At 45.0% G+C, this 72,089-nt stretch overlaps 3 protein-coding genes across 3 annotated transcripts; 2 read left to right on the top strand and 1 right to left on the bottom strand.

Moving 5' to 3' along the window:
* The first annotated feature begins 31,630 nt into the window (after positions 1-31,630).
* On the top strand, positions 31,631-34,730 carry LOC125519798 (uncharacterized). The gene is made up of 4 exons (XM_048684566.2): positions 31,631-31,977; positions 32,557-32,792; positions 33,032-33,255; positions 33,886-34,730. The coding sequence occupies exons 1-4, from the start codon at positions 31,757-31,759 to the stop codon at positions 34,495-34,497; spliced, it is 1,293 nt and encodes a 430-aa protein (XP_048540523.1). The 5' UTR covers positions 31,631-31,756; the 3' UTR covers positions 34,498-34,730.
* A 6,482-nt stretch (positions 34,731-41,212) lies between these two features.
* On the bottom strand, positions 41,213-44,314 carry LOC125531986 (uncharacterized). Its single transcript, XM_087534661.1, has 4 exons — positions 43,966-44,314; positions 43,151-43,386; positions 42,688-42,911; positions 41,213-42,057 (listed from the first exon to the last, which is right to left on the bottom strand). Exons 1-4 carry the CDS (start codon positions 44,184-44,186, stop codon positions 41,446-41,448), a joined length of 1,293 nt encoding a protein of 430 aa, XP_087390787.1. The 5' UTR covers positions 44,187-44,314; the 3' UTR covers positions 41,213-41,445.
* A 25,061-nt stretch (positions 44,315-69,375) lies between these two features.
* LOC147957810 (uncharacterized) lies at positions 69,376-71,337 on the top strand. Its single transcript, XM_087531574.1, has 2 exons — positions 69,376-69,678; positions 69,775-71,337. Exons 1-2 carry the CDS (start codon positions 69,376-69,378, stop codon positions 71,335-71,337), a joined length of 1,866 nt encoding a protein of 621 aa, XP_087387700.1.
* Positions 71,338-72,089: the final 752 nt, after the last annotated feature.

Genomic DNA, 72,089 nt, shown 5'->3' with positions numbered 1-72,089 from the left:
GTCTTCTGGAATTAGAAGATCTTCGCCACTTTTGGCCACCTGCCGGAGTATCCAACATGCTCTAAGGCTATGAGTTGGTATGGCGCCCTCTGTACTATGAATTTTACAGGGTCCATTGAGCCATCCCTCCAGTACGGTTCCATGCCCTGTAGAGGGTTTTTGCTTTTTGGTGTTTAACCCGGGTGTCTGGCGATAATGCACCCTTTTATTTCGGATTGGGTTTGTATTCAGGGTCGGATTGTCCCAAAATTTGATTTCGGTTTTCCAGACGCTTTCCATTGCATAGTACTTTTGTACTATGGACGCCAAGTCAGCGAAGCGTGTAATTTCAAGGCGTCTTATGGCGTTGAGGATCCCCTTGTCCGTGCAACTATTGCAGAAGAATGAGATTGCATCTTCCTCGCGGCAGTCCTTGATCCTGTTCATTACCAGGAGGAATCTGGCCCAGTAATGGTGTACTGTTTCTTCGGGCTCTTGCCTAATATGGGATAGATCGCTTATGTTTGGGTGGGTGGGTGGAATTTAATCTGAGACCTCACCCAATCTGAGATTCAGGGGCCAGGGAGTTTCCGGACTCGGAAGTTTGTCCAATGAATCTAGCCCGCTGCCTGACTCTAGGGTCAGGGCTTGAGTGATGTCCTCCCCTCCGCGGGTATCCGGCTTGGAGGGATCGGGAATCCGGACATAACTAGTCCTTAAGATAGACGAAGGGTTTCCGCATTGTTCCTCCACCACTGCGACATGATGGGTGACCTGGGGAGAGTTAATCTCTCTCAGATCAGGTTTAGGCCCAATCTGATCGTAGTCTGTAGCGATTCCCAGGGCGGCGATGCGATCCGAGAGCTTGGTTAGGGAAGAGAGCTCCATCGGAACTAACTGCTCAGCGAGTTCTGAGTTGACATGAAGATTGCTTTCGATGACCCGAGAAGTCATCGTCGGCGCAGCGGCCGAACAGGCGGTCATAAGAAAACCACCTAGCCAGAGAGTTTGGCCGATAGCCAAAGCTCCTTCAGCAACAGTGCCGTCTTTAAAGACGGGATGAGGCATCCTTCCTGATGGCGACGGCACAGCGGAACTCTCAATGAAAGCACCAATGTCGGTGTCAAAACCGGCAGATCTCGGGTAGGGGGTCCCGAACTGTGCGTCTAGGCGGATGGTAATAGGAGACAAGGGACACAATGTTTTTACCCAGGTTCGGGCCCTCTCGATGGAGGTAAAACCCTACTCCTGCTTGATTAATATTGATGATATGGGTAGTACAAGAGTAGATCTACCACGAGATCAGAGAGGCTAAACCCTAGAAGCTAGCCTATGGTATGATTATTGTTGTCCTACGGACTAAAACCCTCCGGTTTATATAGACACCGAAGAGGGCTAGGGTTACACAGAGTCGGTTACCATGGGGGGAGATCTACATATCCGTATTGCCAAGCTTGCCTTCCACGCCAAGGAAAGTCCCATCCGTACATGGGACGAAGTCTTCAATCTTGTATCTTCATAGTCCAAGAGTCCGGCTACCCGGACACCCCCTAATCCAGGACTCCCTCAGAAGCCACTAGTGAAACCTATGGCCCCCGGGTCTATCTTCCATAATATTAATCTCCCATCAACTAGTTATTTCTTGCACCGTTTATTTTGCAATCATTACTTTCAATCTATATCATAAAAATACCAAAAATATTTATCTTATTATTATTATCTCTATCAGATCTCACTCTTGCAAGTGGCCGTGAAGGGATTGACAACCCCTTTATTACGTTGGTTGCGAGGTTCTTATTTGTTTGTGTAGGTACAAGGTGACTCGCGCGTGGTCTCCTACTGGATTGATGCCTTGGTTCTCAAAAACTGAGGGAAATACTTACGCTGCTTTGCTGCATCACCCTTTCCTCTTCAAGGGAAAACCAACGCATGCTCAAGAGGTAGCATTGCTCTAAGAACCCTAAAAAACACCTACCCTACCTATGTGAGTTTAATGATAATGAAATCTTATCTTCTTATGCAAAGGGTGTTTATAGTTACTACGATATTGAACAAATTGAAGAATTTGTTGCTTTTAAGGGTGCTTATGAAGTTGCTTCTTTGATTGAAAAGTATGATATTACTCTCTACGAATCTGAAAATTTTGACATACTTAAATATTGCTATTAAAACTATGCTCATAATGTCTATGTCAAAGAATTTATTGAAAGAATGACCGTTGCTTTCGAAGAAAATAATGATATGCATGAATCTATAGATAATTATGATTCCGATGATTTGATTGAAATATCCCTTGATGTACATGATGCTTGCTATTCTAGTGACCATGATGCCAATATTTATGAAGATGAATTTGCTATAGTTCCTTATGTTAAACATGAGATCGTTGCTATTGCACCCATACTTGATAATTCCTTTGATGAAAAACATGATTGCAATGATGTTATTATAAATTCTCTTAATCTCAATTGTGTTAATTATATGCAAAACCCTAAGCTTGGGGATTCTAGTTTTGCTATGTCTACTATTTGTTGCAATGATCATGATTGGGGTGATTCTTCTTATGATCTTGAAAATTTATTTAAGCCCCATGATGAATATGAGATTGATAATAGTGTTTGCAATAATATTGAAAGTGGGTTTGGAAGAGTGTCAACTTTAGATCCCACATATTTGGAGATTGTTCAATCTTATGAACTTTTTGATAAAAGTGGGTTTGGACAAGTCATGACTTTAGTTAATGTTAATCCCACTATTTTGGAAGAGTGTCAACTTTGCATACATGTGGATCGTGTTAAGAATACGTTTTGTGATAGCTATATTGTTGAATTTGCTTATGATCCTACTGTTGGGGAACGTAGCAGAAATTCGAAATTTTCCTACGTGTCACCAAGATCTATCTATGGAGAAACTAGCAACGAGGGGAAGGAGAGTGCATCTACGTACCCTTGTAGATCGCTAAGCGGAAGGGTTCAAGTGAACGGGGTTGATGGAGTCGTACTCGTCGTGATCCAAATCACCGATGACCAAGTGCCGAACGGACGGCACCTCCACGTTCAACACACGTACAGCCCGACGATGTCTCCCACGCCTTGATCCAGCAAGGAGAGAGGGAGAGGTTGAGGAAGACTCCATCCAGCAGCAGCACAACGGCGTGGTGGTGGTGGAGGAGCGTGGCAATCCTGCAGGGTTTCGCCAAGCACCACGGGAGAGGAGAAGTACTTGGGAGAAGGGGAGGGCTGCACCAGAACATTCGTATGGCTGCCCTCCCACCCCCCACATATATATAGGGACAAGGGAGAGGGGGGAGGCGCAGCCTTGGCCCTTCCTCCAAGGAAGGGTGCGGCTAGGAGGAGTCCCTCCTCCCCAAGGCACCTCGGAGGTGCCTTCCCCCTTTAGGACTCTTCCTATCCCTCATCTCTTGGCGCATGGGCCTCTTGGGGCTGGTGCCCTTGGCCCATATAGGCCAAGGCGCACCCCCTACAGCCCATGTGGCCCCCCGGGGCAGGTGGCCCCACCCGGTGGTCCCGGTACAATACCGGTGACCCCGAAACTTGTCCGGTGACCAAAACAGGACTTCCCATATATAAATCTTTACCTCCGGACCATTCCGGAACTCCTCGTGACGTCCGGGATCTCATCCGGGACTCCGAACAACATTCGGTAACCACATACAAACTTCCTTTATAACCCTAGCGTCATCGAACCTTAAGTGTGTAGACCCTACGGGTTCGGGAGACATGCAGACATGACCGAGACGTTCTCCGGTCAATAACCAACAGCGGGATCTGGATACCCATGTTCGTTCCCACATGTTCCACGATGATCTCATCGGATGAACCACGATGTCAAGGACTTAATAATTCCCGTATACAATTCCCTTTGTCTATCGGTACGATACTTGCCTGAGATTCGATCGTCGGTATCCCGATACCTTGTTCAATCTCGTTAGCGGCAAGTCTCTTTACTCGTTCCGTAACACATCATCCCGTGATCAACTCCTTGATCACATTGTGCACATTATGATGATGTCCTACCGAGTGGGCCCAGAGATACCTCTCCGTCACACGGAGTGACAAATCCCAGTCTCGATTCATGCCAACCCAACAGACACTTTCGGAGATACCCGTAGTGTACCTTTATAGCCACCCAGTTACGTTGTGACGTTTGGCACACCCAAAGCACTCCTACGGTATCCGGGAGTTGCACAATCTCATGGTCTAAGGAAATGATACTTGACATTAGAAAAGCTTTAGCATACGAACTACACGATCTAGTGCTATGCTTAGGATTGGGTCTTATCCATCACATCATTCTCCTAATGATGTGATCCCGTTATCAACGACATCCAATGTCCATGGTCAGGAAACCGTAACCATCTATTGATCAACGAGCTAGTCAACTAGAGGCTTACTAGGGACATGGTGTTGTTTATGTATCCACACATGTATCTGAGTTTCCTATCAATACAATTCTAGCATGGATAATAAACGATTATCATGAACAAGGAAATATAATAATAATCAATTTATTATTGCCTCTAGGGCATATTTCCAACAGTCTCCCACTTGCACTAGAGTCAATAATCTAGTTCACATTGATATGTGATTAACACTCAAGGTCACATCCCCATGTGACTAACACCCAAAGAGTTTACTAGAGTCAATAATCTAGTTCACATTTACCATGTGATTAACACTCGATGAGTTCTGGGTTTGATCATGTTGTGCCTGTGAGAGAGGTTATAGTCAACGGATCTGAACCTTTCAGATCCGTGTGTGGTTTACAAATCTCTATGTCATCTCCTAGATGCAGCTACCACGCTCTATTTGGAGCCATTTCAAATAACTGTTCTACTTGGAGCTATTCCAAATCGTTGCTCCATTATACGTATCCGGTATCTCTACTCAGAGCTATCCGGATAGGTGTTAACTTGCATCGACGCAACTCTTTATGTCGAACTCTTTATCACCTCCATAACCGAGAAACATAACATCATTCCTCTAAGGATAATTTTGACCGCTATCTGGTGATCTACTCCTAGATCACCTTCGTACCCTCTAGCCAGACATGTGGCAAGGCACACATCAGGTGCGGTACACAGCATAGCATACAATGGAGCCTATGTCTAAGCACAGGGGACGACCTTCGTCCTTTCTCTCTGTTCTGCCGTGGTCGAGCTTTAAGTCTTAACTTCGTACCTTACAACTCAGGCAAGAACTCCTTCTTTGACTGATCCATCTTGAACACCTTCAAGATCATGTCAAGGTATGTGCTCATTTGAAAGTACCATTAAGCGTTTTGATCTATCCTTATAGATCTTGATGCTTAATGTTCAAGTAGCTTAATCCAGGCTTTCCATTGAAAAAACACTTTCCAAATAACCCTATATGCTTTCCAGAAATTCTACGTCATTTCTGATCAACAATATGTCATACACTCATCAGAAATTCTATAGTGCTCCCACTCACTTCTTTGGAAATACAAGTTTCTCATAAACTTTGTATCTACCCAAAATCTTTGATCATCTCACCAAAGCATACATTCCAACTCTGAGATGCTTACTCCAGTCCTCAGAAGGATTGCTGGAGCTTTGCATACTTATTAGCATCTTTCAGGATTGTTAAAACCTTCTGGTTGTATCACATACATCCTTTCCTCAAGAAAATCGTCGAGGAAACAATGTTTTGACATCCTATCTGCAAGATTTCATAAATAATGCTGTAATTGCTAATATAATTCCAACAGGCTCTTAGCATCGCTACGAGTGAGACAGTCTCACCGTAGTCAACTCCTTGAACTTGTCAGGAAACTTCTTAATGACAAGTCGAGCTTTCTTAATGGTGACATTTACCATCATTGTCCGTCTTCCTTTTAAAATCCATATGTACCTAACAGCCTTACGACCATCAAGTAGTTCTTCCAAAGTCTACACTTTGTTTTCATATATGGATCCTCTCTCGGATTATATGGCCTCGAGCCATTTATCGGAATCCAGGCCCACCATCGCTTCTCCATAGCTCGTAGGTTCATTGTTGTCTAGCAACATGACTTCTAAGACAGGATTACGTACCACTCAGAAGTAGTATGCATCCTTGTCATCCTACGAGGTTTGGGAGTGACTTGATCCGAAGTCTCATGATCAATATCATAAGCTTCCACTTCAATTGGTGTAGGTGCCACAGGAACAACTCTTTGTGCCCTGCTATACACTAGTTGAAGTAACGGTTCAATAACCTCATCAAGTCTCCACCATCCTCCCACTCAATTCTTTCGAGAGAAACTTTTCCTCGAGAAAGGACCGATTCTAGAAACAATCCCTTATTGCTTTCGAATCTGAGATAGGAGGTATACCCGACTGTTTTTGGGTGTCCTATGAAGATGCATTTATCCGCTTTGGGTACGAGCTTATCAGCCTGAAACTTTTTCACATAAGCATCGCAGCCCCAAACTTTTAAGAAATGACAGCTTAGGTTTCTCTAAACCATAGTTCATACGGAGTCATCTCATCGGAATTACATGGTGCCCTATTTAAAGTGAATGTGGTTGTCTCTAATGCCTAACCCATAAACTATCATGGTAATTCGATAAGAGACATCATGGTATGCATCATATCCAATAGGGTGCAGTTATGATGTTCGGACACACCATCACACTATGGTGTTCCAGGCTGTATTAGTTGTGAAACAATTTCCACAATGTCTTAATTTTGTGCCAAACTCGTAATTCAGATATTCATCTCTATGATCATATCATAGATCTTTTATCCTCTTGTCACGACGATCTTTCAACTTCACCCTGAAATTACTTGAACCTTTCAATAATTCAGACTCGTGATTCATCAAGTAAATATACTCAACATCTACTCAAATCATCTGTGAAGTAAGAACATAACGATATCCACCACATGCCTCAGCACTCATTGGACTGCACACATCAAAATGTATTACTTCCAACAAGTTGCTTTCTAGTTCCATTTTACTGGAAACGAGGCTTTCAGTCATCTTGCCCATGTGGTATGATTTGCATGTCTCAAGTGATTCAAAATCAAGTGAGTCCAAATGGTCCATTTGCATGGAGTTTGTTTATGCATATACACCAATAGACATGGTTCGCATGTCCCAAACTTTTCAAAAATGAGTGAGTCCAAAGATCCATCAACATGGAGCTTCTTCATGCGTTTTATACTGATATGACTTAAGTGGCAGTGCCACAAGTAGGTGGTACTATCATTACTATCTTATATCTTTTGGCATGAACATGTGTATCACTACGATCGAGATTCAATAAACTATTCATTTTAGGTGTAGGACCATTGAAGGTATTATTCAAATAAACAGAGCAACCATTATTCTCCTTAAATGAATAACCGTATTGCGATAGACATAATCCAATCATGTCTATGCTCAACGCAAACACCAAATAACAATTATTTAGGTTTAACACCAATCTCAATGGTAGAGGGAGCGTGCGATGCTTGATCATATCAACATTGGAAACACTTCCGACACATATCATCATCTCACCTTTAGCTAGTCTCCGTTTATTCCGTAGCCTTTTGTTTCGAGTTACTAACACTTAGCAACCGAACCGGTATCTAATACCCTGGTGCTACTAGGAGTACTAGTAAAGTACACAATGTATATCCAATATACTTCTATCGACCTTGCCAGCCTTCTAATCTACCAAGTATCTAGGGTAATTCTGCTCCAGTGGCTGTTCCCCTTATTACAGAAGCACTTAGTCTCGGGTTTGGGTTCAACCTTGGGTTTCTTCATTAGAGCAGCAACTGAATTGTCGTTTCATGAAGTATCCCTTCTTGCCCTTGCCCTTCTTGAAACTAGTGGTTTCACCAACCATCAACAATTGATGCTCCTTCTTGATTTCTACTTTTGTGGTGTCAAACATCATGAATATCTCAAAGATCATCATATATGTCCTCGATATGTTATAGTTCATCACGAAGCTCTAGCAGCTTGGTGGTAATGACTTCGGAGAAACATCACTATCTCATCTGGAAGGTCAACTCCCACTCGATTCAAATGATTGTTGTACTCAGACAATCTGAGCACAAGCTCAACAATTGAGCTTTTCTCCCTTAGTTTGCAGGTTAAGAAAATCGTCGGAGGTCTTATACCTCTTGACGTGGGCACGAGCCTGAAATCCCAATTTCAGCCCTCAAAACATCTCATATGTTTCGCGATGTTTCAAAACGTCTTCGGTGCCTCAACTCTAAACCGTTTAGCTGAACTATCACATAGTAATCAAAACGTGTATGTCAGATGTTCACAACATCCACAGACGACATTCGAGGTTCAGCACACTAAGCGGTGCATTAAGGACATAAGCCTTCTATGAAGCAATGAGGACAATCCTCAGTTTACGGACCTAGTCCGCATAATTGCTACTATCAACTTTCAACTAAATTTTCTCTAGGAACATATCTAAACAGTAGAACTGAAGCACGAGCTACGACACAATTTGCAAAGACCTTTTTGACTATGTTCAGGATAATTAAGTTCATCTTATGAACTCCCACTCAGATAGACATCCCTCTAGTCATCTAAGTGATTACATGATCCGAGTCAACTAGGCCGTGTCCGATCATCACGTGAGACGGACTAGTCAACATCGGTGAACATCTTCATGTTGATCGTATCTACCATACGACTCATGCTCGACCTTTCGGTCTCTTGTGTTCCGAGGCCATGTCTGTACACATGCTAGGCTCGTCAAGTCAACCTAAGTGTTTTGCTGTGTAAATCTGGCTTACACCCGTTGTATGTGAACGTAAGAATCTAACACCCGATCATCACGTGGTGCTTCGAAACAACGAACTGTTGCAACGGTGCACAGTTAGGGGGAACACTTTCTTGAAATTATTATGAGGGATCATCTTATTTACTACCGTCGTTCTAAGTAAACAAGATGCATAAACATGATAAACATCACATGCAATCAAATAGTAGTGACATGATATGGCCAATATCATATAGCTCCTTTGATCTCCATCTTGGGGCTCCATGATCATCTTGTCACCGGCATGACACCATGATCTCCATCATCATGATCTCCATCATCGTGTCTTCTTGAAGTTGTCTCGTCAACTATTACTTCTACTACTACAGCTAACGGTTAGCAATAAAGTAAAGTAATTACATGACGTTTATATTGACACGCATGTCATAAATAAATAAAGACAACTCCTATGGCTCCTGCCAGTTGTCATACTCATCGACATGCAAGTCGTGATTCCTATTACAAGAACATGATCAATCTCATACATCACATATCATTCATCACATTCTTCTTGGCCATATCACATCACATAGCATACCCCTGCAAAAACAAGTTAGACGTCCTCTAATTGTTGTTTGCATGTTTTACGTGGCTGCTATGGGTTTCTAGCAAGAATGTTTCTTACCTACGCAAAAACCACAACGTGATATGCCAATTGCTATTTACCCTTCATAAGGACCCTTTTCATCGAATCCGATCCGACTAAAGTGGGAGAGACAGACACCCGCCAGCCACCTTATGCAACTAGTGCATGTCAGTCGGTGGAACCGGTCTCACGTAAGCGTACGTGTAAGGTTGGTCCGGGCCGCTTCATCCCACAATGCCGCCGAATCAAGATTGGACTAGTAACGGTAAGCATATTGAACAAAATCAACGCCCACAACTACTTTGTGTTCTACTCGTGCATAGTATCTACGCAATAGACCTAGCTCATGATGCCACTGTTGGGGAACGTAGCAGAAATTCGAAATTTTCCTACGTGTCACCAAGATCTATCTATGGAGAAACTAGCAACGAGGGGAAGGAGAGTGCATCTACATACCCTTGTAGATCGCTAAGCGGAAGCGTTCAAGTGAACGGGGTTGATGGAGTCGTACTCGTCGTGATCCAAATCACCGATGACCAAGTGCCGAACGGACGGCACCTCCGCGTTCAACACACGTACAGCCCGACGATGTCTCCCACGCCTTGATCCAGCAAGTATAGAGGGAGAGGTTGAGGAAGACTCCATCCAGCAGCAGTACAATGGTGTGGTGGTGGTGGAGGAGCGTGGCAATCCAGCAGGGCTTCGCCAAGCACCACGGGAGAGGAGAAGTACTTGGGAGAAGGGGAGGGCTGCACCAGAACATTCGTATGGCTGCCCTCCCACCCCCCACATATATATAGGGACAAGGGAGAGGGGGGGAGGCGCAGCCTTGGCCCTTCCTCCAAGGAAGGGTGCGGCTAGGAGGAGTCCCTCCTCCCCAAGGCACCTCGGAGGTGCCTTCCCCCTTTAGGACTCTTCCTATCCCTCATCTCTTGGCGCATGGGCCTCTTGGGGCTGGTGCCCTTGGCCCATATAGGCCAAGGCGCACCCCCTACAGCCCATGTGGCCCCCCGGGGCAGGTGGCCCCACCCGGTGGTCCCGGTACAATACCGGTGACCCCGAAACTTGTCCGGTGACCAAAACAGGACTTCCCATATATAAATCTTTACCTCCGGACCATTCCGGAACTCCTCGTGACGTCCGGGATCTCATCCGGGACTCCGAACAACATTCGGTAACCACATACAAACTTCCTTTATAACCCTAGCGTCATCGAACCTTAAGTGTGTAGACCCTACGGGTTCGGGAGACATGCAGACATGACCGAGACGTTCTTCGGTCAATAACCAACAGCGGGATCTGGATACCCATGTTGGTTCCCACATGTTCCACGATGATATCATCGGATGAACCACGATGTCAAGGACTTAATCAATCCCGTATACAATTCCCTTTGTCTATCGGTACGATACTTGCCCGAGATTTGATCGTCGGTATCCCGATACCTTGTTCAATCTCGTTACCGGCAAGTCTCTTTACTCGTTCCGTAACACATCATCCCGTGATCAACTCCTTGATCATATTGTGCACATTATGATGATGTCCTACCGAGTGGGCCCAGAGATACCTCTCCGTCACACGGAGTGACAAATCCCAGTCTCGATTCGTGCCAACCCAACGGACACTTCGGAGATACCCGTAGTGTACCTTTATAGCCACCCAGTTACGTTGTGACGCTTGGCACACCCAAAGCACTCCTACGGTATCCGGGAGTTGCACAATCTCATGGTCTAAGGAAATGATACTTGACATTAGAAAAGCTTTAGCATACGAACTACACGATCTAGTGCTATGCTTAGGATTGGGTCTTGTCCATCACATCATTCTCCTAATGATGTGATCCCGTTATCAACGACATCCAGTGTCCATGGTCAGGAAACCGTAACCATCTATTGATCAACGAGCTAGTCAACTAGAGGCTTACTAGGGACATGGTGTTGTCTATGTATCCACACATGTATCTGAGTTTCCTATCAATACAATTCTAGCATGGATAATAAACGATTATCATGAACAAGGAAATATAATAATAATCAATTTATTATTGCCTCTAGGGCATATTTCCTACACCTACATGTAATTATTATGAGAGAGGAAAATATGGTTGTACAAATTTTCATGTTACTAAATTACCTCTCGTCGTGTTGAGATTGCTATTGTTTCCTTTTTCTTCCATGCAGATGCTAGTTTTTGCTTGTCTTGATAATTTGTTTGCCTATAAAATGCCTATGCATAGGAAGTATGTTAGATTTAGATGTGCTTGTCATGTGTTTTGTGATGCTCTCTTTGTGCTTCAACTCTTGTCTTTCATGTGAGCATCATCGAAATTGCATGCCTAGCTAGGGGCGTTAAACGATAGCGCTTGTTGAGAGGCAACCCAATTTTATTTTTGTTCCTTGATTTTTGTTCCTGTTTAGTAATAAATAATTTATCTAGCCTCTGTTTTGTTTGTGTTTTTTGTGTTTAATTAGTGTTTGTGCCAAGTAGAACCTTTGGGAAGACTTGGGGAAAGTCTTTGCGATCTTGCTGTAAAAAACAGAAACTTTAGCGCTCACGAGATTAGCCACAACTTTTTACTGGAGAGTGATATTTAGTAGATTATTTTTGCAGATGATTAACAGATAAATTCCTCACGTCCATCAATTTATTTTAGAATTTTTTTAGTTACATAAGTTTGCGTTTGATACAGATTACTACAGACTGTTCTGTTTTTAACAGATTTTGTTTTTCGTGTGTTGTTTGCTTATTTTGATGAATCTATGGCTAGTAATGGAGTTTATAATCCATAGAGAAGTTGGAATACAGTAGGTTTAACACCAATATAAATAAAGAATGAGTTCATTACAGTACCTTGAAGTGGTGTTTTGTTTTCTTTCGCTAACGGAGCTCACGAGATTTTCTGCTAAGTTTTGTGTTGTGAAGTTTTCAAGTTTTGGGTAAAGATTTGATGGATTATGGAACAAGGAATGGCAAGAGCCTAAGCTTGGGGATGCCCAAGGCACCACAAGGTAAAATCCAAGGACACCAAAAAGCCTAAGCTTGGGGATGCCCCAGAAGGCATCCTCTGTTTTGTCTTCGTTCATCGGTAACTTAACTTGGAGCTATATTTTTATTCACCACATGATATGTGTTTTGCTTGGAGCGTCTTGTATGATATGAGTCTTTGCTTTTTAGTTTACAACAATCATCCTTTCTGTACACACCTTTTGGGAGAGACACACATGAATCAGAATTTATTAGAATACTCTATTTGCTTCACTTATGTCTTTTGAGCTATATAGTTTTTGCTCTAGTGCTTCAGTTATATCTTTTAGAGCATGGTGGTGGTTTTATTTTGTAGAAATAATTGATCTCTAATGCTTCACTTATATTATTTTGAGAGTCCTTTAGAACAGCATGGTAATTTGCTTTTGATATAATAAAAAAACTTTCATATAAGTGCATTGAATACTAAGAGAAGTTCGATACTTGATGATTGTTTTGAGATATGGAGATAGTGATATTAAAGTTGTGCTAGTTGAGTAGTTGTGAATTTGAGAAATACTTGTGTTGAAGTTTGCAAGTCCCATAGCATGCATGTATGGTAAACGTTGTGTAACAAATTTGAAACATGAGGTGTTATTTGATTGTCTTCCTTATGAGTGGCGGTCGGGGACGAGCGATGGTCTTTTCCTACCAATCTATTCCCCTAGGAGCATACGCGTAGTACTTGGTTTTTGATGACTTGTAGATTTTTGCAATAAGTATGTGAGTTCTTTATGACTAATGTTGAGTCCATGGATTATATGCACTCTCACCCTTCCATCATTGCTAGCCTCTTCGGTACCGTGCATTTCCCTTTCTCACCTTGAGAGTTGGTGCAAACTTCGTCGGTGCATCCAAACCCCGTGATATGATACGCTCTATCACACATAAACCTCCTTATATCTTCCTCAAAACAGCCACCATACCTACCTATTATGGCATTTCCATAGCCATTCCGAGATATATTGCCATGCAACTTTCCACCGTTCCGTTTATTATGACACGCATCATCATTGTCATATTTCCTTGCATGATCATGTAGCTGACATCATATTTGTGGCAAAGCCACCATTCATAATTCTTTCATACATGTCACTCATGAGTCATTGCACATCCCAGTACACCGCTAAAGGCATCCATATAGAGTCATATCTTGTTCTAGTATCGAGTTGTAATCATTGAGTTGTAAATAAATAGAAGTGTGATGATCATCATTAATAGAGCATTGTCCCCAAAAAAAGAGAAAGGACAAATAAAAAAGAAGGCCCAGAAAAAGGGCAATGTCACTATCCTTTTTTTCCACACTTGTGCTTCAAAGTAGCACCATGATCTTTATGATAGAGAGTCTCTTGTTTTGTCATTTGCATAAACTAGTGGGAATTTTTCATTATAGAACTTGGCTTGTATATTCCAACAATGGGCCTCCTCAAGTGCCCTAGGTCTTCGTGAGAAAGCAAGTTGGATGCACACCCACTTAGTTTCTTTTGTTGAGCTTTCATACATTTATAGCTCTAGCGCATCTGTTGCATGGCAATCCCTACTCCTTGCATTGACATCAATTGATGGGCATCTCCCTAGCCCATTGATTAGCCGCGTCAATGTGAGACTTTCTCCCTTTTTGTCTTCTCCACATAACCCCCTTCATTATATTCTATTCCACCCATAGTGCTATATCCATGGCTCACGCTCATGTATTGCGTGAAAGTTGAAAAAAGTTTGAGATTACTAAAGTATGAAACAATTGCTTGGCTTGTCATCGGGGTTGTGCATGATGAGAGCATTCTTATGTGACGAATATGGAGCATGACCAAACTATATGATTTTGTAGGGATGAAGTTTCTTTGGCCATGTTATTTTGAGAAGACATGATTGCTTAGTTAGTATGCTTGAAGTATTATTATTTTTATGTCAATATTAAACTTTTATCTTGAATCTTTCGGATCTGAACATTCATGGCACAATAAAGAAAATTACATTGAGAAATATGTTAGGAAGCATTCCACATCAAAAATTCTGTTTTTATCATTTACCTACTCGAGGACGGGCAGGAATTAAGCTTGGGGATGCTTGATATGTCTCCAACGTATCTATAACTTTTTATTGCTCCATGCTATTATATATTCTGTTTTGGATGTTTAATGGGCTTTATTATACACTTTTATATTATTTTTGGGACTAACCTATTAACCCAAGGCCCAGTCCAAATTGTTGTTTTTTTGCCTATTTCAGTGTTTCGCAGAAAAGGAATACCAAACGGGGTCCAAACGGAATGAAACCTTCGGGAGCATGATTTTTGGAACAAACGTGATCCAGGGGACTTGGAGTGGACGTCAAGCAACCAACAAGGTGGCCACGAGGCAGGGGGTGCGCCTACCCCCCTGGATGCGCCCTCCACCCTCATGGGCCCCTCGTGGCTCCACCGACCTACTTCTTCCTCCTATATATACCTACATACCCTAAAAACATCCAGGAGCACCACAAAAACCTAATTCCACCGCCGCAACCTTCTGTACCAGTGAGATCCCATCTTGGGGCCTTTTTCGGCGCTCCGCTGGAGGGGGCATTGATCATGGAGGGCTTCTACATCAACACCATAGCCTCTCCGATAATGTGTGAGTAGTTTACCTCAGACCTTCGGGTACATAGTTATTAGCTAGATGGCTTCTTCTATCTCTTTGGATCTCAATACAAAGTTCTCCTCGATTCTCTTGGAGATCTATTCGATGTAATCTTCTTTTGCGGTGTGTTTGTTGAGATCTGATGAATTGTGGGTTTATGATCAAGATTATCTATGAACAATATTTGAATCTTCTTTGAATTCTTTTATGTATGATTGGTTATCTTTGCAAGTCTCTTCGAATTATCAATTTGGTTTGGCCTACTAGATTGATCTTTCTTGCAATGGGAGAAGTGCTTAGCTTTGGGTTCAATCTTGCGGTGCTCGATCCCAGTGACAGTAGGGAAAACGACACGTATTGTATTGTTGCTATCAAGGATAAAAAGATGGGGTTTATATCATATTGCATGAGTTTATCCCTCTACATCATGTCATCTTGCTTAAAGCGTTACTCCGTTCTTATGAACTTAATACTCTAGAAGCATGCTGGATAGCGGTCGATGTGTGGAGTAATAGTAGTAGATGCAGGCAGGAGTCGGTCTACTTGTAACGGACGTGATGCCTATATACACGATCATACCTAGATTTTCTCATAACTATGCTCAATTATATCAATTGCTCGACAGTAATTTGTTCACCCACGTAATACTTATGCTATCTTGAGAGAAGCCACTAGTGAAACCTATGGCCCCCGGGTCTATTTTCCATCATATAAGTTTCCAATCTATTTTATTTTGCAATCTTTACTTTCAATCTATATCATAAAAATACCAAAAATATTTATCTTATTATTATTATCTCTATCAGATCTCACTCTTGCAAGTGGCCGTGAAGGGATTGACAACCCCTTTATCGCGTTGGTTGCGAGGTTCTTATTTGTTTGTGTAGGTACGAGGTGACTCGAGCGTGGTCTCCTACTGGATTGATACCTTGGTTCTCAAAAACTGAGGGAAATACTTACGCTGCTTTGCTGCATCACCCTTTCCTCTTCAAGGGAAAACCAACGCATGCTCAAGAGGAAGCACACCCCCACCCTTCCACGGCCAAAAAACAGAGGAGATGGGGGAGGGGGTGTGGATATATATAGGCAAAACTTTAGACCCGGTTTGTGTCTGAAACCGGGACTAAAGGCCTACCTTTAGTCCCGGTTCCAGACACTAACCGGGACTAAAGGGCAGCAACCCCTTTAGTCCCGGTTTGTAGCTGGAACTGGGACTAAAGGTCCCAGTCAAACCGGGACTGATGCCTGCCGAGGCCCAGCCGGCGTCCTAGCCTCTCGAACCGGGACTGATGCTCCCATTAGTCCCGGTTTGTAACACGACCGGGAGAAATGCTCTGATCTACCCAGGACCAAAGCCATGTTTCCCTTTCTCAACCAGTTACCGTGTTTCCCGTTTCCCCTTCCTCCAGCCCCCTGTCGCCTCTCGTCTCGTGCAAGCACCGCACCGGCGCTCACCCTCCCTCCCATCCCGGCACCCCATCTCCGACGCGCCCTGCCGCTGACGCCCAATCAATTCGCCGAAAGGCGCACCACCCGAATTGAGCCAGCGGAGGTAGGAGTATGTGTTCTACACAACCACCACTATGCTGACGAAGACCATAAAATTCTAGACGATATCGGATCTCTCACCTCTCAGCGCTCAGATGATAGTTGAAGGCGAAGGGGCTGAAGTTATCCCAGTGGCGGCGGTTGTTCCCCAAACAGTAAACTTTCATTTGCAGGCCGCGGCGTTACCGTGCATTATCCTAGAAAAATTTCATATCGGGAAGGCGAGGCCAAAGATAATGCTAGAGATTTTCACCTACCCGTTCGCCAACATCCTCAGGGCAACACTAAGACAACATGGGACCTTCATGGCACCGGGTACACCATGATGACCTTTTTCAACATCGCCCTCCATGCTTTAGATGCTAACGAAGACCACAACCCACAACCACCACTATGCTGACAAAGATTATAAAATTCTAGACGACATGAGATCTCTCACCTGTCAACGCAAAGATGATAGTTGAAGACGAAGGGGCTCAAGTTATCTCGATCACGGCGGTTGTTCCTCAAACACTAAACTTTCATTTCACATGTGGTTCCGCACATACAGCGTGCCATATGTCCATACTTCATAGACTTTCTTTAGGTGAATATATATATATATATATATATGTCCATACTTCATAGAAGTGAGAAGATTTCTGATCTAGAGGCCTGTGTAGTTGTTTGGGCTGGACACGGGCAAAACCTTCGGGCCAAGTTCACATCCGTCAGGAGGCTAGGTTGGGGGCCCATCTCCACCAGTCCCGTGTTTCCCCTCCCTCCGGCCCCTGTCGCCTCCCGTGCGCACCGCACTGGCTCTCCCCTCCCATCCCCGCGCCCAGTCCCCGACTCGCCCTGCCACCGGTGTCCGACCGATTCTCCGATCCGTGCATCGCCTGAATGGAGCCGGCGGAGGTGGGGGCGGGTGCGAGGAGCAGCCCGGCCTCCGTGCAAGCCACCAACGACGAGGACGCTGCGGCTAGCAAGCTGTAACGCCCCCATCTCCTCTTCCTCCCCTTCCTTACTTCCTTCCCCACCCTGCCGCGTCTCTCCGCCTCATTTTCCACTGCTTACCAGCATGAGTATGTGTTCTCTGTTGCTGTAGCAGCAGTTGTGATTTGTGGAAATGAGTGCTAGTTCGTCGGATGCTCAGCTTCTGTGCTGGTGTGCTTAAATTGCAACACATCGAGGTTACGAGAATGTTTCACGCAGGCACACCATTCCTAAACCATTGCCTCTAACAATGTGATCACCACTGATATTGGTCTTAGGCTTGCCGTGTTGTACTAATTGTGGAGCAAGTCTCAATACATTGGTTATGTTATGATGGCTAGTTCTGATTGGTATCTCAAATAGAACTGTGGAATAATGTGTTGCGAGAGCACTTAATTTTCTTCATAGATGTACTAGTAATTAGACCAGAATCACCATCGAGAGTAATATAGAGCAGTAGTATGTAGTTCTAAAGATAAAATATCTTGCTCATGGAGCTTGTTCCCTTTCAGGTGTGATGAACATGTCAGAGATATTGCTCAGCCACCATCAGCGCAAGCAGTACAAGAACTTGTTGATTGATTGTTAGATCAACAGCTTGATGCTACAAAAATACAAATGTCATTGTGAGGGCGGTGGGCGACAAAGTGAAGAGTCGCTATCGTGGATCTCACCCTCCAATGCCGTCACCCTTATTCACGTAGGTCGAGCGAGAGTACATGAGTCATCAAAGAGGAGCAATATGTTTCAGCCCGTGGTGGTGATGATAGTGCTGGTGAACTGGTGATGATAGGGCTCGTCATGGTCCGGCGTTGATGATGTCATTGGTCAAGGTGGCCATTGACGATGGTCTTGACCAAATTGTGCTTGTCACCCTCCATGGGTTCACCATCACTCTCCACTTCGTCCCCATCCAATTGTTCAGAGAAGGGTGAATGACATTATCGACATGCACGGACCGTCCATTATCCTGGAATAATTTCATCATCATCAAGGCGAGGCCAAAGATAATGCTAGAGATTTTCACCTACCCATTCGCAGACATCCTCGGGGCAACACTAAGACAACATGGGACCTTCATGGCACCGGGTACACCATGATGACCTTCTTCAACATCGCCCTCCATGCTTTAGATGCTGACGAAGACCACAACCCACAACCACCACTATGCTGACGAAGACCATAAAGTTCTAGACGATATGAGATCTCTCACCTCTCAATGCTAAGATGATAGTTGAAGGTGAAGGGGCTCAAGTTTAACTCGATGGCGGTGGTTGTTCCTCAAACACTAAACTTTCATTTCACCCGCGGTTCCGCACATACAACGTGCCATATGTCCATACTTCATAGACTTTCTTTAGGTGAATATATATATATATATATATATATATATCCATACTTCATAGAAGGGAGAAGATTTCTGGTCCAGAGGCATGTGTAGTTGTTTGGGCTGCACATGGGCAAAACCTTCGGGCCAAGTTCACATCCGTAAAGAGGCTAGGTCGGGGGGCCATCTCCACCAATCCCCGTGCTTCCCCTTCCTCCGGCCCCTGTCGCCTCCCGTGCACACATCACTGGCTCTCCCCTCCCATCCCTGCGCCCAGTACCCGACTCGCCCTACCGCCAGCATTCGGCCAATTCTCCAATCCGCGCACCACTTGAATGGAGCCGGCGGAGGTGGGGGCGGGCGCGAGGAGGAGCCCGGCCTCCGTGCAAGCCACTAACGACGAGGACGCCGCGGCTAGCAAGCTGTAATGCCCCCCATCTCCTCTCCCTCCCCTTCCTTCCTTCCTTCCCCACCCCGCTGCGTCTCTCCGCCTCATTTTCCACTGCTTACCGACATGAGTATGTGTTCTCCATTGCTGTAGCAGTGGTTGTGATTTGTGGAAACGAGCTCAGCTATGCTGGTCCGCACATACAACGTGCCATATGTCCATACTTTGTAGACTTTTTTTAGGTGAATATGTCCCTACTTATGAAGGGGGAGATTTCTGGTCCAGAGGCATGTGTAGTTGTTTGGGCTGCACATGGGCAAAACCTTCAGGCCAAGTTCACATCTGTCAGGAGGCTAGGTCGGGGGCCCATCTCCAGCAATCTCCGTGTTTCCCCTTCCCCCGAGCCATGTCGCCTCCCGTGCGCACCGTACTGGCTCTCATCTCCCATCCCCCCGCCCAGTCCCCGACTCACCCTGCCGCCGGTGTCTGACTGATTCTCCGATCCACGCACCGCCTGAATGGAGTCGGCGGAGGCGGGGGCGGGCGCGAGGAGCAGCCCGGCCTCCATGCAAGCCACCAACGACGAGGACGCCGTGGCTAGCAAGCTGTAACGCCCCCATCTCATCTCCCTCCCCTTCCTTCCTTCCCCACCCCGCCGTGTCACTCCGCCTCATTTTCCACTGCTTACCGGCATGAGTATGTGTTCTCCGTTGCTGTAGCAACGGTTGTGATTTGTGGAAACGAGCTCAGCTATGCTGGTCCGCACATACAACGTGTCATATGTCCATACTTCATAGACTTTTTTAGGTGAATATGTCCATACTTATGAAGGGGGGAGATTTCTGGTCCAGAGGCATGTGTAGTTGTTTGGGCTGTAGACAGGCAAAACCTTCGGGCCAAGTTCACATCTGTCAGGAGGCTAGGTCGGGGGCCCATCTCCACCAGTCCACGTGTTTCTCCTTCCTCCGGCCCCTATCACCTCCCGTGCACACCGCACTGGCTCTCCCCTCCCATCCCCGCGCCCAGTCCCCGACTCGCCCTACCACCGGCGTCCCACTGATTCTCCGATCAGCGCATCGCCTGAATGGAGCAGGCGGAGGCGGGGGTGGGCGCGAGGAGTAGCCACCAACGATGAGGACGCCGCGGCTAGCAAGCTGTAATGCCCCCATCTCCTCTCCTTCCCCTTCCTTCCTTCCCCACCCCGCCGCGTCTCTTCGCCTCATTTTCCACTGCTTACCGGCATGAGTATGTGTTCTCCGTTGCTATAGTAGCGGTTGTGATTTGTGGAAACGAGCTCAGCTATGCTGGTCCGCACATACAACGTGCCATATGTCCATACTTCGTAGACTTCTTTTAGGTGAATATGTCCATACTTATGAAGGGGAAAGATTTCTGGTCCAGAGGCATATGTAGTTGTTTGGGCTGCACACGGGCATAACCTTCGGGCCAAGTTCACATCTGTCAGGAGGCTAGGTCGGGGGCCCATCTCCACCAGTCCCCATGTTTCCCCTTCCCCTACCCCTGTTGCCTCCCGTGCGCACCGTACTGGCTCTCCCCTCCCATCCCCGCGCCTAGTCCCCGACTCGCCCTGCCGCTGGTGTCCGACCGATTCTCCGATCCACGCACCGCGTGAATGGAGCGGGCGGAGGCGGGGGCGGGCGCGAGGAGCAGCCCGGACTCCGTGCAAACCACCAACGACGAGGACGCCGTGGCTAGCAAGCTGTAATGCCCCCATCTCCTCTCCCTCCCCTTCCTTCCTTCCCCACCCCACCGTGTCTCTTCGCCTCATTTTCCACTGCTTACCGGCATGAGTATGTGTTATCTGTTGCTGTAGTAGCGGTTGTGATTTGTGGAAACGAGCTCAGCTATGCTGGTCCGCACATACAACGTGCCATATGTCCATACTTCATAGACTTTTTTTAGGTGAATATGTCCATACTTATGAAGGGGGAAGATTTCTGGTCCAGAGGCATGTGTAGTTGTTTGGGCTGCACACGAGCAAAACCTTCGGGCCAAGTTCACATCTCTCATGAGGCTAGGTCGGGGGCCCATCTCCACCAGTCCCCGTGTTTCCCCTTCCACCAACCCCTATCGCCTCTCGTGCACACCGTACTGGCTCTCCCCTCCCATCCCCGCGCCCAGTCCCCGACTCGCCCTGCCGCCGGTGTCCGACCATTTCTTCGATCCACGCATCGCCTGAATGGTGCGGGCGGAGGCAGGGGCGGGCACGAGGAGCAGCCCGGCCTCCATGCAAGCGACCAACGACGAGGACGCCACAGTTAGCAAGATGTAACGGCCCCCATCTCCTCTCCCTCCCCTTCCTTCCTTCCCCACCCCGCTGCGTCTCTTCGCCTCATTTTCCACTGCTTACCGGCATGAGTATGTGTTCTCTATTGCTGTAGCAGCGGTTGTGATTTGTGGAAACGAGCTCAGCTATACTGGTCCGCAGATACAACATGCCTTATCTCCATACTTCATAGAATTTTTTTAGGTGAATATGTCCATACTTATGAGGGGGGAAGATTTTTGGTCCAGAGGCATGTGTAGTTGTTTGTGCTCCACACGGGCAAAACCTTCGGGCCAAGTTCACATCCGTCAGGAGGCTAGGTCGGGGGCTCGTCTCCACCAGCGGCTGGGATTTGTGGAAACGAGCTCGGCTAGTTCGTCGGATGCTCAGCTTGTGTGTTGGTGCGCTTAAATTGCAACATATCGAGGTTACGAGAACGTTTCACGCAGGCACGCCATTCCTAAACCATTGCCTCTAACAATGTGAGCACCATTAACATTATTCTTAGGCTTGTCGTGTTGTACTAATTGTGGAGCAAGTGTCAATATATTGGTGTTGTTATGATGGCTAGTTCCTTATAGGTATCTCAAACAAAACTATGGAAAATGTGTTGGGAGAGCACTTAATTTTCTTCATAGATGTACTAGTAGTCAGACAAGAATGACCATCGAGAGTAATATATAGCACTAGTATGTAGTTCCAAAGATAAAATATCTTGCTCATGGAGCTTGTTCCCTTTCAGGTGTGATGAACATGTCGGAGATACTGCTCAGCCACCATCAGCGCAAGCAGTACAAGAACTTGTTGATTCATTGTCAAATCAACAACTTGATGCTACAGAAATACAAATTTCGATGCGAGGGCGGTGGGCGACAAAGTGGAGAGTTGCTACCATGGATCTCACCCACCAATGTCGTCACCCTTATTCATGTAGGTCGAGCGAGAGTACGTGAGTGAGCAAAGAGGAGCAATATGTTTCTGCGGGTGGTGGTGATGATAGTGCTGGTGAACTGGTGATGATAGGGCTTGAAATGTGCGGGGTTGATGATGTCGCTGGTCAAGGCGGCCATTGACGATGGTCTTGACCAACTTGTGCTTGTCACCCTCCATGGGCTCACCTTCGCTCTCCACTTCGTCCCCATCCAATTGTTCAGAGAAGGGTGAGTGACATTATAGACATGCACGGATCGTCCATTATCCTACTTATTATTTTTCTCATCTTAGAATAATTTCATCATCAGCAAGGCGAGGCCAAAGATAATGCTAGATATTTTCACCTACCCGTTCGCCAACATCCTCGGGGCAACACTGAGACAACATGGGACTTTCATGGCACCGGGTACACCACGATGACCTTCTTCAACATCGCCCTCCATGCTTTAGCTGCTAATGAAGATCACAACCCACAACCACCACTACGCTGACGAAGACCATAACATTCTAGACGATATGAGGTCTCTCACCTCTCAACGCTAAGATGATATTTGAAGGCGAAGGGGCTGAAGTTATCCCGGTGGCGGCGGTTGTTCCTCAAACACTAAACTTTCATTTCACCCGCGGTTCTACACATACAGCATGCCCTATGTCCATACATCATAGAAGGGAGAAGATTTGTGGTCCAGAGGCCTGTGTAGTTGTTTGGGCTGCACACGGGAAAAACCTTCAGACCAACTTCACATGCGTTAGGAGGCTAGGTCGGGGGCCCATCTCCGCCAGTCCTCGTGTTTCCCCTTCCTCCAGCTCATGTCGCCTCCCGTGCGCATCGCACTGGCTCTCCACTCCCATCCCCGCACCCAGTCCCCGACTCGCCCTGCCGCCAGCGTATGACCGATTCTCTGATCCGCGCACCGCCTGAATGGAGCCGGCAGAGGAGGGGGCGGGCGCGAGCAGCAGCCCGGCCGCCGTGCAAGCTACCAACGACGAGGACGCCGCGGCGGGCAAGCTATAACGCCCCCATCTCCTCTCCCTCCCCTTCCTTCCTTCCTTCCCCACCCCGCCGCGTCTCTTCACCTCATTTTCCACTCCTTACCGGCATGAGTATGTGTTCTCCGTTGCTGTAGCAGAGATTGTGATTTGTGGAAACAAGCTCAGCTAGTTCGTCGGATGCTCAGTTTGTGTGCTGGTGCGCTTAAATTGCAACAGATCGAGGTTATGATAACGTTTCATGCAGGCACGCTATTCCTAAACCATTGCCTCTAACAATGTGAGCACCACTGACATTGGTCTTATGCTTGTCGTGTTGTACTAATTGTGGAGCAAGTATCAATATATTGGTGATGTTATGATGGCTAGTTCCTGATTGGTATCTCAAATAGAACTGTGGAATAATGTGTTGGGAGAGCACTTAATTTTCTTCATAGATGTACTGGTAGTCAGATCAGAATCACCATTGAGAGTAATATAGAGCACTAGTATGTAGTTCTAAAGATAAAATATCTTGCTCATGGAGCTTGTTCCCTTTCAGGTGTGATGAACATGTCAGAGATACTGCTCAGCCACCATCAGCGCAAGCACTACAAGTACTTGTTGAATCATTGTTAGATCAACAACTTGATGCTACAGAAATACAAATGTCGATGCAAGGGCGTTGGGCGACAAAGTGGAGAGTTGCTAGCATGGATCTCACCCACCAATGCCGTCACCCGTATTCATGTAGGTCGAGCGAGAGTACGTGAGTGAGCAAAGAGGAGCAATATGTTTCTGCAGGTGGTGGTGATGATAGTGCTGGTGAACTGGTGATGATAGGGCTTGAAATGTGCGGCGTTGATGATGTCGCTTGTCAAGGAGGCCATTGACGATGGTCTTGACCAACTTGTGCTTGTCACCCTCCATGGGCTCACCTTCGCTGTCCACTTCGTCCCATCCAATTGTTCAGACAAGGGTGAGTGACATTATAGACATGCACGGACCGTCCATTATCCTATTTATTATTTTTCTCATCTTAGAATAATTTCATCATCAGCAAGGCGAGGCCAAAGATAATGCTAGAGATTTTCACCTACCCGTTCACCGACATCCTCAAGGCAACACTGAGACAATATGGGACTTTCATGGCACCGGGTACACCACGATGACCTTCTTCAACATCGCCCTCCATGCTTTAGCTGCTGAAGAAGACCACAACCCACAACCACCACTATGCTGACGAAGACCATAAAATTCTAGACGATATGAGATCTCTCACCTCTCAACGCTAAGATGATAGTTGAAAGCGAAGGGGCTGAAGTTATCCCGGTGGTGGCGGTTGTTCCTCAAACACTAAACTTTCATTTCACCTGCGGTTCCGCACATACAGCGTGCCCTATGTCCATACTTCATAGACTTTTTTAGGTGAATATATATATATATATACATACATCATAGAAGGGAGAAGATTTGTGGTCCAGAGGCCTGTGTAGTTGTTTGGGCTGCACACGGGCAAAACCTTCGGGCCAACTTCACATGTGTCAGGAGGCTAGGTCGGGGGCCCATCTCCGCTAGTCCTCGTGTTTCCCCTTCCTCCTGCTCCTGTCGCCTCCCGTGCGCACCGCACTGGCTCTCCACTCCCATCCCCGCGCCCAGTCCCCGACTCGCCCTGCCGCCGGCGTCTAACCGATTCTCCGACCCGCGCACCGCTTGAATGGAGCCGGCGGAGGAGGGGGCGGGCTGATACGTCTCCAACGTATCTATAATTTATGAAGTGTTCATGCTACTATATTATCTGTTTTGGATGTTTATGGGCTTTACTAAACACTTTTATATTATTTTTGGGACTAACCTATTAACCGGAGGCCCAGCCCAAATTGTTGTTTTCTTGCCTATTTAAGTGTTCCGAAGAAAAGGAATACCAAACGGAGTCCAAACGGAATGAAACCTTCGGGAGAGTTATTTTTGGAATGGAAGCAATCCAGGAGACTTGGAGTAGACGTCAGGAAAGCTTCGAGGAAGCCACGAGGCAGGGAGGCGCGCCCTACCCCCCTGGGCGCACCCCCCACCCTCATGGGCCCCTCGTGGCTCCCCTGACCTACTTCTTTCGCCTATATATGCCCATATACCGTAAAAACATCGGGGAACATAATACATGGAGAGTTCCGCCGCCGCAAGCCTCCGTAGCCACCGAAAACCAATCTAGACCCGTTCCGGCACCCTGCTGGAGGGGGGAGTCCCTCTCCGGTGGCCATCTTCATCATCCCGGTGCTCTCCATGACGAGGAGGGAGTAGTTCACCCCCGGGGCTGAGGGTATGTACCAGTAGCTATGTGTTTGATCTCTCTCTCTCTTGTGTTCTTGAGGTGATACGATCTTAATGTATCGCGAGCTTTGCTATTATAGTTGGATCTTATGATGTTTCTTCTCCCCCTCTACTCTCTTGTAATGGATTGAGTTTTCCCTTTGAAGTTATCTTATCGGATTGAGTCTTTAAGGATTTGAGAACACTTGATGTATGTCTTGCATTTGCGTATCTGTGGTGACAATGGGGTATCACGTGATCCGCTTGATGTATGTTTTGGTGATCAACTTGTGAGTTCCTTGACCTCGTGAACTTATGCATAGGGGTTGGCACACGTTTTTGTCTTGACTCTCCGGTAGAAACTTTGGGGCACTCTTTGAAGTTCTTTGTGTTGGTTGAATAGATGAATCTGAGATTGTGTGATGCATATCATATAATCATACCCGCGGATACTTGAGGTGATATTGGGGTATCTAGGTGACATTAGGGTCTTGGTTGATGTGTGTCTTAAGGTGTTATTTTACTACGAACTCTAGGGCTGTTTGTGACACTTATAGGAATAGCCCAATAGATTGATCGGAAAGAATAACTTTGAGGTGGTTTCGTACCCTACAATAATCTCTTCGTTTGTTCTCCGCTATTAGTGACTTTGGAGTGACTCTTTGTTGCATGTTGAGGGATAGTTATATGATTTGATTGTGTTATTATTGTTGAGAGAACTTGCACTAGTGAAAGTATGAACCCTAGGCCTTGTCTCCTAGCATTGCAATACCGTTTACGCTCACTTTTATCACTTGCTACCTTGCTGTTTTTCTATTTTCAGATTACGAAAACGTTTATCTACCATCCATATTGCACTTGTATCATCATCTCTTCGCCGGACTAGTGCACCTATACAATTTACCATTGTATTGGGTGTGTTGGGGACACCAGAGACCCTTTGTTATTTGGCTGCAGGGTTGCTTGAGAGAGACCATCTTCATCCTACGCCTCCCACGGATTGATAAACCTTAGGCCATCCACTTGAGGAAAATTTGCTACTGTCCTACAAACCTCTGCACTTGGAGGCCCAACAATGTCTACAAAAAGAAGGTTGTGTAGTAGACATCACGGGCGCGAGGAGCAGCCCGGCCACCGTGCAAGCCACCAACGATGAGGACGCCGCGGCGGGCAAGCTATAACGCCCCCATCTCCTCTCCCTCCCCTTCCTTCCTTCCTTCCCCACCCCGCCACGTCTCTCCGCCTCATTTTCCACTCCTTACCGACATGAGTATGTGTTCTCCGTTGCTGTAGCAGCGACTGTGATTTGTGGAAACAAGCTCAGCTAGTTCATCGGATGCTCAGTTTGTGTGCTAGTGCGCTTAAATTGCAACAGATCGAGGTTACGATAACATTTCATGCAGGCACGCCATTCCTAAACCATTGCCTCTAACAATGTGAGCACCACTGACATTGGTCTTAGGCTTGTTGTGTTGTACTAATTGTGGAGCGAGTGTCAATATATTGGTGATGTTATGATGCCTAGTTCCTGATTGGTATCTCAAACAGAATTGTGGAATAATGTGTTGGGAGAGCACTTAATTTTCTTCATAGATGTACTAGTAGTCAGACCAGAGTCACCACTGAGAGTAATATAGAGCACTAGTATGTAGTTCTAAAGATAAAATATCTTGCTCATAGAGCTTGTTCCCTTTCAGGTGTGATGAACATGTCGGAGATACTGCTCAGCCACCATCAGCGCAAGCAGTACAAGAACTTGTTGATTCATTGTCAGATCAACAGCTTGATGCTACAGAAATACAAATATCGATGCGAGGACGGTGGGCGACAAAGCGGAGAGTTGCTAGCGTGGATTTCACCCACCAATGCCGTCACCCTTATTCACGTAGGTCGAGCGAGAGTACGTGAGTGAGCAAAGAAGAGCAATATGTCTCTGCCGGTGGTGGTGATGATAGTGTTGGTGAACTGGTGATGATAGGGCTCGACATGGTGCGGCGTTGATGATGTCGCTGGTCAAGGCGGCCATTGACGATGTCGCTCTCCACTTCGTCCCCATCCAATTGTTCAGAGAAGGGTGAGTGAAATTATCGACATGCACGGACCGTCCATTATCCTATTTCTTATTTTTATCCTCTTAGAATAATTTCATCATCAGCAAGGCGAGGCCAAAGATAATGCTAGAGATTTTCACCTACCCGTTCGCCGACATCCTCGGGGCAACACTGAGACAACATGTGACCTTCATGGCACCAGGTACACCATGATGACCTTTTTCAACATCGCCCTCCATGCTTTAGATGCTAACGAAGACCACAACCCACAACCACCATTATGCTGACGAAGACCATAAAATTCTAGACGATATGAGATCTCTCACCTCTCAACGCTAAGATGATAGTTGAAGGCGAAGGGGCTGAAGTTATCCCGGTGGCGGCGGTTGTTCCTCAAACACTAAACTTTCATTTCATCCGCGGTTCCGCACATACAGCGTGCCATATATCCATACTTCATAGACTTTTTCAGGTGAATATATATAAATTTCCATACTTCATAGAATGGAGAAGATTTCTGGTCCAGAGGCCCGTGTAGTTGTTTGGGCTGCACACGGGCAAAACCTTGGGGCCAACTTCCCATCCGCCAGGAGGCTAGGTCGAGGCCCCGTCTCCACCAGTCCCCGTGTTTCCCCTTCCTCCGGTCCATGTCGCCCCCCGTGTGCACCGCATTGGCTCTCCCCTCCCATCCCCGCGCCCAGTCCCTGACTCGCCCTGCCGCCGGCGTCCGACCAATTCGCCGATCCGCGCACCGCCTGAATGGAATCGGCGGAGGCGGGGGCGGGCGCGAGGAGCAGCCTGACCGTCGTGCAAGCAACCAACGACGAGGACGCCGCGGCTAGCGAGCTGTAACACCCCCCATCTCCTCTCCCTCCCCTTTCTTCCTTCCTTCCCCACCCCGCCGCGTCTCTCTGCCTCATTTTCCACTGCTTTCTGGCATGAGTATGTGGTCTCCGTTGTTGTAGTAGCGGTTGTGATTTGTGGAAACGAGCTCAGCTAGTTCGTCGGATGCTCAGCTTGTGTGCTGGTGCGCTTAAATTGCAACAAATCAAGGTTACAAGAACGTCTCACGGAGGCACGCCATTACTAAACCATTGCCTCTAACACTGTGATCACCATTGACATTGGTCGTAGGCTTGCCCTGTTGTACTAATTGTGGAGCAAGTGTCAATATATTGGTGATGTTATGATGGCTACTTCCTGATTGGTATCTCAAACAGAACTGTAGAATAATGTGATGGGAGAGCACTTAATTTCTTCATAGATGTACTAGTAGTTAGACCAGAATCACCATCGAGAGTAATATAGAGCACTAGTATGTAGTTGTAAAGAAAAAATATCTTGCTCATGGAGCTTGTTCCCTTTTCGGTGTGATGAACATGTCGGACATACTGCTCAGCCACTATCAACGCATACAAGAGCTAGTTGATTCATTCTCAGATCAACAACTTGATGCTACAGAAATACAAATGTCGATATGTGGTGGGATTCAGAAAAAAGCAACGAACGACACAATCTTTAGTCCCAAGCAAACTGGGTTAGGCAGATCATACAGGGAGATGTTGACGGACGAGGAAGGAAATGTGGTTTCATACCGTCGTTTTTGGGAGTACACTTGGGGCGGCAAGTGTGGTTCCTTCGAAGACTACAGTAATCTACTTATATAACTGATGCTCTTCTTTTCTTCTTACTCTATTATGTCTTGGGTAGATTACATTGTTCCTTACCTAAAGCTTGCTTAGTAGAGTAATTAACTAGAAAGGGGATCTTTTTTGGTCAGTTTTATATTTTTGGCCTGAATTAAGAGACGTGACAAGAGCTAATTACTTGCATCTTCCCCTTTGTTTGGCTGCAGCCTTACTGAATCCCACACTTTATACATATGGAACCATCCCACGGGCGGATGCGTTGGAGTTCCTTGACGATCGAGTCCGACTTTGGAAGGAATTTGAATTGTGTTTTACTACTAGCTCCTGGACGATCGACTCCGAATTTGGAAGCATAAGGATTCCTATATCGATGCCGATGCATATTATATATGTGTATATATGTACACATATACGGAGTACTATTAACGCCGGCAGCCCTCACGTTTGCTGCCCTGTCTGCGCGGCTCTTGTTCTCGCAGGGAAGAAAGGAAAAACCGGACCTTGGTTCCGGAGCGAGGAACATGGAGGAGGATCTGCGTGAACCTCACCACACGTAATTCTATCCTGGCTTCTCCTCAAGTTTTCGCCTTTTTCTCGAGCTCTGGTGCAGTTTTTACTTGTCTTATATACATTATTACTGTTATCGTAGAAGCCGAATCGATCTATCTCTTCCCTTTCCATGGTGCCGGTTAGATCGAACCTTCGTTTCACACACGCTCCTCCGCTAGTTCATAGATACACCTCCCCTCATTCTGCCGATTAGGCAGCCGGTGGCAGGAAGGTGAGAATATCTACGTCCGGACTCTTCAAATTGATCGGACGAATCTGACATGAGAGTAGAAGAAATTTGATACAATCGTATCCTTCAAAGTCTATTTAATTGCCCGGGCTGTTCGACACTTCTCGCATTGCCCTCGTATATGAGATGAGTATTAGGAGTGACCAAGTGTGTCCGGTCAGTTGTTCTGCGTCTGTCAAATAGGATCTGGCCCACCACGGAGCATTTTTCTTCTTTCTTTATTATTTCTTTTCTTCCCTTCTCTCCTTCTTCACCAATCACATGCATGTGCTGGGATGTATAAGGAAAAAAGTGAGGGACATGACTGCACGGATGGATAACTATGGAGTTAAAACGGACACGGCAGACACTGTCCGGGCGCGTCCACGGACGTTTGAGGGGCCAAATTTGTCTTAGTCCAGATGAAGATGCCCTTAGTCCTAGTGCCTCTGTCCGGCTTGTAGTTAGATTAGTTTTTTCTAGTCCTTCTATGATAGATGATGGCGCTTCATCTTCGGACGGGCCTTCCGTTGGACGACAAGGTTGTTTCTTGTCATGCATGCAAGGCGGTGCAATTTGATGTGCTTTAGATCAATTCAAAAGTTCATTGATGATGAATGTAGCTCTTTGGGCGATGATTTTTATGGACACGTGCATGAAGGCTTCATGGCTATCATGAAGGAGGCCAGGCTGGTTCCGTAGAAAAAAGCTGACAGCTCGTTCTAACAACGATAGTGGTCGTTCAGTGGTCCAACGTGAAAAACAAACACTGACTGCATCCTGCAAGATCCGCTAGAGACACATCTTCGCACGCCCTCCGACGACACTAGACGCACCGCGCGGACGGGTGCTGGGTGGGGAGGACATTATTCCATCTTCAAGGAGTTGCCGCCAGCTCACCTTCCTAAACAGGACACAAATCCTGAAAAAAAAACATCTAAAAATGGAGCAGGAGCCCTCCCACCGATAAGGATCGAGATCCATCGCACCTCCATGGCCCTACATATAAGTTCGTTTAGAGATTTCATTATGAAGACTACATTCGGATGTATATAGACATATTTTAGAGTAAAGTTTTACTAATTTTGCTCCGTGTTTTATTCTAATAGTGAAATATCTAAAAAAAACATATATTTAGGAATGCAGGGAATACAAGTTGTGACCTTGGAAGTTCAAAACATACTACACACAGTTCACTTAGTTTTAGGAATGCTCATTGATTTGTAAGTATTTTTTATAGAAGTATGGAAAGTTTATTTGGAAACGGAGGAGAGACATGATTAGCAGTAGTTCGTTTTGAGCCAGCACATTCCTGTGCTAACCGCTCGTGGTGAAACGCGCAACGAACGAACGGGCGCCGATCTACAAAACCACACTTGCCAGAGTAGAGTTTTTTTTTTAAGCTTTGCCAGAGTAGAGTGAGCACCAGTAGAAGCCGACCCACACCACAAAATTTCCCCAATCTATTCTCTCGAGAGACTAAGCCGCCGCAGCCCGCAGCGAGACGAGAGGAGGAAACCCTAGCCAAAACTTCCCCAATGGCTAGCCCCGCCGCGGGCGACCATCGCTACCTTTTCGTATGCACCCACGGCGATTGTCAGCTTCGAGCTTTTGTTTCCCATGAGTTCGCCGAGGATCATCGCCGTCAGCACAAAGACGGTCGTTCCGAGCTGGCCCACGCCAAGCAGGAGCTTGAGGCCCAACGCCATCGAGGGCGGCGCAAGGCCAGCTCTCTTGAGTCATCTTCCGGCGAAACCGGGTGAGATCCCCCTTCCCTCCCCCCTTGAGCTTTCTATCTACTAGATCTATTCCCCTGCGCGCTCGTTAAAAAAAAACTCTTTTTAGCATTCTAGGGCGGAAAAAAATCCTTTTTCCCCATCACCGGCAGCTTACGGGTGTATTTCTTGGTTTGCAAATCAGCTCAATCTTGTATACGCCATCAAATCTAACGCAAAAGCATGGGGAAATGGCTAGCTTTCAAGCAGCCACTTTGAAATTGGATCTAACATTCCTCCTGATTGCCACCGCCCGTCCAGGGAAAGAAAGCCCCCAAGTTTAGTCTCCACGCTGTGTTCACCACTGACATTACTTTTAGGCTTGTCCTGTTGTACCAATTGCCGAGTAAGTGTCAATATAATGGCGATATTACGATGGCTGGTTCCTGATTGGTATCTCAAACAGAACTGAATTGTGGAATAGTATGTTGGGAGAGCGCTGAATTTTGTTCACAGATGTATTAGTTGTCGTACCAGAATCACCGTTGAGAACAATATTAATGTAGTTCTAATAAAGATAAAATTGTACTACTATCTTACTCATTGAGCTTGTTCCCTTTCAGGTGTGATGAGCATGCTGGAGATACTGATCAACAGCTTGATGCTATAGAAGTACAAAAATCGATGCATGGTGGGATCGAGAAACAAGCAAAGAACGACACAATCTTTACTCCCAAGCAAGCTGGGTTAGGCAGGTCATACAGGGACATGTTGAAGGACGAGGAAGAAGATGTGGTTTCGTACCGTCGTTTCTGGGAATGCACTTGGGGCCGCAAGTTTGGCTCCTTCGAAGGCTACAGTAATCTACTTATATGATTCATGCTCTTCTTTTCTTCTTACTCTATTATGCTTCTGTACATTACATTGTTCCTTACCTAAAGCTTTGCTTGTGAGTATCTTGATTTTTGTCTTCTAGAGTTCTACTTAGTATAATTAACTAGAAAGGGGATCTTTTTTGGTCAGTTATATATTTTTGGCCTGAATTAAGAGACGTGACAAGAGCTAATTACTTGTATCCTTCCCTTTGTTTGGCTGCAGCCTTTGTGTCTCCCATACTTTATACATATGGAACCATCCCAGCACATGCTGGCCCCTTCGGCTTCTTGCAGATCTTCTCCATCAAAGTCATGGAGAATGAAATGTGGAGAATCAGGTGGCCAGTGGAGGTATATGGCTTCATTGCCGCTCGAGACAATTTGGATCGCAATCGCAACCTTCTGTTCAGCCAGACAAGGGATGACCCCCAAATTCTCACTCAACAGGTAATTTTCTTCTTCTTAATTCTCATGCTGCCGTTACTAACTTAACATAATCTAGTATTGTCCTCTGCACCTGTGTGTCTTTTCCGTACTAAGGTAAGGTTATCTTCCTCATCCAGACTTGACCTGTATCTCTAGACACAAGGCCATGCTAAGCAGCCTCTTGGCTGCCTACATATGGGTGCAGAGGAGATGTTTGGTCGCTTGTTAATCGGGTTTCATTTTCAAATTTAAAATACAAATAATGTTTTGGAATAAATACATCCTACTCTGTCAACTGTTTAACAGTATATAATTTCAAACATGAGCTACCAAAGTGCCTATTGTGCGTCCCCTACCTATTAAAGTGTAAGCACACAACCATAGGCTGAATCCACCCCAGTTTTATCCAAGGTGGTGGTACCTGTGTTGCTCAGGCATGGACACATGGATCTGATTTAGGATTAAGCCGTTTAGGTGTCCCAAGTGTCAGTCAGGCATGAACAGCAATCTCAAATCCAAAAAAGGGAAAAAGACGCGGGTGTCTGAGTGCTGGCAGGTGTGGTTGTCACAACATTGTGTAATTGTGAAAAGAAACTGACTTTATAGGGTGGTCAAGTACTAATTTGGATATGTAACAAATGATGCTTGCAGGATTCATTTTTGCAGTTGACTGGCCCGCGCCGCCCAATTGCGTTGATCGACCCTGTTGTCTTTGAGATTCAACTAAAAGTGAAGGGCACAGCAGAGTGTGAAGATGAAACATTGATGGATCGAGCGTTTGAATATGGATATGGTTTTGGAGAATATGGTGAGCTTGCCCGTCGTCCTTGGGCTGGTAATTTTTGCACACTAGAGATCACCTCTGCGCTACTTTCCAGAACGGTTGCAGCCACTTTCATCTCCGCTGATGTTATTAAAGGGTCATGGCCTGTTGATTACAGAGGTCGTGTGGTTGCCCGTACTGCTGACATAGATGAGGATTTTGTGCTGCTTGATTCCGGAGAAGGACGTCTGCAAGTGAATCCAGACGGTCGTATTGTCCTTCAAAGGGGTGTTGTCTGTGTGGAACATGAGGGAATGCTCACAGTTTCCGTGGAAGCCTACTCAGAGGCAGGTACTTGTCGTGCAGATTGTGTTGAATTCAAGCCCCAAAAATCCCTCACAAGTGATGGTACTTGCAACCTTGGTTTCTGCACGGTGCAGTTTATTGTTGGTTGGTCCCCCATGGCAAGAAAGTATGATATGATGTACGATGGCAACTGAGTTCAACTGCATCGGTTTGTCATCCCCATCCCAGTAGCATGCCGTAGATGTCCAGCTAATTAACTAGTTATGATTGGTCAAGTGTGCAAACTGTTTAGAAATCATGTTATGTCTAGCGTCCAGACTATTTAAAGGCCATGTCATGTTTGGTGAAGTGCCAAGTGGCACACTATGGTTCAGCTTTTGGCAAACCACTCATATATTAGCAGGTGCGGCCAGTCTCTGAAGCTTTACTTTGCGTTTCCATCCCTTCTTCGAATTGACCAGCTCCTCTACTCAAGCATGCACTCACTGCTGAAATTACACTCTAAGCCGAGCGCTTTTCTTGGAAAAGGTATCTTTGTCGAGAGGTGCTCAGCGCTTTTCTTGGAAAAGGTATCTTTGTTGAGAGGTGCTCTCGGCAAAAATGGATTATCAGCCTCGTTAACAGTAATATCCACTTAGAGCAATTTGTATACTCTATAAGGATCACATACATAACAACAAACTCACAAAAGCATGATATATGGTCCAGACAAGCTTCATATGAACAACAAACTCACAAAAGCATTATATATGGTCCACACAAGCTTCATATGAAGTCACAAGGTAGTTCTTTAGCACAAGTGCCTTCTAACTAAACAACAAAGTGGCCAATGCATATTCACATACAATGACATGATAAAAACAACACCACAATTAGAACGAACTGGAAGAGAATTATCAAGTTCTTCAATCCACTCAACCCGATAACCTTACCTGCACCATGGCCTAATTCATGATTTCTCTTCTCATATAGCACATAATCGTTGTAATGATTCTATGCCTCATCTCTACTATTGAACAAATCAAAGGAGTTGCCTTTGAAACGAAGTACTTGTTCATTGCATGTGGACCATGAATCGTCGACGCTTGGACACCTACCTCTGTACACCGCATACCACTTTGTCTAAAAAGAAAGAGAAAAATATTTCAAAAAGGAAGGCAAGTTAAAAATAACACATCATTCATAAGCCACGTAAGCATTTATCACTCATGTCGTGGGAACGATCCTGACAGTAAGGAGTAGGGGTATGAACGAGGGCAAGATCTAGTTGTGGCGTAGGTGTGACACGGAGATTTTACGAGTTCGGCCCCCTCGTGGTGGAGGTAACAACCCTACATCTCGATCTTGTGTCTGAGTATTACAATGGATTGCGAACACTTGTCCATGTGCTATGGGGTGGCTTATATAGAGTGTGTCACCCCCTGTCTAGCTATGTTATATAGGGATTTAAGTGATTGCATTGATGGTGGGCCGCGTGTGAAGTACCACATTGGATTAAAAAAAATCGGTGGTGAATGGATGAAAAAATCAGAGAAAATCACATTGCTTTATATTATTATTACTAGCACATATGCCCGTGCGTTGCAACGGGAGGAAAAACCTGTGCAAGAAAAACCCTGTGTGCATGTTAAGAAGGAACATTTTGGTTTTGGGTTTCGCCGCATGTGAAGTAATCAATCCGCTATTTTTTCATTCATTGATCGAGTGGATTTAAGAGTTTTATTAGGCCATCGCACGCCAGAGAAGGTCCGTGAATTATTCAATCTATTTTTTCATTCATTCGAGGGGATTTTAAGGCATGAAGTTCAATAATATGAAAATGAGGCGGGTCTTTTCTCTTCGAGTCAATGGCAGCACCTGCTAACCAATGGACAACGTAAATATTCAAGAACATACCACAATGTCAGATTTGAAAGATTATATAATTACTTTTTTTACTTCTTAAAAAATAAAAATTATTATGAATTGCCAAATATTTTTGGAAACATTAACAAATTTTGAAATCCCAAATAATTTTCAAAACATCAATTTGTTTTTTGGAAGTTTCATACATTTTAAGAAATACAGAAACAAAATTTGAAATGGGAACATTTTCTAAAATTCACAAACATTTTTCAAAAACACGAACCTTTTATAAGAACACGAGCATTTTTTGAATTATCAAACAATTTTCAAAAATGGGAACATGTCTACCTTTCAGAACAATTTTAGAAAATGTGTAATTTTTCACATGAATATTATTTGAATTTGTGAGCATTCCTCTAAAGCAAGAATATTTTTCAAATTTGGAGCATCTTTTCAAATGTATTTTTTTAAGAATATTGAACAATTTTGGAAAATACAATTTTTTTGAAAAAATGGGAACATTACTTTTCATTTAAAAATTTCAGTGTCCTTTTCCAGCTAGCTCACGTGCCAATACATCCATCCTTTGTCCGAAATAATAGATCCATACTTCATACATCTTATTACTACATGTAGTTTCACACACGATTATAAATTTGTACGACCGTATGTAAAGAGCAATATGGGGCTATTTAAAATATTTTTATGTTGAATTCGTGAACATTTCACTAAAATATGATTTTTTTTTAATTGGGAACATTTTTTAAAATACAATGTTTTTGTGAAAATCTAAAACAATTTTGTAAAACAGAAACATTTTTTCTGTTTTCAAAAAATTTCAGAATGACAATTTTTTTAATATCTGAACATTTTTAAAAAGGGAATGAAATTTTGGAATTCTGAACATTCTTCAAAATTTTGAACGAAATTGAAATTATAAACATTTCATAAAAAAATTAATTGATCAAAAATGCAAAAATAAACAAAAATAAGATTCAAAATGAAAAAGGAAAAAAAGAAGGAGGAAAGAGGAAATAAAAAGAGAAAGGAACATAAAATGTTAAATAGAAAATGAAAACAAAAAATGTAAACGGAACGGCCCAGTCTAGGGCTATCTGTCCGAACCTCCCACTATCTGTCGCCAGGTGCGGCAAATAGGAGTTTCCCAGCTGCGTGGGCAGGGAAATAAGTGGGTGCACGTGAAAAAAAAATTAGCAGGAGAAAAAATATCATGCATTTAAAATTATTGAGAATTATATGTGCAAGCAATACCCTGTGTGCACGTGCAAAAAATAATATTTAGCTTCTCGGTTTCGCCGGGTGTGAAGTAATCAATCTGCTACTTTTCCATTCATTGATAGAGGGTATTTAAAAGTTTTATTACATCATCGTACGACAGAGAAGGCTCGTGAATTATTTAATCTACTTTTCCTTTCAATCTGGGAGATTTTAAGGTATGAAGTTTCTGAATTAGCAAACATGAACCATTTTTTAAATCCTGGACTGTTTTTTGAAAATTATGTACACTTTCAAAAAACGCAAACAAAATTTGAAACAGAAATATCTTTTAAAATTCACAATCATTGTTTGACAACACAAACTTTTTTTGTAAAAACATGAACATTATTTAAATTTTTGAACATCTTTTAGCACCGGAACATGTGTTGAAAATTCATAACATTTCTAAAAAATGCGTATCTTTTAACATTATTTTGAATTTTAGAAAACGAGAAAAAAAATCAGAAAATGAAAATATTTTAAAATTCACCAACTTTTTGGAAAACACCATCCTTTGACAAAAACACGAACATTATTCGAATTTGTGAACATTTTTTTTAGCATGGGAACTTGTGTTGAAAATTCATAGGATTTTTTGAAAATGTGTACCTTTTAACCTCATTTTGAATTGTGAAAGTTTCACTAAAAAAAGAATGTTTTCCAAATTTGAGCATTTTTTAAAATTCCATTTTGTTTTTAGAAATCTGAAACAATTTTTGAAAAATAAAACTTTTTGAAAAAATGGGAAACTTTTTCAAGTTCCGATTTTTTTTCAAAATATCAACAAAATGTTGGAATTCTGAACATTTTCTATAATTTGAGTTTTTTTAATTCTGAACGTTTTCTGAAAATTTTGGATTTATGAAATAAATTCTAGAAGAAAAAAAACTTGGAAGGGAAAAAAGAGACAAGGGAAGGGGAATAAAAATAGAAGTAAAACACAGAAACAAAGAAAGCTAGGCCAGCCTATTGTCGGTTTATCCTGTGCAAAGCTCCGATTATTTGTTGTCCTATGCGAAAATAGAATTTTCCCAGCTGCCTGGGCAGAAAAATAAGTGGGCTGGCTTCGCTGGGTCACAACGGTCGGCCCACGTACAAAATTCTGGAAAGCGTTTTTTGTTTGTAGCAGACGAAAGCGTAAGAATTTAGTACCACTCGAATGAAAAAAATTTCTTTCAGCAATGAATGGATTAAAAAATTGGTGAAACACACCTTGCTTTATATATAAACGCACCTTGCTTTATATATAGTGATGCTATTCATCACCCAGGGTGCAGAATAAGTTATTCTTCACCCGAGGTAATCTTACGATCACTTCATAATTAAATTACATTTAGAATTCAAATAGTTACATTTCTATTGATTCACTACGTAAAATTTTGTATAAGAAAATAAAAATATAGGTCGTAAGACAAGAAAATTTGGAGTTTATGTATATTTTGCAATATGTTTTTACGTTTGTAATTCTACATAACATAAAATATTTTTTACGGCGATTATATATTTTCTTACGGCCTCTTTTTACGGCAGAAATAAGAAAAACTTACGAAACGTAAAATTACAGTGCATTCGTGATAAAATAGAGGGGGGGTGAAGAATAACTATTCCTCGCCCAGGGTGACGAATAGTCTATATATATATATATATATATATATATATATATATATATATATATGTGCGTATATGTGTAATATGTGCAACTTTGTAAAATATTACATGCCTAACTAGACATACATTTTCTTTTTATATTGTTTGAATAGTGTGCATTCAAAGCACAACCCTCTTGGTGCAGTAAGATTGGTGGAATATGAATTTGGTATGACAGTGCCCATTTGCATAATGCACAGAGCTGGACTGTAAGCCTTGAAGATAATCAACGCAAAATTGTTCAATATTCTTAAAAAAATACATTTGAAAAGATGCTCCAAATTTGAAAAATATTCTTGCTTTAGAGGAATGCTCACAAATTCAAATAATATTCATGTGAAAAATTACACATTTTCTAAAATTGTTCTGAAAGGTAGACATGTTCCCATTTTTGAAAATTGTTCGATAATTCAAAAAATGCTCGTGTTCTTATAGAAGGTTCGTGTTTTTGAAAAATGTTTGTGAATTTTAGAAAATGTTACCATTTCAAATTTTGTTTCTGTATTTCTGAAAATGTATGAAACTTCCAAAAAGCAAATTGATGTTTTGAAAATTATTTGGGATTTCAAAATTTGTTAATGTTTCCAAGAATATTCAGCAATTCATAATAATTTTTATTTTTTAAGAAGTAAAAAAAGTAATTATATAATCTTTCAAATCTGACATTGCGGTATGTTCTTGAATATTTACGTTGTCCATTGGTTAGCAGGTGCTGCCATTGACTCGAAGAGAGAAGACCCGCCTCATTTCCATATTATTGAACTTCATGCCTTAAAATCCCCTCGAATGAATGAAAAAATAGATTGAATAATTCACGGACCTTCTCTGGCGTGCGATGGCCTAATAAAACTCTTAAATCCACTCGATCAATGAATGAAAAAATAGCGGATTGATTACTTCACATGCGGCGAAACCCAAAACCAAAATGTTCCTTCTTGACATGCACACAGGGTTTTTCTTGCACAGGTTTTTCCTCCCGTTGCAACGCACGGGCATATGTGCTAGTAATAATAATATAAAGCAATGTGATTTTCTCTGATTTTTTCATCCATTCACCACCGATTTTTTTTAATCCAATGTGGTACTTCACACGCGGCCCACCATCAATGCAATCACTTAAATCCCTATATAACATAGCTAGACAGGGGGTGACACACTCTATATAAGCCACCCCATAGCACATGGACAAGTGTTCACAATCCATTGTAATACTCAGACACAAGATCGAGATGTAGGGTTGTTACCTCCACCACGAGGGGGCCGAACTCGTAAAATCTCCGTGTCACACCTACGCCACAACTAGATCTTGCCCTCGTTCATACCCCTACTCCTTACTGTCAGGATCGTTCCCACGACATGAGTGATAAATGCTTACGTGGCTTATGAATGATGTGTTATTTTTAACTTGCCTTCCTTTTTGAAATATTTTTCTCTTTCTTTTTAGACAAAGTGGTATGCGGTGTACAGAGGTAGGTGTCCAAGCGTCGACGATTCATGGTCCACATGCAATGAACAAGTACTTCGTTTCAAAGGCAACTCCTTTGATTTGTTCAATAGTAGAGATGAGGCATAGAATCATTACAACGATTATGTGCTATATGAGAAGAGAAATCATGAATTAGGCCATGGTGCAGGTAAGGTTATCGGGTTGAGTGGATTGAAGAACTTGATAATTCTCTTCCAGTTCGTTCTAATTGTGGTGTTGTTTTTATCATGTCATTGTATGTGAATATGCATTGGCCACTTTGTTGTTTAGTTAGAAGGCACTTGTGCTAAAGAACTACCTTGTGACTTCATATGAAGCTTGTGTGGACCATATATAATGCTTTTGTGAGTTTGTTGTTCATATGAAGCTTGTCTGGACCATATATCATGCTTTTGTGAGTTTGTTGTTATGTATGTGATCCTTATAGAGTATACAAATTGCTCTAAGTGGATATTACTGTTAACGAGGCTGATAATCCATTTTTGCCGAGAGCACCTCTCAACAAAGATACCTTTTCCAAGAAAAGCGCTGAGCACCTCTCGACAAAGATACCTTTTCCAAGAAAAGCGCTCGGCTTAGAGTGTAATTTCAGCAGTGAGTGCATGCTTGAGTAGAGGAGCTGGTCAATTCGAAGAAGGGATGGAAACGCAAAGTAAAGCTTCAGAGACTGGCCGCACCTGCTAATATATGAGTGGTTTGCCAAAAGCTGAACCATAGTGTGCCACTTGGCACTTCACCAAACATGACATGGCCTTTAAATAGTCTGGACGCTAGACATAACATGATTTCTAAACAGTTTGCACACTTGACCAATCATAACTAGTTAATTAGCTGGACATCTACGGCATGCTACTGGGATGGGGATGACAAACCGATGCAGTTGAACTCAGTTGCCATCGTACATCATATCATACTTTCTTGCCATGGGGGACCAACCAACAATAAACTGCACCGTGCAGAAACCAAGGTTGCAAGTACCATCACTTGTGAGGGATTTTTGGGGCTTGAATTCAACACAATCTGCACGACAAGTACCTGCCTCTGAGTAGGCTTCCACGGAAACTGTGAGCATTCCCTCATGTTCCACACAGACAACACCCCTTTGAAGGACAATACGACCGTCTGGATTCACTTGCAGACGTCCTTCTCCGGAATCAAGCAGCACAAAATCCTCATCTATGTCAGCAGTACGGGCAACCACACGACCTCTGTAATCAACAGGCCATGACCCTTTAATAACATCAGCGGAGATGAAAGTGGCTGCAACCGTTCTGGAAAGTAGCGCAGAGGTGATCTCTAGTGTGCAAAAATTACCAGCCCAAGGACGACGGGCAAGCTCACCATATTCTCCAAAACCATATCCATATTCAAACGCTCGATCCATCAATGTTTCATCTTCACACTCTGCTGTGCCCTTCACTTTTAGTTGAATCTCAAAGACAACAGGGTCGATCAACGCAATTGGGCGGCGCGGGCCAGTCAACTGCAAAAATGAATCCTGCAAGCATCATTTGTTACATATCCAAATTAGTACTTGACCACCCTATAAAGTCAGTTTCTTTTCACAATTACACAATGTTGTGACAACCACACCTGCCAGCACTCAGACACCCGCGTCTTTTTCCCTTTTTTGGATTTGAGATTGCTGTTCATGCCTGACTGACACTTGGGACACCTAAACGGCTTAATCCTAAATCAGATCCATGTGTCCATGCCTGAGCAACACAGGTACCACCACCTTGGATAAAACTGGGGTGGATTCAGCCTATGGTTGTGTGCTTACACTTTAATAGGTAGGGGACGCACAATAGGCACTTTGGTAGCTCATGTTTGAAATTATATACTGTTAAACAGTTGACAGAGTAGGATGTATTTATTCCAAAACATTATTTGTATTTTAAATTTGAAAATGAAACCCGATTAACAAGCGACCAAACATCTCCTCTGCACCCATATGTAGGCAGCCAAGAGGCTGCTTAGCATGGCCTTGTGTCTAGAGATACAGGTCAAGTCTGGATGAGGAAGATAACCTTACCTTAGTACGGAAAAGACACACAGGTGCAGAGGACAATACTAGATTATGTTAAGTTAGTAACGGCAGCATGAGAATTAAGAAGAAGAAAATTACCTGTTGAGTGAGAATTTGGGGGTCATCCCTTGTCTGGCTGAACAGAAGGTTGCGATTGCGATCCAAATTGTCTCGAGCGGCAATGAAGCCATATACCTCCACTGGCCACCTGATTCTCCACATTTCATTCTCCATGACTTTGATGGAGAAGATCTGCAAGAAGCCGAAGGGGCCAGCATGTGCTGGGATGGTTCCATATGTATAAAGTATGGGAGACACAAAGGCTGCAGCCAAACAAAGGGAAGGATACAAGTAATTAGCTCTTGTCACGTCTCTTAATTCAGGCCAAAAATATATAACTGACCAAAAAAGATCCCCTTTCTAGTTAATTATACTAAGTAGAACTCTAGAAGACAAAAATCAAGATACTCACAAGCAAAGCTTTAGGTAAGGAACAATGTAATGTACAGAAGCATAATAGAGTAAGAAGAAAAGAAGAGCATGAATCATATAAGTAGATTACTGTAGCCTTCGAAGGAGCCAAACTTGCGGCCCCAAGTGCATTCCCAGAAACGACGGTACGAAACCACATCTTCTTCCTCGTCCTTCAACATGTCCCTGTATGACCTGCCTAACCCAGCTTGCTTGGGAGTAAAGATTGTGTCGTTCTTTGCTTGTTTCTCGATCCCACCATGCATCGATTTTTGTACTTCTATAGCATCAAGCTGTTGATCAGTATCTCCAGCATGCTCATCACACCTGAAAGGGAACAAGCTCAATGAGTAAGATAGTAGTACAATTTTATCTTTATTAGAACTACATTAATATTGTTCTCAACGGTGATTCTGGTACGACAACTAATACATCTGTGAACAAAATTCAGCGCTCTCCCAACATACTATTCCACAATTCAGTTCTGTTTGAGATACCAATCAGGAACCAGCCATCGTAATATCGCCATTATATTGACACTTACTCGGCAATTGGTACAACAGGACAAGCCTAAAAGTAATGTCAGTGGTGAACACAGCGTGGAGACTAAACTTGGGGGCTTTCTTTCCCTGGACGGGCGGTGGCAATCAGGAGGAATGTTAGATCCAATTTCAAAGTGGCTGCTTGAAAGCTAGCCATTTCCCCATGCTTTTGCGTTAGATTTGATGGCGTATACAAGATTGAGCTGATTTGCAAACCAAGAAATACACCCGTAAGCTGCCGGTGATGGGGAAAAAGGATTTTTTTCCGCCCTAGAATGCTAAAAAGAGTTTTTTTTTAACGAGCGCGCAGGGGAATAGATCTAGTAGATAGAAAGCTCAAGGGGGGAGGGAAGGGGGATCTCACCCGGTTTCGCCGGAAGATGACTCAAGAGAGCTGGCCTTGCGCCGCCCTCGATGGCGTTGGGCCTCAAGCTCCTGCTTGGCGTGGGCCAGCTCGGAACGACCGTCTTTGTGCTGACGGCGATGATCCTCGGCGAACTCATGGGAAACAAAAGCTCGAAGCTGACAATCGCCGTGGGTGCATACGAAAAGGTAGCGATGGTCGCCCGCGGCGGGGCTAGCCATTGGGGAAGTTTTGGCTAGGGTTTCCTCCTCTCGTCTCGCTGCGGGCTGCGGCGGCTTAGTCTCTCGAGAGAATAGATTGGGGAAATTTTGTGGTGTGGGTCGGCTTCTACTGGTGCTCACTCTACTCTGGCAAAGCTTAAAAAAAAAACTCTACTCTGGCAAGTGTGGTTTTGTAGATCGGCGCCCGTTCGTTCGTTGCGCGTTTCACCACGAGCGGTTAGCACAGGAATGTGCTGGCTCAAAACGAACTACTGCTAATCATGTCTCTCCTCCGTTTCCAAATAAACTTTCCATACTTCTATAAAAAATACTTACAAATCAATGAGCATTCCTAAAACTAAGTGAACTGTGTGTAGTATGTTTTGAACTTCCAAGGTCACAACTTGTATTCCCTGCATTCCTAAATATATGTTTTTTTTAGATATTTCACTATTAGAATAAAACACGGAGCAAAATTAGTAAAACTTTACTCTAAAATATGTCTATATACATCCGAATGTAGTCTTCATAATGAAATCTCTAAACGAACTTATATGTAGGGCCATGGAGGTGCGATGGATCTCGATCCTTATCGGTGGGAGGGCTCCTGCTCCATTTTTAGATGTTTTTTTTTCAGGATTTGTGTCCTGTTTAGGAAGGTGAGCTGGCGGCAACTCCTTGAAGATGGAATAATGTCCTCCCCACCCAGCACCCGTCCGCGCGGTGCGTCTAGTGTCGTCGGAGGGCGTGCGAAGATGTGTCTCTAGCGGATCTTGCAGGATGCAGTCAGTGTTTGTTTTTCACGTTGGACCACTGAACGACCACTATCGTTGTTAGAACGAGCTGTCAGCTTTTTTCTACGGAACCAGCCTGGCCTCCTTCATGATAGCCATGAAGCCTTCATGCACGTGTCCATAAAAATCATCGCCCAAAGAGCTACATTCATCATCAATGAACTTTTGAATTGATCTAAAGCACATCAAATTGCACCGCCTTGCATGCATGACAAGAAACAACCTTGTCGTCCAACGGAAGGCCCGTCCGAAGATGAAGCGCCATCATCTATCATAGAAGGACTAGAAAAAACTAATCTAACTACAAGCCGGACAGAGGCACTAGGACTAAGGGCATCTTCATCTGGACTAAGACAAATTTGGCCCCTCAAACGTCCGTGGACGCGCCCGGACAGTGTCTGCCGTGTCCGTTTTAACTCCATAGTTATCCATCCGTGCAGTCATGTCCCTCACTTTTTTCCTTATACATCCCAGCACATGCATGTGATTGGTGAAGAAGGAGAGAAGGGAAGAAAAGAAATAATAAAGAAAGAAGAAAAATGCTCCGTGGTGGGCCAGATCCTATTTGACAGACGCAGAATAACTGACCGGACACACTTGGTCACTTCTAATACTCATCTCATATACGAGGGCAATGCAAGAAGTGTCGAACAGCCCGGACAATTAAATAGACTTTGAAGGATACGATTGTATCAAATTTCTTCTACTCTCATGTCAGATCCGTCCGATCAATTTGAAGAGTCCGGACGTAGATATTCTCACCTTCCTGCCACCGGCTGCCTAATCGGCAGAATGAGGGGAGGTGTATCTATGAACTAGCGGAGGAGCGTGTGTGAAACGAAGGTTCGATCTAACCGGCACCATGGAAAGGGAAGAGATAGATCGATTCGGCTTCTACGATAACAGTAATAATGTATATAAGACAAGTAAAAACTGCACCAGAGCTCGAGAAAAAGGCGAAAACTTGAGGAGAAGCCAGGATAGAATTACGTGTGGTGAGGTTCACGCAGATCCTCCTCCATGTTCCTCGCTCCGGAACCAAGGTCCGGTTTTTCCTTTCTTCCCTGCGAGAACAAGAGCCGCGCAGACAGGGCAGCAAACGTGAGGGCTGCCGGCGTTAATAGTACTCCGTATATGTGTACATATATACACATATATAATATGCATCGGCATCGATATAGGAATCCTTATGCTTCCAAATTCGGAGTCGATCGTCCAGGAGCTAGTAGTAAAACACAATTGAAATTCCTCCCAAAGTCGGACTCGATCGTCAAGGAACTCCAACGCATCCGCCCGTGTCTATTTGGTCAAAAAGGATTAGGACACCGGCTAAACCTAAATCTGTCTGCTCGATGTTCGTGTGAACGCATTTCCGGTCTATATTTGCGTCTGATTTGTGTCCACACGGACACTAGGCCGACGCGCCGCACGCCATCTAATTGTCCACCTTGAGCTCGCGCGGCGGCCGCCCAACCACCACCGCGATCATAGTCCATGCCGCCCACCTATCTCGGGACCCGCATGGCAGCGGCTCGAAGCGTCCAGAGTCCACGCGTCCTTTTAAATGGCAAGCATGCTTGGGGGTGGGTGGGGGGGGGGGGCGACCTAACCCACTTCTCTTCCCTACTTCCATCCATATCTGGCCACATGTTCCCCCTCGCGTCCGACACAAACTCTACCCTCCCTCGCCGTCGACACGGGGTTCTTAAACAAGGGCAAGGCCAAGGCCAAGCACGACTGTGAGGCCGGCTTATCGCGTGGGACGGCCGGCTTCACTTCGGTGCCCCGGGGGAAGGGGGGCGGCTTGCCGGCCACACGACCGACTGTACATCCCCAGGCACCGCGCACAGTACCAATGGGAGTACAATGTCCCGCTGTCATGGCCGGATGTCAACCTCCCGCCTGGCTGGCATCTCGACCCCCACTGCATTCCGATGCCAGCCGTGCCCCAGACCGAGAGGGCGCGTGCAGAGGAGAAATGCAAGCGGCGTGCTCTCCTTACGCGGGAGCAGCATCACAACCTGGCACACGCGCCAGACTCCCTGAACTGAGATGTCTGGTTCGCCACCGAGAACAATGTGCGCCACTGCGGCACCGTCGAAATCAAGGCACGTCCTCCACCACCGTCGCCGATGGTGAGGGGAGAGTACAAGGAGGCGGAGGCCGCATACCAAGTGGCATTGTAGGAGGCCTTGGAGCCCGTTATCTATTGGGAAGTGTAATAGAATACAAAAAAACTTCATACGATCACGGTCCAGGATCACCATGAAGATGCATAAGGGGTTTAGATCAGATTGTTACCAACTCCAAGTTGCCGCGGAAGAAGAGTCAGTGTAAATCGTATTTGAAGTCTCTCGAACCGCTCACAAATGGCCCCTCGAGCCGAAGACCGAAAGCACGACATCTCTGCATTTTGCAAGCATACCGTATTTCACGATCCAGAAGTGCTCATCAAATTTCAGCACCGCTTCCCTCTTGTCATTCAAGAAGCTACTAGCAATAGAATACACTTAACCCGCAAGGTTCGCCAAATTTTATTTATTTATTATATAATAATACTATTTGATAGAAAGAAGAAAATTTTCGGTCCGTCTATGCTTCTTACGGTAGCCATTTTTTCTTAAAAAACAGTAGTATAACGCAGATGACCACATGCACTCACCCCATGAACTCACGTTCGTACACCGTACCTTCATGAGTGAATTTGAGATACTGAGCCGACACAATATCCTGAAATTAACGAAGTCACTGTAAGCGTATGAGAGAAAAGTGGTTACACGGGATTGAAGAAACGCTTATCGACATTTCTTTTTACTACTAAACTAATGACTTCTTACGTTTTGGGGGAAGCACTAGCTGCTCCTCACCACGACAACGGGGAGGCAGTGCATGGGGCACATGCAAATGTGACGAGTAGCCCGTGTGACGGTCAGACGATGTAGTCTTCATCCTGTTCATGCTCGTCGTCGCCGAGGTGTGAAACGAATTTTTTTCAAGAGGGGGAACGCCCAATGGGGCGAGATTCGCCTCTGTGAATGGCAACATGTTCATGTCAAATGTGTGTCATCTGATGCGCTCCCTTTCCACCGCAAACTCTACCTGTTTCACCTCGTAATGGGATCAGATGGCGTGGTCGCTATCCGCCTGCAATGCCTTTCAGGCAGCATTGTGCTTGAAGTTTTCAACGGGGCGGACGACCGAGGCGTGAGCAGCGTAGCGCTCATCCCACGCCTCTAAACGTAGAGGCAAGGGTAAGCACATGGTGGACGGTATGACCTACATGGGAAAGCCTTGTTCTGCTCATACGGGATCTGCATGTGTATATATATAACAATGGAGTGTGTTCTCGTATTCCAATCTTGGCATTCACCGAAGGCATGACCCTCTTCCGTGTTAGGAACCAACTCTCACTACTCAATCACAATAACCGATTACAAAAGGTAGCTAATCTGGGGATACAAGTTGCAGCAGGAAATGGGGATTGAGAAGAGAGCCAGAGGTGGGAGAAGAAGGAGCCGCCGTGCCAGTTCGTGATCCGAGCCAGGATAGTTTCTTCGCTGCCTGTTGTGCGGGTATTTGTAGCCAGCCTCGCTCGCGATGATGCACGCTCAGGCCCAGCCCATGTGCTGGTCGAAGGAGGTAGGCCCATGTACAGTGGGCTCCTAACATCCCTCCCTTCTTGAAACTCGGCTTGACCCCAAGCCGACACCATTGCCATCCGCCCGGGTCCCAGTGCACTTGATGTCCATGGAACCGATCAGAGCTGCGATGGTAGTCGAAGCTGAAGTAGTACTTGAGGCCGATGAAGTTTTGTGCGAAGACGGCTGCGACGGTGATGACATCCCTCCCTTCTTGAAAAGGATTTTGATGGCAGAATGTATAGGACGTCATACAACTCATGGCTTGTGCTTTCTTTCTGATTACCGAGGCAATTAGTTTCTTTGGTTCTTCAAGATCAGGAGCTGTCATGGTGGGATCCAATGACTTATGCACTTCGTCAGCAGGGCATTCAACCCAAACAACAACCAAAGCATTGGTAAGATCACATGAGCAATCATGGCACAAAGAGTACCATCGTTGATTCCGATGGAGCAACAAATTGACAATTGTAGTGCATAACTCCATTTCTTGGCCGTGAAGCATTTTTGCATCAAAACTTTGGTGCACCTTGTCGTAGCAGAGTAGTTCTAGATGAAATTTTTTGGAATTCCACATTTCTGCAAAAGCCCGTGCCTTTCCTCCCATAGAATTAAACTGAACAATTCTAGTTAATATTCTGGCAACAACCAGGAGCTTTCTAACAGTGCAGGCCAGAACATAATGATGCTAGGAAGGTTTCAGCTGAAAAACTCGCAAACTCTCAAATGGTCCTTCAATGACCAACTTCAGACATCTTGTAAGCCACACCTCGTATAGAACAGTCAGCAGAACTTTTCTCTTGTTAGTACTATTTCCTGCACCTTGGTCACTAGATGAGTGCACATTATCACACAGGGGCCCGGAGTGCTCAATTCTCATAGAGAACATGAACTGAATAGAAGTGGTTAATGCCAAAGTATAGGTTGCTGTGGTGCTCTCCCGACTGTTTAGCTGATCACCATTTCTCAAAGAATTAAAAGAATCACATGAGAAGTTACTCATGAGACCAAATAGAAATGGCATAATCAGGGCCCCAATAAAAAGCTCTTTCCAGAAAATACTTCATAGATGCTTGCCAAACAACCTTGCTGGTTTTACTGCTCCCAGACTCGACAAACCATTTGCCAAATAAGCATGGGTTAGTACACTACCCCAGGTCAATCATAATCAACAAAGTTCCCACCGGATGGATCCCAAAGCTAGACGTATTGATATCATGAGTAGAACCCCAAAACTGAGTCATTTTCAAAAGAACACCAGTGATATGCAGAGATTCAGAATTAGTTCTCAAGTTGCTCCTGAACTCTATAGCAAAATTGGTTGGAACAGAAGTTGACCCTGGAGGTTCGGGTTGTGGCAACGGCAATGGCTCCCTTGATTGGGTGAAAAATGGATCCAATTGAATTAGAATAGTTATGTTTCCCACCAAGTGAATGCCCAGGCATAGAAAAATGTTGCTAGTGAATTTCTTGCTCTTCGCTATAGAATACTGCACTCTCCTCCCATGAACACTGCCTGGATACGTAACTGAACCACCTGAACTATAATTCTCTGTTGTAACTGTACTTATGAGCTTCCTGAATTTTTCCACGACCATTAGCATCCTCGCATGTAATGGGCGTAGTGTTAGTTCAGCAGCTACAATCAGTCTAGAGGTCCTTCCATTTTGTTGCTCAACCCAACAGCTGATGTGCACATGAAAGGTATTGCTAGTAGTACTACCCAGAATACCAAGGAACAAGTGGTACGACCGTACGAGGCACAAGAGAGATACCCAACAATGTTTTGATTTCCACATCTTACTTACTAGTGGAAGAATCTCCAAATATAATCCATAGGTAGTCCCACAATGGATAAAATGTTCAGCACCTTCTAGTGTCTGCACTAAACAAGATGGGAAAAACTGCAGGTCCTTGTAGCTTATTTGCTCCCAGTGTATTTCTTCTGAGCCCACCCATGCACTGTGGTTAAAACTCATAAAGACCATATGGCATGCATGTATAGAAAAGGATCCAAGAGAAAATGTTCCCGGTGCCACTGCCTGGATGTAATGCTCTTGACTTAATTGTGTAGCATCAGATTTTGTCCAATTCAGATAGTTTCTTTGCTCCTGTTGAGATGCCGAAGAAAATAGACAGCCAGCATGCATAGCAACTATTCCATGGTGAAAAAATTCCTTCTAGCTCTGTCGCATTGAAACCTATAGAAATATCAAATGGCCAACACTGCATTGTTTTCTGTAATTGACTCCTTGTGCTCTATACCTTTGCATTATGTGTTACACGATCCTGCGAATACCGAGACCGGATTTGTTCATCTTCAAGACAACTGAGAGGCTCGTCTATTGGACTCTGCCTGAGCCGCATTAACTGAAGACCATTTTTGCTCGATAGCTCTGTGCTCAAAGTACATGGGTTCTTCATGCTCCGAAACAAACGCACAGAGAAGTCTGAATCATCATTGTACTCAGTTCCCTCTACATGATCCCTCCAAAATGATGGCCATGGCTTTGGTCGTAGCACCAGCCATGAGAATGTCACAACTGGGTGGAGTACAAACATCACAGGAGTGGCGTCGCTACTTGAGCATTGCGTCAAACATGAGGTGAGCGTTGGAGCAGCACTGTCCCTGGAGATGATAGAGACAACGCCGTGGTTATCCTCGCTCGTCACCGGGCTGGAGGTGTTGCCAGAGAGGGCGTCTATCTCCTGCAAGCTGGCCTTGGGGTCGACATTGGTGGTGGCCACAATGGAAGGAACAACCGCCTCGATGACTGAAGAGGTGCCGACGCTGATGGAGAGTGTTTCCCGCGCGGGTGTGAGCTGCCCGAGCTCCTTGTCGTTGAGGTCGACGGCGGGGTCGGGGTAGACTATAGTGGTTGTGACTTGGCGCGAGCCATCCGTCGAACAGGTGACGGGCGCCCCCGAGAGGTAGGCATGGGACGTGTTGGGGATGAGCTCGAGGACCTCCTGGGCCTTGGTGGCGGGGCATGAGACGTTGGGGATGGACGCCCACTCCTCGGTAGTTGTCTCCTGCAAGGGGGACGACGATGGTGGATCCGGTGCTGCCGTGCCTAGTGTTGCAGGAGATGAGGTTGAGGCTGTCCGTATGTCCGCCGTTGCATTCCACGCCGCATTCCACATCTGTAGGCGGCAGCAACGGTAGTAGATGTAGCGGCCATCCCAGTATGCCATTGCGTGCGCCGCCGCGTGAGCCGAACTAAATCGGACATCAGCTGCTACACAGGGCTCTCCCTCATCTGATTTTGTTGGAGGATACACCACCAACTATTCCACACCAAAGGGGGCGAAGATGGAATACAACACATCAATGGTGATTGGGTAAATTGCATGCTCCACCACCATACTGAGAACCTGATCCGAGTAATTGTGGTGGCTAGACATTTGATCAAACAGGTGAAGGTGGTGATTGGGGAAAAAATTAGGGGTGGAAGGGTGGTGGCCAGGCTCTGAATACCAGATGTTAGGAACCAACTCTCACTACTCAATCACAATAGCCGATTACAAGAGGTAGCTAATCTGGGGATACAAGTTGCAGCAGGAAATGGGGATTGAGAAGAGAGCCAGAGGTGGGAGAAGAAGGAGCCGCCATGCCAGTTCGTGATCCGAGCTAGGATAGTTTCTTCGCTGCCTGTTGTGCGGGTATTTGTAGCCAGCCTCGCTCGCGATGATGCATGCTCAGGCCCAGCCCATGTGCTGGTCGAAGGAGGTAGGCCCATGTATAGGTGCAGGTTAAAGTGGGCTCCTAACATCCCTCCCTTCTTGAAACTCGGCTTGACCCCAGGCCGACACCATTGCCATCCGCCCGGGTCCCAGTGCACTCGATGTCCATGGAACTGATCAGAGCTGCGATGGTAGTCGAAGCTGAAGTAGTACTTGAGGCCGACGAAGTTTAGTGCGAAGACGGCTGCAACGGTGATGAAATCCCTCCCTTCTTGAAAAGGATTTTGATGGCAGAATGTATAGGACGTCGTACCACTCATGGCTTGTGCTTTCTTTCTGATTACCCAGGCAATTAGTTTCTTTGGTTCTTCAAGATCAGGAGCTGTCATGGTGGGATCCAATGACTTATGCACTTCGTCGGCAGGGCATTCAACCCAAACAACAACCAAAGCATTGGTAAGATCACATGAGCAATCATGGCACAAAGAGTACCATCGTTGATTCCGAAGGAGCAACAAATTGACAATTGTAGTGCATAACTCCATTTCTTGGCCGTGAAGCATTTTTGCATCAAAACTTTGGTGCACCTTGTCGTAGCGGAGTAGTTCTAGATGGAAAATTTTGGAATTCCACATTTCTGCAAAAGCCGGTGCCTTTCCTCCCATAGAATTAAACTGAACAATTCTAGTTAATATTCTGGCAACAACCAGGAGCTTTCTAACAGTGCAGGCCAGAACATAATGATGCCAGGAAGGTTTCAGCTGAAAAACTCGCAAACTCTCAGATGGTCCTTCAATGACCAACTTCAGACATCTTGTAAGCCACACCTCGTATAGAACAGTCAGCATAACTTTTCTCTTGTTAGTACTATTTCCTGCACCTGGGTCACTAGATGAGTGCACATTATCACACAGGGGCCCGGAGTGCTCAATTCTCATAGAGAACATGAACTGAATAGAAGTGGTTAATGCCAAAGTATAGGTTGCTGTGGTGCTCTCCCGACTGTTTAGCTGATCACCATTTCTCAAAGAATTAAAAGAATCACATGAGAAGTTACTCATGAGACCAAATAGAAATGGCATAATCAGGGCCCCAATGACAAGCTCTCTCCAGAAATACTTCATTGATGCTTGCCAAACAACCTTGCTGGTTTTACTGCTCCCAGACTCGACAAACCATTTGCCAAGTAAGCATGGGTTAGTACACTACCCCAGGACAATCATAATCAACAAAGTTTCCACCGGATGGATCCCAAAGCTAGACGTATTGATATCATGAGTAGCACCCCAAAACTGAGTCATTTTCAAAAGAACACCAGTGATATGCAGAGATTCAGAATTAGTTCTCAAGTTGCTCCTGAACTCTATAGCAAAATTGGTTGGAACAGAAGTTGACCCTGGGGGTTCGGGTTGTGGCAACGGCAATGGCTCCCCTGATTGGGTGAAAAATGGATCCAATTGAATTAGAATAGTTATGTTTCCCACCAAGTGAATGCCCAGGCATAGAAAAATGTTGCTGGTGAATTTCTTGCTCTTCACTATAGAATACTGCACTCTCCTCCCATGAACACTGCCTGGATACATAACTGAACCACCTAAACTATAATTCTCTGTTGTAACTGTACTTATGAGCTTCCTGAATTTTTCCACGACCATTAGCATCCTCGCATGTAATGGGCGAAGTGTTAGTTCAACAGCTACAATCAGTCTAGAGGTCCTTCCATTTTGTTGCTCAACCCAACAGCTGATGTGCACATGAAAGGTATTGCTAGTAGTACTACCCAGAATACCAAGGAACAAGTGGTACGACCATACGAGGCACAAGAGAGATACCCAACAATGTTTTGATTTCCACATCTTACTTACTAGTGCAAGAATCTCCAAATATAATCCATAGGCAGTCCCACAATGGATAAAATGTTCAGCACCTTCTAGTGTCTGCACTAAACAAGATGGGAAAAACTGCAGGTCCTTGTAGCTTATTTGCTCCCAGTGTATTGCTTCTGAGCCCACCCATGCGCTGTGGTTAAAACTCATAAAGACCATATGGCATGCATGTATAGAAAAGGATCCAAGAGAAAATATTCCCGGTGCCACTGCCTGGATTTAATGCTCTTGACTTAATTGTGTAGCATCAGATTTTGTCCAATCCAGATAGTTTCTTTGCTCCTGTTGAGAGGCCGAAGAAAATAGACAGCCAACATGTATAGCAACTATTCCATGGTGAAAAAATTCCTTCTAGCTCTGTCGCATTGAAACCTATAGAAATATCAAATGGCCAACACTGCATTGTTTTCTGTAATTGACTCCTTGTGCTCTATACCTTTGCATTATGTGTTGCACGATCCTGCGAATACCAAGACCGGATTTGTTCATCTTCAAGACAACTGAGAGGCTCGTCTATTGGACTCTGACTGAGCCGCATTAACTGAAGACCATTTTTGCTCGATAGTTCTGTGCTCAAAGTACATGGGTTCTTCATGCTCCGAAACAAACGCACAGAGAAATCTGAATCATCATTGTACTCAGTTCCCTCAGCTTGATCCCTCCAAAATGATGGCCATGGCTTTGGTCGTAGCACCAGCCATGAGAATGTCACAACTGGGTGGAGTACAAACATCACAGGAGTGGCGTCGCTACTTCAGCATTGCGCAAACATGGTGAGCGTTGGAGCAGCACTGTCCCTGGAGATGATAGAGACGACGCCGTGGTTATCCTCGCTCGTCACCGGGCTGGAGGTGTTGCCAGAGAGGGCGTCTATCTCCTGCAAGCCGGCCTTGGGGTCGACATTGGTGGTGGCCACAATGGAAGGAACGACCGCCTCGATGACCGAAGAGGTGCCGACGCTGATGGAGAGTGTTTCCTGCGGGGGTGTGAGCTGCCCGAGCTCCTTGTCGTTGAGGTCGACGGCGGGGTCAGGGTAGACCACAATGGTGGTGACTTGGCGCGAGCCATCCGCCGAACAGGTGACGGGCGCCCCCAGGAGGCAGGCATGGGACGTGTTGGGGATGAGCTCGAGGACCTCCTGGGCCTTGGTGGCGGGGCATGAGACGTTGGGGATGGGCGCCCACTCCTCGGTAGTTGTCTCCTACAAGGGGGACGACGATGGTGGATCCGGTGCTGCCGTGCCTGCTGTTGCAGGAGATGAGGTTGAGCCTGTCCGTATGTCCGCCGTTGCATTCCATGCCGCATTCCACATCTGTAGGCGACAGCAAAGGTAGTAGATGTAGCGGCCATCCCAGTATGCCATTGCGTGCGCTGCCGCGTGAGCCGAACTGAATCGGACATCAGCTGCTACACAGGGCTCTCCCTCATCTGATTTTGTTGGAGGATACACCACCAACTGTTCCACACCAAAGGGGGCGAAGATGGAATACCACACATCAATGGTGATTGGGTAAATTGCATGCTCCACCACCATACTGAGAACCTGATCCGAGGAATTGTGGTGGCTAGACATTTGATCAAACAGGTGAAGGTGGTGATTGGGGAAAAATTAGGGGTGGAAGGGTGGTGGCCAGGCTCTGAATACCAGATGTTAGGAACCAACTCTCACTACTCAATCACAATAGCCGATTACAAGAGGTAGCTAATCTGGGGATACAAGTTGCAGCAGGAAATGGGGATTGAGAAGAGAGCCAGAGGTGGGAGAAGAAGGAGCCGCCGTGTCAGTTCGTGATCCGAGCCAGGATACTTTCTTCGCTGCCTGTTGTGCGGGTATTTGTAGCCAGCCTCGCTCACGATGATGCACGCTCAGGCCCAACCCATGTGCTGGTCGAAGGAGGTAGGCCCATGTACAGGTGCAGGTTACAGTGGGCTCCTAACATCCCTCCCTTCTTGAAACTCGGCTTGACCCCAAGCCGACAGCATTGCTATCCACCCGGGTCCCGGTGCACTCAATGTCCATGGAACTGATCAGAGCTGCGATGGTAGTCGAAGCTGAAGTAGTACTTGAGGCCGACGAAGTTTTGTGCGAAGACGGCTGCGACAGTGATGACATCCCTCCCTTCTTGAAAAGGATTTTGATGGCAGAATGTATAGGACGTCATACCACTCATGGCTTGTGCTTTCTTTCTGATTACCCAGGCAATTAGTTTCTTTGGTTCTTCAAGATCAGGAGCTATCATGGTGGGATCCAATGACTTATGCACTTCGTCGGCAGGGCATTCAACCCAAACAACAACCAAAGCATTGGTAAGATCACATCAGCAATCATGGCACAAAGAGTACCATCGTTGATTCCGAAGGAGCAACAAATTGACAATTGTAGTGCATAACTCCATTTCTTGGCCGTGAAGCATTTTTGCATCAAAACTTTGGTGCACATTGTCGTAGCAGAGTAGTTCTAGTTGGAAATTTTTGGAATTCCACATTTCTGCAAAAGCCCGTGCCTTTCCTCCCATAGAATTAAACTGAACAATTCTAGTTAATATTCTGGCAACAACCAGGAGCTTTCTAACAGTGCAGGCCAGAACATAATGATGACAGGAAGGTTTCAGCTGAAAAACTCGCAAACTCTCAGATGGTCCTTCAATGACCAACTTCAGACATCTTGTAAGCCACACCTCGTATAGAACAGTCAGCAGAACTTTTCTCTTGTTAGTACTATTTCTTGCACCTTGGTCACCAGATGAGTGCACATTATCACACAGGGGCCCGGAGTCCTCAATTCTCATAGAGAACATGAACTGAATAGAAGTAGTTAATGCCAAAGTATAGGTTGGTGTGGTGCTCTCCCGATTGTTTAGCTTATCACCATTTCTCAAAGAATTATAAGAATCACATGAGAAGTTACTCATGAGACCAAATAGAAATGGCATAATCAGGGCCCCAATAACAAGCTCTTTCCAGAAATACTTCGTAGATGCTTGCCAAGCAACCTTGCTGGTTTTACTGCTCCCAGACTCGACAAACCTTTTGCCAAATAAGCATGGGTTAGTACACTACCCCAGGTCAATCATAATCAACAAAGTTCCCACCGGATGGATCCCAAAGCTAGACGTATTGATATCATGAGTAGCACCCCAAAACTGAGTCATTTTCAAAAGAACAACAGTGATATGCAGAGATTCAGAATTAGTTCTCAAGTTGCTCCTGAACTCTATAGCAAAATTGGTTGGAACAGAAGTTGACCCTGGAGGTTCGGGTTGTGGCAACGGCAATGGCTCCCCTGATTGGGTGAAAAATGGATCCAATTGAATTAGAATAGTTATGTTTCCCACCAAGTGAATGCCCAGGCATAGAAAAATGTTGCTAGTGAATTTCTTGCTCTTCGCTATAGAATACTGCACTCTCCTCCCATGAACACTGCCTGGATACATAACTGAACCACCTAAACTATAATTCTCTGTTGTAACTGTACTTATGAGCTTCCTGAATTTTTCCACGACCATTAGCATCCTCGCATGTAATGGGCGAAGTGTTAGTTCAGCAGCTACAATCAGTCTAGATGTCCTTCCATTTTGTTGCTCAACCCAATAGCTGATGTGCACATGAAAGGTATTGCTAGTAGTACTACCCAGAATACCAAGGAACAAGTGGTACGACCGTACGAGGCACAAGAGAGATACCCAACAATGTTTTGATTTCCACATCTTACTTACTAGTGGAAGAATCTCCAAATATAATCCATAGGCAGTCCCACAATGGATAAAATGTTCAGCACCTTCTAGTGTCTGCACTAAACGAGATGGGAAAAACTGCAGGTCCTTGTAGCTTATTTGCTCCCAGTGTATTGCTTCTGAGCCCACCCATGCACTGTGGTTAAAACTCATAAAGACCATATGGCATGCATGTATAGAAAAGGATCCAAGAGAAAATGTTCCCGGTGCCACTGCCTGGATGTAATGCTCTTGACTTAATTGTGTAGCATCAGATTTTGTCCAATCCAGATAGTTTCTTTGCTCCAATTGAGATGCCGAAGAAAATAGACAGCCAGCATGTATAGCAACTATTCCAGGGTGAAAAAATTCCTTCTAGCTCTATCGCATTGAAACCTATAGAAATATCAAATGGCCAACACTGCATTGTTTTCTGTAATTGACTCCTTGTGCTCTGTACCTTTGCATTATGTGTTGCACGATCCTGCGAATACTGAGACCGGATTTGTTCACCTTCAAGACAATAGAGAGGCTCGACTATTGGACTCTGCCTGAGCCGCATTAACTGAAGACCATTTTTGCTCGATAGTTCTGTGCTCAAAGTACATGGGTTCTTCATGCTCCGAAACAAACGCACAGAGAAGTCTGAATCATCATTGTACTCAGTTCCCTCTGCATGATCCCCCCAAAATGATGGCCATGGCTTTGGTCGTAGCACCAGCCATGAGAATGTCACAACTGGGTGGAGTACAAGCATCACAGGAGTGGCGTCGCTACTTGAGCATTGCGTCAAACATGAGGTGAGCGTTGGAGCAGCACTGTCCCTGGAGATGATAGAGACGACGCCATGGTTATCCTCGCTCGTCACCGGGCTGGAGGTGTTGCCAGAGAGGGCGTCTATCTCCTGCAAGCCGGCCTTGGGGTCAACATTGGTTGTGGCCACAATGGAAGGAACGACCGCCTCGATGACCGAAGAGGTCCCGACGCTGATGGAGAGTGTTTCCCGCGCGGGTGTGAGCTGCCCGAGCTCCTTGTCGTTGAGGTCGACGGCGGGGTCGGGGTAGACTATAGTGGTGGTGACTTGGCACGAGCCATCCGTCGAACAGGTGACGGGCGCCCCCGGGAGGCAGGCATGGGACATGTTGGGGATGAGCTCGAGGACCTCTTGGGCCTTGGTGGCGGGGCATGAGACGTTGGGGATGGACGCCCACTCCTCGGTAGTTGTCTCCTGCAAGGGGGACGCCGATGGTGGATCCGGTGCTGCCGTGCCTGCTGTTGCAGGAGATGAGGTTGAGGCTGTCCGTATGTACGCCGTTGCATTCCATGCCGCATTCCACATCTGTAGGCGGCAGCAACGGTAGTAGATGTAGCGGCCATCCCAGTATGCCATTGCGTGCGCCGCCGCGTGAGCCGAACTGAATTGGACATCAGCTACTACACAGGGCTCTCCCTCATCTGATTTTGTTGGAGGATACACCACCAACTGTTCCACACCAAAGGGGGCGAAGATGGAATACAACACATCAATGGTGATTGGGTAAATTGCATGCTCCACCACCATACTGAGAACCTGATCCGAGGAATTGTGGTGGCTAGACATTTGATCAAACAGGTGAAGGTGGTGATTGGGGAAAAAATTAGTGGGTGAAAGGGTGGTGGCCAGGCTCTGAATACCAGATGTTAGGAACCAACTCTCACTACTCAATCATAATAGCCGATTACAAGAGGTAGCTAATCTGGGGATACAAGTTGCAGCAGGAAATGGGGATTGAGAAGAGAGCCATAGGTGGGAGAAGAAGGAGCCGCCATGCCAGTTCATGATCCGAGCCAGGATAGTTTCTTCGCTGCCTGTTGTGCGGGTATTTGTAGCCAGCCTCGCTCGCGATGATGCACGCTCAGGCCCAGTCCATGTGCTGCTCGAAGGAGGTAGGCCCATGTACAGTGGGCTCCTAACATCCCTCCCTTCTTGAAACTCGGCTTGACCCAAAGCCGACAACATTGCCATCCGCCCGGGTCCCAGTGCACTCGATGTCCATGGAACTAATCAGAGCTGCGATGGTAGTTGAAGCTGAAGTAGTACTTGAGGCCGACGAAGTTTTGTGCGAAGACGGCTGCGACGGTGATGACATCCCTCCCTTCTTGAAAAGTATTTTGATGGCAGAATGTATAGGATGTCATACCACTCATGGCTTGTGCTTTCTTTCTGATTACCCAGGCAATTAGTTTCTTTGGTTCTTCAAGATCAGGAGCTGTCATGGTGGGATCCAATGACTTATGCACTTCGTCGGCAGGGCATTCAACCCAAACAACAACCAAAGCATTGGTAAGATCACATGAGCAATCATGGCACAAAGAGTACCATCGTTGATTCCGAAGGAGCAACAAATCGACAATTGTAGTGCATAACTCCATTTCTTGGCCGTGAAGCATTTTTGCATCAAAACTTTGGTGCACCTTGTCGTACCAGAGTAGTTCTAGATGGAAATTTTTGGAATTCCACATTTCTGCAAAAGCCCATGCCTTTCCTCCCATAGAATTAAACTGAACAATTCTAGTTAATATTCTGGCAACAACCAGGAGCTTTCTAACAGTGCAGGCCAGAACATAATGATGCCAGGAAGGTTTCAGCTGAAAAACTCGCAAACTCTCAGATGGTCCTTCAATGACCAACTTCAGACATCTTGTAAGCCACACCTCGTATAGAACAGTCAGCAGAACTTTTCTCTTGTTAGTACTATTTCCTGCACCTTGGTCACTAGATGAGTGCACATTATCACACAGGGGCTCGGAGTGCTCAATTCTCATAGAGAACATGAACTGAATAGAAGTGGTTAATGCCAAAGTATAGGTTGCTGTGGTGCTCTCCCGACTGTTTAGCTGATCACCATTTCTCAAAGAATTAAAAGAATCACATGAGAAGTTACTCATGAGACCAAATAGAAATGGCATAATCAGGGCCCCATTAACAAGCTCTTTCCAGAAATACTTCATAGATGCTTGCCAAACAACCTTGCTCGTTTTACTGCTCCCAGACTCGACAAACCATTTGCCAAATAAGCATGGGTTAGTACACTACCCCAGGTCAATCATAATCAACAAAGTTCCCGCCAGATGGATCCCAAAGCTAGACGTATTGATATCATGAGTAGCACCCCAAAACTGAGTCATTTCAAAAGAACACCAGTGATATGCAGAGATTCAGAATTAGTTCTCAATTTGCTCCTGAACTCTATAGAAAAATTGGTTGGAACAGAAGTTGACCCTGTAGGTTCGGGTTGTGGCAATGGCAATGGCTCCCCTGATTGGGTGAAAAATAGATCCAATTGAATTAGAATAGTTATGTTTCCCACCAAGTGAATGCCCAGGCATAGAGAAATGTTGCTAGTGAATTTCTTGCTCTTTGCTATACAATACTGCACTCTCCTCCCATGAACACTGCCTGGATACATAACTGAACCACCTGAACTATAATTCTCTGTTGTAACTGTACTTATGAGCTTCCTGAATTTTTCCACGACCATTAGCATCCTCGCATGTAATGGGCGAAGTGTTAGTTCAGCAGCTACAATCAGTCTAGAGGTCCTTCCATTTTGATGCTCAACCCAATAGCTGATGTGCACATGAAAGGTATTGCTAGTAGTACTACCCAGAATACCAAGGAACAAGTGGTACGACCGTACGAGGCACAAGAGAGATACCCAACAATGTTTTGATTTCCACATCTTACTTACTAGTGCAAGAATCTCCAAATATAATCCACAGGCAGTCCCGCAATGGATAAAATGTTCAGCACCTTCTAGTGTCTGCACTAAACAAGATGGGAAAAACTGCAGGTCCTTGTAGCTTATTTGCTCCCAGTGTATTGCTTCTGAGCCCACCCATGCACTGTGGTTAAAACTCATAAAGACCATATGGCATGCATGTATAGAAAAGGATCCAAGAGAAAATGTTCACGGTGCCACTGCCTGGATGTAATGCTCTTGACTTAATTGTGTAGCATCAGATTTTGTCCAATCCAGATAGTTTCTTTGCTCCTGTTGAGATGCCGAAGAAAATAGACAGCCAGCATGTATAGCAACTATTCCATGGTGAAAAAATTCCTTCTAGCTCTGTCGTATTGAAACCTATAGAAATATCAAATGGCCAACACTGCATTGTTTTCTGTAATTGACTCCTTGTGCTCTATACCTTTGCATTATGTGTTGCACGATCCTGTGAATACCGAGACCAGATTTGTTCATCTTCAAGACAACTGAGAGGCTCGTCTATTGGACTCTGCCTGAGCTGCATTAACTAAAGACCATTTTTGCTCGATAGTTCTGTGCTCAAAGTACATGGGTTCCTCATGCTCCGAAACAAACGCACAGAGAAGTCTGAATAATCATTGTACTCAGTTCCCTCTGCATGATCCCTCCAAAATGATGGCCATGGCTTTGGTCGTAGCACCAGCCATGAGAATGTCACAACTGGGTGGAGTACAAGCATCACAGGAGTGGCGTCGCTACTTGAGCATTGCGTCAAACATGAGGTGAGCGTTGGAGCAGCACTGTCCCTGGAGATGATAGAGACGACGCCATGGTTATCCTCGCTCGTCACCGGGCTGGAGGTGTTGCCAGAGAGGGCGTCTATCTCCTGCAAGCCGGCCTTGGGGTCGACATTGGTTGTGGCAACAATGGAAGGAACGACCGCCTCGATGACCGAAGAGGTCCCGACGCTGATGGAGAGTGTTTCCCGCGCGGGTGTGAGCTGCCCGAGCTCCTTGTCGTTGAGGTCGACGGCGGGGTCGGGGTAGACCACAGTGGTGGTGACTTGGCGCGAGCCATCCGTCGAACAGGTGACGGGCGCCCCCGGGAGGCAGGCATGGGACGTGTTGGGATGAGCTCGAGGACCTCCCGGGCCTTGGTGGCGGGGCATGAGACGTTGGGGATGGGCGCCCACTCCTCGGTAGTTGTCTCCTGCAAGGGGGACGACGATGGTGGATCCGGTGCTCCCGTGCCTGCTGTTGCAGGAGATGAGGTTGAGGCTGTCCGTATGTCCGCCATTGCATTCCATGCCGCATTCCACATCTGTAGGCGGCAACAACGGTAGTAGATGTAGCAGCAATCCGAGTATGCCATTGCGTGCGCCGCCGCGTGAGCCGAACTGAATCGGACATCAGCTACTACGTAGGGCTCTCCCTCATCTGATTTTGTTGGAGGATACACCACCAACTTTTCCACACCAAAGGGGGCGAAGATGGAATACAACACATCAATGGTGATTGGGTAAATTGCATGCTCCACCACCATACTGAGAACCTGATTCGAGGAATTGTGGTGGCTAGACATTTGATCAAACAGGTGATGGTGGTGATTGGGGAAAAAAATTAGGGGTGGAAGGGTGGTGGCCAGGCTCTGAATACCAGATGTTAGGAACCAACTCTCACTACTCAATCACAATAGCCAATTACAAGAGGTAGCTAATCCGGGGATACAAGTTGCAGCAGGAAATGGGGATTGAGAAGAGAGCCATAGGTGGGAGAAGAAGGAGCCGCCGTGCCAGTTCGTGATCCGAGCCAGGATAGTTTCTTCGCTGCCTGTTGTGTGGGTATTTGTAGCCAGCGTCGCTCGCGATGATGCACGCTCAGGCCCAACCCATGTGCTGGTCGAAGGAGGTAGGCCCATGTGCAGGTGCAGGTTACAGTGGGCTCCTAACATCCCTCCCTTCTTGAAACTCGACTTGACCCCAAGCCGACACCATTGCCATCCGCCTGGGTCCCAGTGCACTCGATGTCCATGGAGCTGATCAGAGCTGCGATGGTAGTCGAAGCTGAAGTAGTACTTGAGGCCGACGAAGTTTTGTGTGAAGACGGCTGCGACGGTGATGACATCCCTCCCTTCTTGAAAAGGATTTTGATGGCAGAATGTATAGGACGTCATACCACTCATGGCTTGTGCTTTCTTTCTGATTACCCAGGCAATTAGTTTCTTTGGTTCTTCAAGATCAGGAGCTGTCATGGTGGGATCCAATGACTTATGCACTTCGTCGGCAGGGCATTCAACCCAAACAACAACCAATGCATTGGTAAGATCACATGAGCAATCATGGCACAAAGAGTACCATCGTTGATTCCGAAGGAGCAACAAATTGACAATTGTAGTGCATAACTCCATTTCTTGGCCGTGAAGCATTTTTGCATCAAAACTTTGGTGCACATTGTTGTAGCAGAGTAGTTCTAGATGGAAATTTTTGGAATTCCACATTTCTGCAAAAGCCCGTGCCTTTCCTCCCATAGAATTAAACCGAACAATTCTAGTTAATATTCTGGCAACAACCAGGAGCTTTCTAACAGTGCAGGCCAGAACATAATGATGCCAGGAAGGTTTCAGCTGAAAAACTCGCAAACTCTCAGATGGTCCTTCAATGACCAACTACAGACATCTTGTAAGCCACACCTCGTATAGAACAGTCAGCAAAACTTTTCTCTTGTTAGTACTATTTCCTGCACCTTGGTCACTAGATGAGTGCACATTATCACATAGGGGCCCGGAGTGCTGAATTCTAATAGAGAACATGAACTGAATAGAAGTGGTTAATGATAAAGTATAGGTTGCTGTGGTGCTCTCCCGACTGTTTAGCTGATCACCATTTCTCAAAGAATTAAAAGAATCACATGAGAAGTTACTCATGAGACCAAATAGAAATGGCATAATCAGGGCCCGAATAACAAGCTCTTTCCAGAAATACTTCATAGATGCGTGCCAAACAACCTTGCTGGTTTTACTGCTCCCAGACTCGACAAACCATTTGCCAAATAAGCATGGGTTAGTGCACTACCCCAGGTCAAGCATAATCAACAAAGTTCCCACCAGATGGATCCCAAAGCTAGACGTATTGATATCATGAGTAGCACCCCAAAACTGAGTCATTTTCAAAAGAACACCAGTGATATGCAGAGATTCAGAATTAGTTCTCAAGTTGCTCCTGAACTCTATAGAAAAATTGGTTGGAACAGAAGTTGACCCTAGAGGTTCGGGTTGTGGCAACGGCAATGGCTCCCCTGATTGGGTGAAAAATGGATCCAATTGAATTAGAATAGTTATGTTTCCCACCAAGTGAATGCCCAGGCATAGAAAAATGTTGCTAGTGAATTTCTTGCTCTTCGCTATAGAATACTGCACTCTCCTCCCATGAACACTGCTGGATACATAACTGAACCACTTGAACTATAATTCTCTGTTGTAACTGTACTTATGAGCTTCCTGAATTTTTCCACGACCATTAGCATCCTCGCATGTAATGGGCGAAGTGTTAGTTCAGCAGCTACAATCAGTCTAGAGGTCCTTCCATTTTGTTGCTCAACCCAACAGTTGATGTGCACATGAAAGGTATTGCTAGTAGTACTACCCAGAATACCAAGGAACAAGTGGTACGACCGTACGAGGCACAAGAGAGATACCCAACAATGTTTTGATTTCCACATCTTACTTACTAGTGCAAGAATCTTCAAATATAATCCATAGGCAGTCCCACAATGGATAAAATGTTCAACGCCTTCTAGTGTCTGCACGAAACAAGATGGGAAAAACTGCAGGTCCTTGTAGCTTATTTGCTCCCAGTGTATTGCTTCTGAGCCCACCCATGCATTGTGGTTAAAACTCATAAAGACCATATGGCATGCATGTATAGAAAAGGATCCAAGAGAAAATGTTCCCGGTGCCACTGCCTGGATGTAATGCTCTTGACTTAATTGTGTAGCATCAGATTTTGTCCAATCCAGATAGTTTCTTTGCTCCTATTGAGATGCCGAAGAAAATAGACAGCCAGCATGTATAGCAACTATTCCATGGTGAAAAAATTCCTTCTAGCACTGTCGCATGGAAACCTATAGAAATATCAAATGGCCAACACTGCATTGTTTTCTGTAATTGACTCCTTGTGCTCTGTACCTCTGCATTATGTGTTGCACGATCCTGCGAATACCGAGACCGGATTTGTTCATCTTCAAGACAACTGAGAGGCTCGTCTATTGGACTCTGCCTGAGCCGCATTAACTGAAGACCATTTTTGCTCGATAGTTCTGTGCTCAAAGTACATGGGTTCTTCATGCTCCAAAACAAACGCACAGAGAAGTCTGAATCATCATTGTACTCAGTTCCCTCTGCATGATCTCTCCAAAATGATGGCCATGGCTTTGGTCGTAGCACCAGCCATGAGAATGTCACAACTGGGTGGAGTACAAATATCACAGGAGTGGCGTCGCTACTTGAGCATTGCGTCAAACATGAGGTGAGTGTTGAGAAGCACTGTCCCTGGAGATGATAAAGACGACGCCGTGGTTCTCCTCGCTCGTCATCGGGCTGGAGGTGTTGCCAGAGAGGGCGTCTATCTCCTTCAAGCTGGCCTTGGGGTCGACATTGGTGGTGGCCACAATGGAAGGAACGACCGCCTCGGTGACCGAAGAGGTGCCGACGCTGATGGAGAGTGTTGCCCGCGCGGGTGTGAGCTGCCCAAGCTCCTTGTCATTGAGGTCGACAGCGGGGTTGGGGTAGAGCACGGTGGTGGTGACTTGCAGGGACGGAGCTCCCATGCAGCCTTGACACCAATGGATTTTGGCTTTTTAGCTAATACGTATTAAGAAAAAGTGCGTCTGACCCCAGCCCAAAAATGCCATTGACCGCAGCCTAGCTACTAATCCCTAAAGCGTTTGCCCAAAGCCCATAACATTCATTAAGCTCTAAAAAATTAAACAACATGTGGCAGCAAACAATTACACAACGGCCCGACCGGCCGGCCCAATGCATATGCACGTTTCTATGGGTCTATCGAATTAATCCATGTACGCGGATATACGCCTGTACCTATACTGAACAGACGGACGCCCTCGCCCTTGTCTCTTGGTCTCCTCATCCCGATCCCTAATTCCGCAGCCGCCGGAGCGAATCGGCGGCGAACGACGAAGAACTCGACGCTGTTTCATCTGGGGAATGTTGACATCGGCCGACCGATCTGCCAGACCGCAACTGCTTAATCTATAATCTGCAAGTTCTTCCCATCCCAGGTAATCTGCAGTCTATCTCTCTTGCTCTCTAGACTGTACAACTCTACATGTGCTTTGATTTCTTGATGGCTACTGGATAAGTAATTTTAGTTTCTTCTCTTTGATTTGACTAGGACCTGGAGGATATGTATAAATTTTTGTTAAAAGGGAAACGACCAGCACCAGATAGTAATGTGGCAGGGACTTCAAGGCCAGTTAAACCAAGAAAAGATCTTGCATCAAATATTGGTACTACTCCTCCGCCTCTGGCAGAAATTAACTTAGATGAACTTCCTCATGATCCAGCTAATCGAAAAAGAATAGGGCAGTACACAAAGAATCCTAAGAAGCAAGATGAGATTAGAAGAATATATTTAAATAGAGAACCATACAGACCAAAAGAAGGATTTAAATATCCTCAGAAAACCATTACAGGAGTTGAACGGAGATTTAATCCAAAATGGTTTAAAGACTATCGTTGGCTAGAGTACATTGATAAGGTGCATAAGGCATTTTGCTTGTGTTGCTATCTATTTAGAGATTGCATTGATGGCCAAGGTGGTAATGATGCATTTGTTGTTAAAGGTTTCTCTTCTTGGAACAAGAAACATAGACTAGATACTCATGAGGGTGAAGTTAATAGCTTTCACAATGTAGCTGTTAAAAGATGTGATGCTTTAATGAATCAAAATCAGTCCATTAAGGTTGCCTTCGACAAGCAAACCGATATCACAAAGAAGCAAAACCGTATTCGGCTGAATACTTCTATTGAATCGGTTAGATACTTGCTACATCAAGGTTTAGCTTTCCGTGGCAATGATGAATCGGAGGAGTCACAAAATAAGGGGAATTTTCGAGAGTTGGTACAAACATTAGCAAATCAGAATGAGGATGTAAGGAAGGTAGTCCTTCAGAATGCTCCAAAAAATTGCAAATGGGTGTGTCCAGATATTCAAAAAGAACTTGTGAGTTATTTTGCAAAGATGAATAACAACCATCACTATTCCCTACTATATATTTATTTCATGCAGTTTATCTCTATGAGCACTCAAAATGATATTCTCCCTTGTTTTGCACAGATAACATTGGATTCTATTCTTGAAGAGATTGGCGGGGATGTTTTTAGTTTATTGATTGACGAGGCTTCAGATGTGTCAGATAAAGAACAGATGGCTGTTGTCTTGAGATATGTTGACAAGCTTGGACTAATCCTGGAACGTTTAGTTGGAGTTGTACATGTGAAAGAAACATCTGCAACGTGTCTCAAGTCAGCCCTTGAAAAATTGCTTGCTGATATTGGATTAAGCTTCACACAAGCAGGGACGGAGCTCCCATGTAGCCATTGGTGTCAATTGACACCAATGGATTTTGGCTTTTCAGCTAATACGTATTAAGAAAAAGTGCGTCTGACCCTAGCCCAAAAATGCCATTAACCCCAGCCCAGCAACTAATCCCTAAAGCCTTTGCCCAAAGCCCATAACATTCATTAAGCTCTAAAAAATAAAACAACATGTGGCAGCAAACAATTACACAAAGGCCCGGCCGGCCAACCCAATGCATATGCACGTTTCTATGGGTCTATCGAATTAATCCATGTACGCGGATATACGCCTGTACCTATACTGAACAGACGGACGCCCTCGCCCTTGTCTCTTGGTCTCCTCATCCCGATCCCTAATTCCGCAGCCGCCGCAGCGAATCGGCGGCGAACGACGGAGAACTCGACGCTGTTTCATCTGGGGAATGTTGACATCGGCCGACCGATCTGCCAGACCGCAACTGCTTAATCTATAATCTGCAAGTTCTTCCCATCCCAGGTAATCTGCAGTCTATCTCTCTTGCTCTCTAGACTGTACAACTCTACATGTGCTTTGATTTCTTGATGGCTACTGGATAAGTAATTTTAGTTTCTTCTCTTTGATTTGACTAGGACCAGGAGGATATGGATAAATTTTTGTTGAAAGGGAAACGACCAGCACCAGATAGTAATGTGGCAGGGACTTCAAGGCTAGTTAAACCAAGACAAGATCTTGCATCAAATATTGGTACTACTCCTCCGCCTCTGGTAGAAATTAACTTAGATGAACTTCCTCATGATCCAGCTAATCGAAAAAGAATAGGGCAGTACACAAAGAATCCTAAGAAGCAAGATGAGACTAGAAGAATATATTTAAATAGAGGACCATACAGACCAAAAGAAGGATTTAAATATCCTCAGAAAACCATCGCAGGAGCTGAACGGAGATTAAATCCAAAATGGTTTAAAGACTATCATTGGCTATAGTAAAGTGATAAGGTGCATAAGGCATTTTGCTTGTGTTGCTATCTATTTAGAGATTGCATTGATTGCCAAGGTGGTAATGATGCATTTGTTGTTAAAGGTTTCTCTTCTTGGAACAAGAAACATAGACTAGATACTCATGAGGGTGAAGTTAATAGCTTTCACAATGTAGCTGTTAAAAGATGTGATGCTTTAATGAATCAAAATCAGTCCATTAAGGTTGCCTTCGACAAGCAAACCGATATCACAAAGAAGAAAAACCGTATTCGGCTGAATACTTCTGTTGAATCGGTTAGATACTTGCTACATCAAGGTTTAGCTTTCCGTGGCAATGATGAATCGGAGGAGTCACAAAATAAGGGGAATTTTCGAGAGTTGGTACAAACATTGGCAAATCAGAATGAGGATGTAAGGAAGGTAGTCCTTCAGAATGCTCCAAAAAATTGCAAATGGGTGTGTCCAGATATTCAAAAAGATCTTATGAGTTATTTTGCAAAGGTGAATAACAACCATCACTATTCGCTACTATATATTTATTTCATGCAGTTTATCTCTATGAGCACTCAAAATGATATTCTCCCTTGTTTTGCACAGATAACATTGGATTCTATTCTTGAAGAGATTGGCGGGGATGTTTTTAGTTTATTGATTGAAGAGGCTTCAGATGTGTCAGATAAAGAACAGATGGCTGTTGCCTTGAGATATGTTGACAAGCTTGGACTAATCCTGGAACGTTTAGTTGGAGTTGTACATGTGAAAGAAACATCTGCAACGTGTCTCAAGTCAACCCTTGAAAAATTGCTTGCTGATATTGGATTAAGCTTCACACAAGTTAGAGGGCAATGCTATGATGGTGCAAGCAACATGCGCGGTGAGTTCAATGGCTTGAAAGCCAAAATTCTGGAAGAGAACAGGTCAGCATATTATGTGCATTGTTTTGCTCACCAGCTTCAATTGGTTATAATGGCAATTTCAAAGAAGAATGAAGATATTGCAGATTTCTTTTATATGATATCTCTGTTGTTTAATGTGGTCGGAGCTTCTTGCAAAAGAAAAGACATGATCAGAGAGAGTAACCAAGAAAATGTAAAAAAAGCCATAAGTAGTGGACGAATTAGTACTGGTACAGGGCTAAATCAAGACCAATCACTTCAAAGGGCGGGAGACACTCGTTGGGGTTATCACTATAGAACCCTCTCAAGCTTAATCCAGTTGTTCCCGTCAATTGTTAGTGTCCTGAATTATGTAGCAAAAGAAGGCAAGAAGGATTCCAAGAAAAGTGAAGCACGGGGCCTTCTATCATATTCTGGAACCTTTGATTTTGTGTTCTATTTGCACATGATGTTCCATATATTAGGGAGTGCCAATACTTTGTCACATGCATTGCAGCAAAACGATCAAGATATCTTGAATGCCATGTCATGTGTGAACTCAACACGGAATGATCTACAACAACTAAGAGATGATGGATGGGAATCACTTCTAGAGAAGGTATATTCTTTCTGTGAAGAACATGACATTCCTAAGGTAAACATGCATGATGAATATGTCGATCGGCATAAACCAAGAAAAAGAACCAATATTACAAACCTTCATCATTACCAAATAGAGTGCCTTAATTCTGTTATTGTTTGGCAACTTCGAGAGTTCGATGATAGATTCAATGAAGTGAATTCTGCATTGCTTATCCACATGGCTTCTTTCAACCCAAAAAATTCCTTCGCTGCTTTTAACTTGGAGAGTTTATTGAAGCTAGCTGAGTTTTATCCTGATGATTTCAATTCATCACAATTGATGGATCTCGGTCATGAACTTCGGATTTTCATTGACAATGTTCGAGCGGACCAGAGATTTGACAATTTGGATGGCATTGCTGATCTTGCTAAAGTGTTGGTGGAAACTAAAAAGTATCTTGCTTTCCCTTTGGTGTATCAACTTCTCAAGTTGGTGCTAATTTTGCCAGTTGCCACAACATCAGTGGAGAGATGCTTTTCAGCAATGAATATCGTCAAGAGTGTTTTGCGAAACAAAATGGGTGACGAGTTCATGAGTGATTGCCTGATTTGCTATGTGGAGAAAAACATATTTTCTACAATAACGAATGATGATGTTATTGATCTATTTAAGAAGATGAAAGATCGAGAAGGGAAGTTATAAAATGTGAGTCTCATACCACTTTAGTTTTTTTGTTGCTTAATGATACTTATTGTCTGCAATATTTCTTTCTTACTATTGTTGTGAATTAATACATTCTTTTGTTTATCTTTTTCAGATAGTTGCAAATGAAACGTTCCGAAGTCATATTTTTGCTTATTATTTATGGAATATGTAAACAAGTGTTGTTCTATGACTTCGCTCGGCCAATACTCGGTATGAGTTTTTTTATGTAATAATATCACGAGCTCATTGCATATTTTTGCTCTTTATATCGCTCTCGGCCATTACCTATGTTGTTGCACGACTATAATTTTTGCTAGAGGCTTAGCGTGGGCAGCGATTGACACCAGTCCCCATTTTTTCTAGCTTCGTCCCTGGTGACTTGGCGCGAGCCATCCGTCGAAAAGGTGATGGGCGCCCCTGAGAGGCAGGCATGGGACATGTTGGGGATGAGCTCGAGGACCTCCTGGGCCTTGGTGAGGGCATGAGACGTTGGGGACGGGCGCCCACTCCTCGGTAGTTGTCTCCTGCAAGGGGGATGACGATGGTGGATCCGGTGCTGCCATGCCTGCTGTTGCAGGAGGTGAGGTTGAGGCTGTCTGTATGTCCGCCGTTGCATTCCATGCCGCATTCCACATCTGTAGGCGGCAGCAACGGTAGTAGATGTAGTGGCCATCCCAGTATGCCATTGCGTGTGCCGCCGCGTGAGCCGAACGAAATCGGACATCAGCTGCTACACAAGGCTCTCCCTC

Source organism: Triticum urartu, chromosome 7A (assembly GCF_056163025.1).
Source record: "Triticum urartu cultivar PI428250 chromosome 7A, HENAU_Tu73, whole genome shotgun sequence".
NCBI classification, from domain to species: domain Eukaryota; kingdom Viridiplantae; phylum Streptophyta; class Magnoliopsida; order Poales; family Poaceae; genus Triticum; species Triticum urartu.
This window is presented reverse-complemented; position numbering and strand designations above follow the sequence as displayed.

Bases quoted from the DNA above. Each gene is read 5' to 3' on its own strand.
- LOC125519798 (XM_048684566.2), top strand. From the start codon at position 31,757: ATGGCTAGCCCCGCCGCGGGCGACCATCGCTACCTTTTCGTATGCACC. The intron at 31,978-32,556 runs GTGAGATCCCCC...GTTCCCTTTCAG, and splicing joins TCATCTTCCGGCGAAACCGG to GTGTGATGAGCATGCTGGAG. The intron at 33,256-33,885 runs GTAATTTTCTTC...TGATGCTTGCAG, and splicing joins CCCAAATTCTCACTCAACAG to GATTCATTTTTGCAGTTGAC.
- LOC125531986 (XM_087534661.1), bottom strand. From the start codon at position 44,186: ATGGCTAGCCCCGCCGCGGGCGACCATCGCTACCTTTTCGTATGCACC. The intron at 43,387-43,965 runs GTGAGATCCCCC...GTTCCCTTTCAG, and splicing joins TCATCTTCCGGCGAAACCGG to GTGTGATGAGCATGCTGGAG. The intron at 42,912-43,150 runs GTAATCTACTTA...GTTTGGCTGCAG, and splicing joins TGGCTCCTTCGAAGGCTACA to CCTTTGTGTCTCCCATACTT.
- LOC147957810 (XM_087531574.1), top strand. From the start codon at position 69,376: ATGAATCAAAATCAGTCCATTAAGGTTGCCTTCGACAAGCAAACCGAT. The intron at 69,679-69,774 runs GTGAATAACAAC...TGTTTTGCACAG, and splicing joins TTATGAGTTATTTTGCAAAG to ATAACATTGGATTCTATTCT.